Below are 72089 nucleotides of genomic sequence, written 5' to 3'. Positions count from 1 at the left end.
GTCCAAACTTAGTCCTAGAGGGGATAGACCCTTTTAGGTTCTTAAGAAGATCAATAACAATGCCTATGTTCTAGATCTCCCTTCTGAGTATGGAGTCAACCCTAATTTTAACATCTCTGATTTATCTCTTTTTATAGGGGTTGATGAACAAGAGGAGGATTTTTGGGATTTGAGGTCAAATCCTCTTCAAGAGGGAGGGGATGATGGAGGCCCATGGGCCAAAGGCCCAACTACTAGGGCCATGGCCAGGAGGATGCATGAAGAATGGGCTAATAATAAGGAAAAGCCCATAGTTCTTTTTAGTTGGGCTATTCTCTAAAGCCCAAGTAAAGTAAGGTTAGCCTAATGGGCTTGTGTATTTTTTGGGCCTTGTATTTTGGCCTAGTATATTAGGCATTTCATTTCCATGTAATTTGAATTTAGGTTTAAAGGGAGTTGCATGTGCATCTCAATTTAAATGTTATTAATATTACATTTGGAGAGCATTTCAGCCATGTGCTTGCATGCACATGGGGTGTTCCAAATTCACTCTTAAATGAATGCTAAATGACATTCAACGTAAGTAGCACATGGGGTGGGGTGACGGTTTGGCACCAAAATTTGAATTTAAACATTCAAATTTTGTCACCTAACGTTTAATTGACCATACCATGGTTTAATTAAACCTTAGGTTAACTTAGCTTCCCTAGCACACTTCCTAAAACCTATATATTCTATTGTGACCGTGTAATTTGATGCTTTTGGCATATATGAGATTCATTTTCATCAAAGTTGAATCCCTCACCGAGAGTCTCTTTCAAGGAGAACTCTCTCCTTCTCATCTCCTTGAGCCTTCCTCTTTGGAGCTTTAGGAGTTCTTTCCGGAATTTCCAGCACCATTGAATCAACCTTGATTCTTCCAAGCTAGTTCCAGCCACTACTAGAAAAAGATCCATTAACATCGCCAATTTTACATCGATTTTAATATAACTGATGTAAAAATAGAATGCAGTGACAGTTTTGTAATTACTTAAACAATTTAAAGCAGATTTACATCGGTTTATTAGGGACCGATGTAGTTCTGAAATCATGGTGGCAATCTTATAAATAAGAGAAAAAACTTAAATAAATTTACATCGGTTCACTTTACGACCGATGTAGAACCCAATAGCTTTCCCTCCATTGTGCGTGTCCCACCACCAAAGAAAGCCTCGCGCGCGGCATTGCTAAAGAACGCCTTCATCGTCTCTGAAGAAAGCCCTTTGCTTCCCATCGTTCTCCAAAGCCCTTTTGTTTTTCAGATTATGATTCTACAAGAACGTTAATCGTAAGCACCCAGAATCTTCTCAGTTCGTGAAAAGCATCATCATCGAAAACTCTAACTCCGGCAGGTATGTTCTCTTTCGCTTTCAAACTTCTGATTTTGCTTGTTTATATGTGTACAGGGTTCATTTGAACTCTGAAAAATGATTACAGAAACAGAAGACCTCAAATGATTACATCTTGAAAGAAGGCCATTAATTGTTTTTGTTTGGACTGGAGTGTGGGTTAGTTGCTTTAGGTGAATTTGATATTTTTGCGTCAGGGTTAATGCTTCTGAATGGAATATGTATTTTTTTTACACCCCGTTCTCAACGTTGAGTTTAGGATGAGGATACACACATGATACTAGTAACATTGCAGGGGATGAAAAACTTTCGGTTATCGGGACTAAACTCTTGGTACCTTTTACCTGGGCAGTTTTGTTATATATCTGTTTTATATTCTTCACTAATACATTTTAAAGTTAAAGTTTTTCAATTTAAGTGACTTATGGAGGCACTTGGAATATAGCATTGTATAAGTGGTGATAATGCTCCCCGGATTTTAAGGAATAGCAAATATTGTTTGGGTGTAGTTTCTGCTGGTGATTGGAGCATTTTCAAAAGCACTTGGTGGCCAGATGTTGATACTATTACTTGTGTATTATTGCCATATTCATTTAATTGAATCATATATGCAATAATATTTTAATTTCTTGTGTGGTTGATTTTGTTATTTTTCTTCTGGACTTGTTTAACCGTGTCAATTTTCCTGTTGTTTAGGAGCTGGAGAGTCAGGGAAGTCCACAATATTTAAGCAGGTAAGAAAATGTATTGTTGTCCATGTTCTTAGCATTGTATATACTTGATAGATTGTTTATATTTTTTTATTTGTCTATAATATGCAGATAAAACTTTTGTTTCAAACTGGCTTTGACGAGGCAGAACTAAAAAGCTAGTTACCAGTCATTCATGCTAATGTGTATCAGACAATAAAAGTACGCAATACTTGAAAGGGTTTGTTATTATTTTTTCTCTTTAAAATACAGAGTTTGCAGTGTCCACTGTTTATAGTTTGAAAAAGTTTTTTTGTGAATCGAGTTTTATTGGAGCTAGCTGAGTAAAATGTAATCCTTAATATGCACTTGATGTGTTTAAACAGTTACTGCATGATGGATCAAAGGAGTTTTCCCAGAATGATGTTGATTTCACAAAGTATGCTATATCCAATGAAAATAAGGTAGTTTACTGTTCACCATCTCTATTATTCGCTACTAATGGTATGATCAAGAATTTTAGGATGAAGTATCTTGTTAAACAATTTTTTTTATAAGGAACTATAATCAAATTATACACAGGCTTCTTATTTTTTAGTGGAATTCTGTTTCTTTGTCAAATTATCAGATTGGCTTAAGGATGGTGTATATTTCATAGTATAAAATATTAAGTTATATTAGTTTCAAGTGGATAAGATTGTTGGTTCATATTGGACCATACGGATATAGCCATATATTTGGGCCTGTTACTTACAGTTACTTATATGATATACGTTTATTACTACAGTTTAGAAAAATAAGACAGGTTATTGATTGATGATGTTTATGCATGGTATGAATATAAAACTGCATCCTTAATTAACTGTGAAATATCAATTGCTCATTATACCCTGTTACTTGCGTGAAAGTAAAATACTTCAAATTGGGGACTCTATAGAGCCTTTTTGATGAAAAAAGTTTGAATGAAAGATTTTGCGTGAATGAATTGGGTTCATGTATTTAGAAACAAATTAAATAGTGAGAATTCTTAATCTCTCTTAATATGAAAACCCATACATAATGAGCTCTAATCAAATTCTCCTCCATTATATTAATTTGTGTGAAAGATTTTCCTTTATGTATTTAGTTTAAGCTTTTGAAATAATTAGTTTATGGAGCTTTAATAATTTAGTGGTTAGGACTTTCTTTTATAGTTTTTCTTTTCCACTTTGTTTAAATAGAAGATTAGTTGCTACACAGGATTTGTATTTGTAGTTTTCTATTTAAATAGTTGGTCTATTAGTTGTGACTCACATTCACGGTTTTATAGGATTAAGTTAATTGGTCTATTAGTTGTCACTCATATTCATGGTTTTGTAGAATTAAGTTAAGTCTAAATCCATGTTCTGCTAAGAATTTAATAAATAACTCTAAAATGATTAAAGTGATATAAGTTTAATACTTCAAAAGAAACTTGCAGATATCTTTTAAAATAAATTGAAAAGTGTGGACAAGTTTATTTGAGATTAACAAACCTTCTTTTCAAACATCCCTTTTTGGGCTGTGCCGTTCCAATGGCTACAGTGAACAATTCATTTTCAGTAAATCCTAATCAATAGAGACGTTCAAAACTCACACTTAGTGTAGAAAGCAAACCAACATCACCATCCTATATATGACAGCTAGCAACTATTCTGCCCTTCAATTAGTCACATTCATACACAATGCTATTTTATTCTATTTATTTGTTAGTGTAGAAGCCATGTCACATTCATTCCATTGTTGTGTTCTGCTATGTCAGTGTTCATTGTCTTTCACTAATAAAACCAACACAGCATAATTTGGAGACAAGAAATGCAATGAGTAATTCCAACAGAGACAAACATTGAACCAACAGTGGAACAAATAAAATTGGACACACTAATGTATCTATTGTACAATTGTACATTTGTACACGAGGTAATGTAATTATGATTTCTTGTGATGCAGTGCAAGGCCATGCAATAATTGAATTGAGGTTCAACCATTCCCATTGAATATTTACCAGAGGTAAAGAATAATAAGTCCTTGCTTATATGACGGAAACAACACTGAAATTTGGGGCACGTGGTTTGTCATAGTAGATGATGTGCTTAATCTAGAAAAAAGAAAAATTAATTTTATATCTTTTTAATATAATAATGAGGTAAATTGTTAAGTTATTTTTTTCTCTTTATTCTCTTACACTTACTTGGTCCTGACATGGGTTGTTTTGGGTTTTTTCAATAGTGTAATTTATAAACTACAAACCTCTTTAATATAATGATGCTGTACTTGAAAGCGAGAATTAAAGTGTATTAAATTTATTAGTATAGAATCTATAGGTTGATTAGGCCTGTGACCAAACCTAAACCAAATTAGCTTCAATCAAAACATTGACAAAATTCGTAAAACCTTTTTAAACTTTATATTTAATTTAATTTTTATTTATTATAATTATTTATAAGTTAAATTTTAATATTCTTAAACTTGATTTTGATTTGGCAGGAAGTGTGTAGAGGGTGATACTTCTCTTCTTGATATCCATTAGTCAACAGATCTAGTTTGTCATATCTTCTTAGTAAGGTACCTTAAACAGAATTATATATATCTAATTTATTTATCTAGTTGAAGAAATGAGATGAATTATATTTATGTAGTTGATGAAATAAGATGACTTATATATCTAATTTATTTATCTAATTGAAGACATTCTTAAAATGGTTCAAAGAAAAAGTCTTTAGTGATGATAGTGTTTCTAACACATTAAAATGTCTTGCAAATGAACCTAAATATAATGTTTTTACTTATACTGGCTATGATATCAATAACTTTTCCTTTTACACAAAGTCACAAGATGACAATAGTACCATGCAGAATAGTGGGGTTACTCTTCAGGCTCAATCCATGCATTTTTGTAGTAGAAATGATAAAAATCCCGTTGTGGCATCCACAAGTTACTACGGAGTCATTGAAGACATTTGGGAGATCAGTTATGGTGCCTTTAAAGTTCCTGTTTTTAAGTGCAAATGGGTTGATATTAACAATGGTGTGCGAACCGATGAAATGGGATTTACAATGGTAGACCTTAGCAAGGTGGGTCATAAGGATGAACCTTTCATCATGGCAAACCAAGCAACACAAGTATTTTATGTCAAAGATCCTATTGATGAAAGGTGGTATGTGGTTCTACAAGGTAGAAGTGTACACAATGTTGATGATTCAACAGTTGAATTTTGGGAGAGTCTTTCTTTCTCAACACGTATGCCTACTAACAATGAAGAAATTGAGCAAAACGACATTCATGCCACTCGTAATGACCATGATGAAGGCATATGGGAAAACATTACTATTTAATTACCGCATTAAGTTATGTTTATCTTGATGTATAATTTAATATTCTTTTCATTCATTTTTTCATGTTTTTAATTCATTTTATTACTTTTCCAATTGACCTTGGTTATTTTTTTGTCAAAACAGACACATGGATACTCAACCGAGCACTGCTCCTCAAGGCTCCCCTACTTCTCAAGCCTCCCCTGCTCCTACAGTCCCTACTTCACAGGCTACATCTAAGAAAAAGAGGAAGCCGACACGAATGAAAAGTTTAGCCCGTAAGCGCATGAAAGGGTCCAAAATATCACTTGATGTGGATCCCACTACTGGGATAGTTTCAGGGCCAAACAAAGCTCAATTTTCAAGTTATTTGGGAACTCTTGCTAGAGACAACATTAGTATTTTAGTCCCTTCTTGGAAAGAAGTCCCACAAACTACTAAAAACATGATTTGGCAGGATATTTTGGTATTTCCACTATATTTACATAATTTGACAAAATGATAATCATTTTTAATGTTATTATTAACTCTTAAGTCTAAATTTGTTTTGTAGGGAGTGTATGACATCAGTGATACTAATATATTGAAGAGTAAAATGCTTTCATCTGTTGCTACAAAATTTAGGCAACATAAGTCTTATCTTATAAGGGAGTGGGTACATGGGAAATACAAGGGTAAAAGTCCTTGTGATGACTATAATATTGACCCTGAAGAATGGGAAAAATTTAAAGAAATTCGAAATGACCCTTCTTGGAAGGTAAGTAGTGTTTATTGTTTTTAAAATTTATATTATATTTTTATTTATTTTTCACTTTTACTTATGGGGTTATTAAATTATTGCAGCTTGTCAGAAAAAAAACACAAGATATCCAGAAACTTAATAATGCTCCCCACCTATTATCTCGTGGGGGTTATGAGCTACTTGTGAGAAATTTTATGAAAAGTGAAATTAAGAGACTTAAGGAGGAAGCAATACAATCCGGTGCTAGTGAGGATGTAGTGATTGATCCTCCGCCTCTTCCTCCACGCCATAGGTTGTGGAACATGGCTCGCACAAAAAGTTCGGGTGAGATGACTTCTGAGCCTGCTAACCAAGTTGCAAAAAAAATTGTAAGTATTTTTTTTATAAAAAAAACTCATTACCTATTTTAAGATTTGTTGTAGAATTTTTTTATTGTAGGATATATTATAAAAAAAGTTTATTTATTGTAGAATGAGTTGGAGGAGCAAGCATCACAAGGTTCTTTTATTCCCGAAGCTCGTCAAGATATATTGACTACTGCCCTTGGGCGACCAGAGCACCCTGGTCGTGTTCGTACAGCTGGGGCTGGTGCTACTATTAGTAATTACTTTGGACCATTGTCAAAAGACTCATCCTTATCTAAATTGAGCCCCCAGGATTTGAAGCCCTCACACAACAAATATATGTACGGGTCACACAAAGTTTAATGTCAAAGTACCCAAATATGAGTGCTCAACAGTCACAAGATGTTCCTCCAGTTGAGGTAGATCATGCTATGGTGGCTCGTGCTAGCACTAAAGGCAGTTGTCCAACTCCTTCAAGTGCTAATATTGTTGGTAATCCCTTTGGGGGTGAGCCTCATGCTGATATTTCCAATCAATGTGAGTTATGCGTTGATGAGATTCCTCCTCGTGTAGTGGCCATTGGTAGAGTTTATAAGGGGAGTTTAGTCATACACCATGTGCCTTTGACAAATGATTTTGTGAAGGTGGTTGTTGAGCAAGTTCGAGATTCTAATGCTCCAGTTCCCGTACCTACTTCAGAGGTTTAATTGATTGGACAGGCCCTACAGACTTTCATTTCATGGCCGAGACATCTTGTGAGAGATATTTCAACCACGGTATATATTTTTAACGTATGGTTTTCATTATTAATATTTTTATTTACCAATACATATTTTTGCTTATTAATATCAATATTTGATTTTTGATCATTGTATAGGGAATTGATGGAGAAAACATACGAGTACCACGTCCTGATAGGTCAAAACCTAATAGTGATCCTATTAGTGACTTGCGTGAGGCGTCAAAGTCCTTACTTTATGGCCAACCATTTCAGGTGACTTGTCTAACTAATATGAAGAGTATTTAACATATTTTTATTTTAGGTTTGTTACTTAACCAATCTAATCATTTCAGGTGATATGTCCTGCAAGTCTATTTGGTGTCAACAATCATGATTTTAAGTTGTATATTTCATTTCAAGATATATATGAATTAATACAACGTGAAATGCTCAACATCTCAATCATACAATTATGGATGTTGTAAGTACACAATTCTTAGTATCATTATCTTTTTAACTATGATGCATTCATAATTAATTCTTTCTTTTGCATATATTTCAGATATTTGAATCAAAAAATTGAGGAGCTTGGCCATGGTGACTTGTATGGATTTTTTGAGCCCCAGACAATACAAAAATCAGGGAATAAAAAAGCTAAGTCTCAAAATTATATCAATGAAAGGATAAAAACTTCACCAAAGCAAATTTACTTGGCTCCTTATGTCGATCAGTAAGTGCATGTTTGTTAATTGCATTTATTTTATGTATATGTTGTGTAACTAATTGTTGCTCAATATAGAAATCATTGGCAGCTCCTGGTTCTTTGTCCTACAAACAATGTTGCAATCTGGTTTTGTTCTTTGCATCGTAAGCCCAATGTACAATTCAAAAATTTAATAAAAAGGTAAACTTTAATTTGTAACATGTATTAACTTTATGCTCTCCATTATAAATTTTAATCATGTAACTTATTTGGATTTATTTTCTTTAGTTTTATGGTTGTGTATAATGTTATGAGTGGTAGATCTACAGCACAACCAAAGAACCTAGATTGGATTTACCCCATGGTAAGTGGTTTGTTACCTCAATATACCTAAAAATTGCTTTTTATTAGCTTAATTAAAAAATTATTTATACAACTCAAAATGATATTCATTTTAGAGTAATATGCAACAAGGAAATTATGAATGTGGATACTACGTGATGAATTGGATGTTGGACATAATTGAAGGAGAAGTAACAACTGATTGGATCGAGGTAATATAATTCTTTTATTTTTAACAATATTGATTAATTTCTTTTAATGATTATGATGTAACTAATATCATCATGTATGTTACAGCTTTTTGACGATGTTGCGCCATTGCCAGAAACAAAATTGGAAGACATTCGCAGTCAATGGGCAAAGTTCTTTTTAGAAAAATTTAGAAATAGATCATGATTTTTAACGATGTTGCATTTTGGTTTCCGGATACGTGGAGGGTTAGATCACATTTTAGTTTTTATTTCTGGTTGATTTGGTGTTGTATTGCTATACTTAGTCGTTCTTATGTTTGTATTGTATCAAATTTTAGTTTCTATTTTTGATTTGGTATTCTACTAGATGTTCAATTTTATCAAGTTGTTCTACTAACTTGGCAGATTTTCTTGGTTACAATCTACCTTTTTTTATTGGCATTCTCCTTAGCATGATTTTGCTGCAAGTTTAACTGGTTGATGTTGGATGATTGGAGAAATTGGTTACATTTAGGGCTGGAATTATTATTGCTCTTATTTTCTTTAAAATTATAGTAGTATAAAAGAATGAGGGTGATCACATAAAAGAATGACAGTGATCATATAAATTTTAGGACTAGAATTGTTAGATATATTGTTGATTTAGGTGAAGACAAATAGCTTATAATAGCTGCCTGGGAACATAAATCATGCCATAGTGGGTTGTTTCATGCTTTAATATGGTTTGTTATTGTCATTTTGGTGGACAAGTTTTATAACCTTCATTTTCAGGATTTTTCTTCATTAGTTGTAGATGAAAATTAAAATTAATTACATATGCCATATAGTGTATTTTTTGTGTAAGTCAATTTGTTCTTTTTGTCTATTTTGATTTGTCTGTGGGTTTGTTTAATCTTTTAATTTCATGTACATTTTCAAAAATCTGGCAGAGAATATGTGGTTATTACAGGTTAAATTAGAAAGAACCTAAAATCAAACAAATTTAAAAAAAAAATTAATAATCTACATTGGTTCAAATAGGAACAGGTGTAAATGAGAGTATAATTTTTCATCAGTTCTGCGTATAACCGATGTAAATTTCTGCATAATTTTACATCGTTTGTGTTTATAACCGATGTAAATGTGGGTACAAATTTACATCGGTTATAAACAGAACCGATATAAAATTATGCAGAAATTTACATCAGTTATTCACAGAACCGATGTAAAATGCTATACATGTACTACGTCTCTCCATTCTACATCGGTTTTAGAACCGATGTAGATAGCGTTAAATAACCGATGTAAAATGTGTCTTCTGTAGTAGTGGGCCTTGAAGATTCTCTTGGCTTAAGCTTGAAGAATTTCTTCCATCCGGTCAAGAAGCTTGCCATATAGGAGCTTCATCATTTTATTTGTGAACTAGTAGCAAGAACAAACTAGGAGGATCTTGCATCGGTAAATTGACGGATCCATGTAGAGGAGAATGGAGACACATACCTCCACTAGCATTTTACATATATATATATATATATATATATATATATATATATATATATATATATATATATATATATATATATATTTAAATTATCATATGAATAAAATATAAATTTAAAAGAGTTGTTCCTTTATTTGATATTTATCAAATTTTCGAAGGAGATTAGTTCTCATATGTGATAAAGAATATTCTTTAATAATAAATTATTTTTTTTTAAAGTTTAATTTTTGATCAAATAAAATTTGTAGCATATATGTTTACTTTTTGTACTTTCTATTTATATATACATTGATTAAAAAAATAAAAAATAGTAAAGATCATAAAATTGTATATATTGATTAAAAAAATCAAAATAAAGATCATAAGATTGTATACATTGATTAAAAAAAATTAAAATGGGAAAGATTGGAAGATTTATGTTCTATTTAGAATTTTTATTATAAAATATGTTTTGAAATAAATTATCATCTAAAATATATATTATATATTAAAAACATGCTTATATTATAAATAAATTAAACTTGACTTTTATACAATTTAATATATTTATTTTTATATTTTTATTAGTATTAAATTATTATAAAGTATATTTTTAGGATTGTAGTTCTAACCAAACATGTAAAAAAAATGTTTATGATAGATAAATAAGTCATATTTAGGATATCTATTTAAAAAAAGAAAAAACAAGTTAAGTCTAAATTAAATCTACTAAATTATAATATAACATAATCTGATCTAGTTTATTTTCATCTTTAATCATAATTTTAAATATAAAAACTTGTAAAAAATAATTATGATATATATTTATATCACTACGAGAATGTTTCAATTTAGAGTCGGCCAAAAGCTGACTCTAAATCATAAAAACCGTTGGCTAAGCCGTCACTAACAAATTTTTTTTTTTTTTTTTATTATCGGTTAAGCCGACACTATGTTGACACAAAATTTATTTTATTTTTTTCTTTATCTTCTTTTTTCAGCTTATCATTTATTCGTTCGTATTTTTAACATTCCTAGGACTCGATCCATGAACCTTGAGGTTTTAAGTGAACTTGATAACCAAGTGTACTAGAGCACATTATGCGTATATAACATTGAAAAAATTATCTTTATCTCTCTTAAAGCACGTATGTTGTCGGAAAAGCTGACACTATTTAAGATGTAGCGTCAGCTTTTCCGACACTAATTTAATTTAAATTTAAATTAGTATCAAAAAGCCAATGCTATATTTAAAGAATAACGTTGACTTTTTCGACGCTAAACTTAAAATAAATTTAAATTAAATATTTTAAGTTTAGCATCGAAAAAGCCGACGCTATTCTTTAAATATAGCATCAACTTTTTCGACACTATTTACGTCAGCTATTAGCCAACGCTTATTTTTTGCCGCTTATTCACCGTTTTCTTATAGTGTATTTTTAAAAGTTATATGTAAAATTTTTAATATTATAAATATATAAATAAGTATTGTTCTACTATCTAAAATTTTTGGATACAATATTGTCCCTTGGTGACATTGCGAGGCACACGATGTTGTCGAACGTTATGTAAGCATTACTCACCGGCAAAGGAAAGTCAACTCCAGTATAATGGAAGGTAATATTATGAAAATCCAAAGCGTTCAAACCCTGGTAACACAACTTGAACGGACCAAGTTCCTTATCTGGTAACCCTTAACTCTAAACCCTAAACTAAAAAAAACTCTCGTCAATGAAGTCCCATAATCAATATACATGTTTCCATTCAAAAGATCTCCGGGCGTTATCCTAATTTTGTTGACGGAAGCAGCTTCAAGGGTAGTGTAGTAAAATGGGCGAGAAGGTCTTATGATCAAAGGGATTGTGAAAACTCCTTTTCCTTTTTGTGTTGATTCGGACCCGAATATGAGTTTCCCAGAGGATTGTGACCAAAAAGGAAGTAAACAGTAGGAGAATATGCGACCAACTTAGGGGCCTACTTGTCTAGTTAGTAGTTAATGAGTAAGTTGAACTTCCGAGACCTGCTATGCCAGTGGAAGTTTTGGTTTTTCGCTTTGGGATCAAAGTATTGTTGTGTCCACATCCGAATAGGCTGGTTGGAAAGGTGTATCCTCTTTACAGGTACACTTACCAAGTTGTTCCTATCGGAACCAAAGCTAATGATATCCATACCCAATTCTCCATCAGTGAAACTCCCGTTTGCATATCCAACCTTGTACCTGGGTACAAATTAATCAATCCAAAGAACATGTAAGAAGGATTGTTGCATGGGATTGTGGAGTCATTATAAATGTACATTGTACACCATAGATGTCACAAGTGATTTGATAAAAAAAATGAAGAAAAGGGGAGAAATTTAAATAAAATGAAAAAAAGAGAAAAATTAGTATTTATGTATAATTATTATGTGATTATATTAGTAAATTATAAGATTACAAACTTATATATATATATATATATATAATTGATTTCTTTAAAGTAAGAAAATATATAAGGTCGTAAGAAAATATTTTTTATTTAATCAAAGTATTTATAAATTTATTTTATTATAAAATTATTCAATATTATAAGAGGGTTCAAATGATACCAATGTAACTTTTACTAAGTGTTATACTGCTCAATAAATTTAAATTAAATGTAAATTTTGTAAATCTAACCGTTAGATTGAAAATTTATATCATTTTATATGTGTATATCAAATTTTGTTAAAATTGAACGATAACTTGAGGGTAATCAAAGTGTTCATATTTTAGTATATTTTGAAATAAATATATCACGTCAATTTTGTTTATAAGAATGAAGTATTAAATCATCTTGGATTAATATAAAATTTTGTATAAATGATCTAAGAGTAAAGAACTTTCAATCTAACGGTTGGATTTACAAAATTCACATTTAATTTAAAGTTATTGAGCGATGTAACACTTAGTAAAAGTTATACCGGTGTCGTTTAAACACTCTTCATATATATATAATTGATTTCTTTAAAGTAAGAAAATATGTAAGGTCGTGAGAAAATATTTTTTATTTAATCAAAGTATTTATAAATTTATTTTATTATAAAATTATTCAATATTATATTAACATGTTTCATAAATTATTTTTTGGTAAAGTACCGACAAAAAGAAAAACAAAACAAAATTACAATCTAACAAACGGACCTCCAGCTATGTCCGCTAACACCTGAGACTCCACCTCAGGTGGAGGGGAAACAATTTCCTCCACCTCTAGACCTCGCATTTGTCCCCGTCTAGCCAATAGATCAACACACTTGTTCCCTTCTCGGAATGAATGTTCAAACTGAATCGTCCAAGGCTTATGCACCAGATCCTTAATTGAGTAAAGGATAGCTACCAATCTGTGAGTACTTTGGATATCATGCGTAACAAGCTCAACCGCTACAGCTGAGTCCGAAACGCATAACACAGACTGGCAAGTAATTCCACTTGAAGGGCATCGACAGCCTCAACTGCCCCAAAGAACCCCCACAGCCATCTACCATTGGAGTCTCTTGCAAGACCACCAACGCCTGCTTGACCTGATGCTGTATTGAAGCTGGCGTCAACATGTAGACTAGTTTGTAGCCCCTCAGCAAAGATACAAGAGACCCACGTAAGCCCCGCATCATGTGATGTGTGATCATCAGCTACCGCAAAAGCACGTACCATGGTAGTATGCAAAGCATGGACCCGACGTAAGGCCTCCCACACAGAAGAGTCACCCCCATTAAAAACCCGTTCATTACGCATCTTCCAGAGAACCCAACAAGCAATGAGTGGAAGGATATGGCACCTCTGAAAGCACAACTGAAGCCACTTTGGCCAAGATCCCGACCACCAACAAATCGCCTCCTCCAAATGTAATAAACGCCACAATCTGACCGCCTGTTCACAGCGAAACAACACATGGGCAATACTTTCCACCTCGTTTCTACACCTCAAACAAAGCCCATCAGGAGTTACATGTCGTTGCACCAACAAGGCACCAGTGGGAAGAGCATCATGGCAAACCTGCCATAAGAAAAATCGAATCGATTCCGACAATGGAAGTCTCCAAATCCATTGCCACCCACTGGAAAGGACCACATCCCTATCACACAACCACCGATACCCTGTCCGAGCTAGGTATTCACTGTTTGTAGAGGCCTCCCAAACAAAGCCATTCGACGCGGAGGGATGCAGCCAAATTTGCATGCTAAAGATTCTTGCCTGGAGTTCTGTTGACAGCCAAGAGTGGAGTTGTTCTAAATGCCACCTCCCATCCTGCCACACATCCCGCACACGTAAAGTTAAATCATGTAAATGAACAAAAGGTACCTCGTTGGCAAGTGGCCCTTCATGAGCCCAATTCTCAAACCAGAAGCTGGCCTCACCATCACCCAACTGGAATCGAAACCCCGGGCGTAGCTCCTCAAAAGCTCTCCGCAAGGAAGTTAGAACATAAGAACCTGGCCTTTGCAATAAACTAGCAACATTTCTGTCTCTATATTTTGCCATGACCACTCTTACCCATAATTTGTCCGTATGATGAACCAAATCCCAAATCAACTTACCCAACAACGAAATATTTTTATTTCGCGCTATACACACACCCAAACCTCCTTCCTTCCTTGGTCGAGTCAGGGTCTCCCACTTCACTAGATGAAGTTTTCGTGCACCTTCCCCACTCCAAATAAACCTCCGGCTGAGTGCATCCAACTGGTCACACGTCCCAGAAGGTAGCCATTGTGTCTGCATAGTGTATGCCGGGATAGCACTCAACACAGAATTGACCAAAGCAACCCGACCTACACGAGACAAAAGGCGCCCCTTCCAAGCAGCCAAGCGCCCTTGCACCTTAGTCATAACCTCACCAAAATGTCGAGTTGTAACCCTACCATGCATCATTTGAAAACCCAAATACTTGCCCAAATCATTTGTGAAAGTGATATTTGTAATTTGTGTTAAAGAGTTTTTCCTGCTTCGGGGAACTCCTTTAGAAGCCATCATCCGAGACTTGGTTAGATTCACCTTCAGTCCAGATGCATTACAGAACCTCTGTAGACTCTCAGTCACCATTCTAATGTGCGATGGTGTTGCTTTTGAAAACAACAGAACATCATCTGCAAAAAACAAGTGGGATAAAGGGGGGCCATCTGACCCCAGTTTAAGAGGAGCCCAAACCCCAGCAGAAACTTTCTCTTGAATTATATGGCCCAATCTCTCCATACATAAGACAAATAAATAAGGTGATAAGGGATCACCTTGGCGAAGCCCTCGCTTAGGACTAAAACTCTCTAAACATTCACCATTCCATAACAAAGACAACTTGGCTGACGTAACTCCTGAAAGTATCAAATTAACCAGCCTATTAGGCAGCCCAAAGTCTGTTAATACCTCCTGAAGGAAACGCCAATCCACTCTATCATAGGCCTTCTCGAGATCTAGTTTGAAAATGACATCACCCGTCTTCTTCTTAGATTTGGACAAAGTGTGGATGATTTCTTGAAGAATGATCGCATTATCCATAGTGCCCCTTCCAGGAATAAAGCTACTCTGAAAAGGACTGACTATCCTCATAAGAAATGGTCGTAACCGATTAACTAACACCTTAGAGACTAACTTGTATACCACGTTGCACAAGCTAATGGGCCGAAAATCTTTGAAAGTACGAGGATGATCCCCTTTAGGAATAAGAACCAATAGAGTTTCAGTAGCATGAGCATCAATTCTCCCATTCTCAAAGGCTGAAGCCACAAATCGCCACACATCATCCCCTATCATGTGCCAGTACTGTTTATAGAAAATTGGTTGGAATCCATCAGGTCCTGGGGCCTTAAAGGATTTCATACCTCGTAGGGCATCAAACACCTCCGCCTTAGAGACCGGAGCCTCCAAACTAGCCTGTTCCTCCATTGATAAAGATATAGGGCAAGGTGGTAGCACCTGAGGCATAGCCTCCGAAGCACCTAGTAAACTCTTGAAATACGCCAATGCTTCCTGCTTCAACAGATTCCCATCCGTACACCAAGCTCCTGATGGCAAGTGCAATCCTAGTATTCTATTACGCTTTCGTCTCACAACTGTTTGAGTGTGGAAGAATGCAGTATTTTTATTGCCCAATTTTATCCACTTTTCCCTTGACTTCTGATACCAAAGGGTTTCTTCCTGTTGAAGAACCAACTCATACTGCTGAAATAATTCTTGGTATAGTAAAGCATGACGGCGTGAATCAACCTTGTCTAGGTACCTTTCAAGCCCTCCCGATCAGGCTCCCAAAATTTTCTTACGGAGACCAATGTTCCCAAACACTTCCTTATTAAAGATTAGTGAGGCTTCTTGTACGCACTTCAGAGATTCCAAAATATTCCCTGAAGACTGTTGCCAAGCATTCCAGACCATAGCTTCATATCCTTGATGCGAACACCAAGCTGCCTCAAACCGAAAGGGTCTTTTATGCGCGACCATATACCCCCCACTGCTACGAAGAATAAGGGGATGATGATCTGAGTGAGCTCGGGGAAGAACTTCCACCACGGCTTCTAGGAAGGCTCTTGTCCAATGCACGTCGCTAAGGGCTCTATCTAGTTGTTTATGTAATGAGGCGAATCCTTGATGCATCATATGCCAAGTGTACTTCCTTCCCAACAAAGGTATATTCATAAGCCCACAATTATCCATGTGCTGGGCAAACACAGATGCACGCGCGACCGAGAAGGAACCCCCTCTCTGCTCGGACGGTGCCAAGATGTCATTGAAGTCACCTAACAATAACCAAGGTACTGAAATATTGTTCCGTAATGCCTGTAAGTGCACCCAGAGATTTTCACGCACCCTCGGAACAGGGTGGCCATACACCCCCGTGCAACACCATGTCAACCCATTTGACGACAATTGGATGGTGATAGCCTGCGGATGTGATTCTACCACACGCCCATGAATATCTGAATTATTCTTCCCTAGAGCCCAAATACCTCCAGAATGGCCACGGGCTTCTTGAATCGAAAGAGGAGAGTAGCCCATCCTCTTCCAGAATATTTCCACCTTTTCGAAAAGTACATGAACTTCAAATAGGAACACCATATCAGGTTTATATTGACGAATAGTGTGACTAATGTGCAGTTTATTCATCCTACCCGCAGCCCCTCGCACATTCCAAGCTAAAATAGAACAGTGGTTTGTATTCATTGGACACCCAAATCTGCATAGGTCAATCACCCCAATACTACTTCTGAGGGTGAGGCGCAACATCTTCTCCAACGTCCATATCTTCCTCCAAAGCAACTCCGTCAGAATTGTGATCCACTCCATCACCTACTGTAACCCCATCAGCTGGCAAAGCGTCATCAGGGGGTCTCGGTGCATGTTGCGGAATAATATGAGGTTGCGGTGGATCTCCAAAACTTTGTACATACGAGCTGTATGGTGGTTGCATGTGTGTATGTAGTGGTTTCATACCAGTTTTTACGTGTGCATGAGCACTAGTCAAGGGAATAGACACCGTTTGATTCTTCAAACAGTTCACAGTTTTCTTCATAGCCATTGTTTGCGACGACGACCCCTCCTCCGTTGACTCCGCTGGCTCATGTCTCGAACGTTTACCCTTACTCTTTGTCCACACTTTCGAGGTATGATCCACAAAGTGCCGCTCAGGAGTGGATCCCTGATTCTCGGTACCTGAAAATATTGTTGTATTCAAATAATCAGCATTCATTGGCCCCTGATTCGTATCCTTTTCTCTCCGTAATACTTGGAACGGATTATTTTTAAACTTAAATTGAGAATCCCCTCCTTTATATCCCCATTTATTCTCGCCACCTGTAACGCCTTTAGATTTGTCTCCCCGTTTGAATTTCGTAACCACCATCCAATCCCCGTGGACCCCATCAGCATCGAAATCCACTGTTTGAGTATGTGAATGTACGTCAGTTGCCGGCGGAGCCTCCCGAGGAACCTCTCCCTCTGTCTCTACACCATCCAAACCTTGAACAACACATTGGCGAGCCACATGCCCGTAACGACCACACTTCGCACACAGTAGATGGAGACCCTCATACTCAATTTTGAACCAGACATTTCTAAACCAAACCTTCCCCACCACTGGCTCATTTAAATCAATCTCCACGCAGACCCTCGCGAACTTGCCCCGTGTCGCATTCATAGTCATGAAATTAACCTTCACTGGCCTTCCAACAGCAGTCGCCAACGCAAGCAAGACACTCTCGTCATAGTATTCCATGCCCAGACTAGGGAACCGAATCCATACCAGCGCCTTATCAATACGCACTTCAGCTGCTACGAAATCTGGAACCCATTCCCGAACTGCTAGATAATGATCAAACATCATCCATGGCCCTCCGGTAATGACTTTATCTCTATCCTCCTGCATATCAAATTTGACCAAGAAGAAGCCATGGCCAATATCCAATACATCGTAGCCTCCAGCCAATTTCCAAATGCCACGTAGTTTCTCCTTCATAGTAAAGAAACCGACTGACTTCCCCAACAATTTTATGACCACCGCCTCCTACCAAGGTTCCCTGAGGGGTTGCAATACCTCATCACTGATAAAACACTTCGGCTTTAACCGATTTCCATCCTCAAATTCGATTCGGAACAGATTGTGCTGTATAAGATCGACTGCTAGAGGTCGAGGAGCTGCCTCTTTATTTCCAATAAGCTTATCCCTAAAGGAAACACTCGAATGTCGATGCACATCTGGCGGCTCAGGAGGGCGGGGCGCAGGGCTCTCACGAAGACTTTCTGTAACCCCCTTTCCAGATTACATATGTTAATCATAACTAATTATTTATGGTTAATAATATTTATATTATTAGTATAATTTTGTAGAAAAGATGCTTAAACAAATGAAGAAATTTATATTGAAAAGAAATTTATTAAATACAAGTTACTAGATATTACAAACCATTTTATAACAACTTAGTAAAATAAAACCCCTCATCCTATGCTCTGGATTTTTGCATCTGACCTTCTAACTGCACATCCAATTTTTCTTCATTATGAGATCTCCAATATCTGGGTTTAAAAATATTTATGGGGTTAGACATTTAATTTCATTCACATCTCACACAAACAAATCATACAAGTGCCTAATAAGTTCATACAATTATCAATAACATAACAAATTGATAATAGTCCAAATAATGCAATATGGTTATGAGAATGAGATGCAGATTTTGACCGAAAATATACTTTTAGAAATCGTTTTGACTCATTACTCCATGGAGATTTTCCCTTTTGAGTGTTTAGTGAAGCTAGAGCTTAACATCACTCTGTCCAGTGATTCGGCAATGCCCCACTAAACGCGAACAAGTAGACAGTAGTCAGAGTGTTAGTGCACCCGGCAGGCTACCACGACACAGAATCAATAAAGACTGGCCATCTATGGGATTGCCCATGCCCAAACACTCCCTAGACCAAAGGTCTATCCCCCAGACCAGAGGTCCCGTCTTACCCATTCTACTCAAACCCCGTTTACTATCTTCTGACATTGGTAGCATAAAACAAATACCTCAGTCATACTTTCACAACCATATCAAACTCTCTCTCACTTTATCCTTTTCTTTATCCATCTCGTACTGCCAACTGTCCTTGACAGTACCCACTATCACAATTCTCAATCAATCTCTTGCCACCAATGTTTCGGATAGTAAACATAAAGAAAAGAATTCACATAAAAAGTATCATTTCAAAATTACAAAACTCGTTCTTTTTCTATCAAATATCCTTAGTACAAAATCCATTTCTCAAATATTTATTTTTGGAAATTCTTTTCTTTTCCCCCCCAAAAATCTTTTGACTAAAAAATGACATTATGCAATATGCAATATGCATTACTATTAATCTATCACTTCAAAAACTATTCTCAATCAAACTCTTCAAATACAATTCAAACAACTTCAATAGAAACATTCAATCATAAACAATCAACCATTTCAAGATTCAACTTTAAAACATCAAATTTATCAAAAAGTACAATCAAAAACCATATCAAATAACCTAAGGTTCCATGCATCAAAACTTATAAGTAAAGATCAATATTTATTCTACCATTATATAGACATGAATAAAATTAAACATCTAACCCATACCTATTTCTCCAAGCTTGCTAGCTTTTTCCTAATTTCCTTGATTTCTTCTTCTCCTACTTCTTTCTCTTCCTCTTATCTTCTTCCTTTCTTCCCCTTTTCTTGAAATTTTAGTTGTTTACTCCTTGTTTTACTCCTTGGTTGTGGAAAAGATGGAGTATTTTTGGGTGTTTCTTGGAATTGGTTTAGGTCTAGTTGTTAAGGGTTGTTGGTGAGCTTTTTGGTGTGTGGCTTCCTCTATTTATACTAGTCTCCACCTCCATTCTCCAACCTTCTAGATGTGTAGATATTTCTTGATATTTCCTAAGATATTTTAATAAGATAGTGATTAGGTGTCCATTTTGTAGATATTTATAGGACTTTCTAGAATTTTCTTGAATTATTTAAGTATCTTAATGATTAAGTTTCCAATTTATTTAATAGTTTGGTGATGAGATGTCCACTTTCTAGAATTTTGTAGAGTTATTTAGTTATCTTAATGATTAAGTTTTCAATTCATTTTAAGCACATGTGTCCTTTTTCTTTTGTAGAATTTTATAGAACATCCTAGAATTTTGTAGAATTATTTAAATATCTTAATGGTTAAGTATCTAATCAATTCTAAATTTCTATTATGTAGAATTTTATAGAACTTTCTTGAATTATTTGAATATCTTAATAGTTAAGCTTCCAACACATTTAATTATTTGGTAATTAAATATCTAGTTTGGAGAGTTTTGTAGAACTTTCTAGAATATTGTAGAATTATTAAAATATCTTACAAATTACTTAAAATTTTGAGGTACTAATATTATTATTAGAATCTTGACCACTAAAAATACAAACTTTTGTCTCTTGATCATCTCTTAATTATGTTAATTAATATTAAATAAATATCAATTTGCTTATGTGTCAAAATTTGATTGGTTGAGACTTGTATTTTAATTTCTCCTAACTATACATTTTTATTAATTATTCCAAGCATACTATATTGATGATAACATTTTTATATCCTTTTGAACATTTTTCCATAATTTTCTAGCTTAAGGTTTTAGCAGAATAACTTTTTCTTGTTAAATCCTTAGAAAATTTCTATAAATTTTAATTTAGAGATTTTCTCTCTTAACTGTATTTATTCTTAATCTACACTCAATAGATTATTGTTTAAGTTATAGATTACTTAAATTTTCTTAAATTGAGTTTCTCATATTTTACAGCGTGCTCCCAACGCTGTCCGAGAAACAGTCAATTTAGATAATAAAATAATGTTAGTGAATTTAGAAAATCTGGTTAAATAATGCTACATAAATTTCATTCACATTAACTTACATAGTATTTAATATATATAATAATTTGTAGAAACACATAGATAAATAGTTATAAAATTTAGGATGTTACACTTTCTCCATCCATTACAAAATATTAACTTACTTTTAGTTCCACGAAGAGCCCTCCAAAATTTATTTTGCATGTTTCATAAATTATTAAATATTAAATAATTTAAACCTTATACATTATATAATTTAAAATTCCATATTAAATAATTTAATTGATCAAAAAATAATTAATTAATTTCACATTAAATATTTATGTAACCCAGATTAGATGGTGAGTTAATAGCAATACTAAAACTGTCCTTTCAAACGCATAGTTTCATAAAACAAAATTAAGCAATTAAAATTATGGAAAAAAAAAAACTCATTCATGCATGACAAAATTTTTAAAAAGAAAATTGATAAATGGGCTACGACCTATGTCCTATGCTAGCTTGCCACTTTGCCTCTATCATACGTTCCTCTGCAGTCGATTTTCCTCAACTATAATTAATTTCTTTTTAATTTCAATTCAAAAATATTTAAGTCAAGAAAAAATTATCAACCTTTTAATTTAAAAAAAAAAAAAAGAAAGAAAAGCTACTCGTAGGTAAATGCATGGCCTTATGCTTGGGCAGGTCTTGGTGTAAATGTTATGATTTAATAAGAAGGATATATATGCTACAAAAGAACTTCCAAACTCAAAACACGTACCAATTCCCCTGATTCTCTTGCACAGTAAGCGTTGTACATTACTCGACAAGGATGAGAGCCACAAGTTAATCTGTTGTAAGTTGAGGATTTCATTAGATCACAAACGGTGTGTAATATGGGATATGTTATACGGGTTATGCTTTCATGCACAATTCTTAGAATTATTTCATCAATTGGAATAATTAATTTGGCGTACATTTTGTCCATTTTAATTCTCTTTCATCGGAGAATAATGTCAAATCATATCAAGGATATGAAGGAGACAATTTAGCCTATAATTTAATATTTGTTACTGTCATATACTTGTATATAATTACCTATTGATCAATAGACTCAGACACACAATTCTTTTTCCATAACTTTATTAGTGTAGCTTGTTGGAAACAATATAATTGTAACAAGGTTGGCATTGTATCCAAATAACAGCACTGCCTATGTCTACAGAAACAAGTGACTTCACTGGTGGGGTACCTATGAACATTCTCATGGGTAGTCTCCACTATTCGGAGTTATATCAGTTTCAATGTTGTCGAGGTTGTCGGACCGAGAAATTGAATGCATGGCGGAACTTAAATCTATCTCAGTGTGGTTCAGTGAAGGGTCGTGGAAGGGTGACAAAGGTGAGTCACGATGGAAAACATCAATGCTAAAACCATTTGATGGTTTAGCTTTAGAGGTAGATGCGGTTGACAATAGTGTAAGAAGTACAATGAGTAAGAGTACCAACTCCATGTTGCAAAAATGTCAAAGATATAATATGGATGTGTTGAAGGGGATGCATATGTTGTAGTACTTATTGAAAGATTTAAGGCATTCACATGAATTAATTTTCAATGCCCTTTATTAATGATATAATAAGTGGATATCAATATCTAAAATTAATATATATGGTATTAGTACTTGAACCAGAATAATGTACGAGAAAAATTATTTTTTAGGAATAATTAGAAGAAAAAAAAAGATTTTACATGTTGATTTCTAAAGATACATTTCTCAAAAAACTAAATTAAGATACAAATAGAGTATATATTAATGCATAATATTATTGTAAATGAGAAAAAAATTCCTCTAATGTTTGATATGTATTATTACGTTTATTATAAAAATAATTGTCTTAGTTGGATCCTATATTTGCTACAATTTGAAGCATATTTGAATGGACAAGGATAAATAATTTATAACATCATCAATTACGAGTGAATATCGAACTTTAAAATTTAATATTTCTTATTGCTCGCATATGATATGATATATATTGAAATCAAATCATAATGTAATATTTATATAATTAATATTAGAAAAATGTCATTTTTCTACGAATTTTTCTAAAAAAAATATTTGCAGAATTTTTTTTGCGAGTTTTCTTGCAATAATAATTTGACAAAAAAAATTTATAAATGTATTTGCGAAAAATAATTTAGAGATATTTCTTATAAATTTTTTTATGAAAAATAATTTACAAGAAATTATTTTTGCAAGTTTTGCTACAATTTTAATGATCATAGAAATTTTTTTTCCATGATAAAAATTTGTAGAAAATGTTGCAAGAATTTTATTTTGTTTCTTGTATATTTTCTTGTAAATATAAATTCGCAAGTAATGTTTACTAAATGGTAGAAAAATTTCGCAGGTAACTTTTCCTGCAGATTTTGCTGCCAATTTTAATCTGTAGGAAAAATAAAAAAATGTTTAAATTTATAAGTTTAAATTAATTTTAGTTTAAAATATTAATAAATTAAATATTTTTTTTATTAAATATATAAATTAATGATGATGAGTTTTAATTTAATGATAGTTTTTAAAATAAAATTATTTAATAAAAAAACCAATTTTTTAGAATATTAAATATTTTAAGAGTTAAAATAATTTATAATAATATAATTTTGGTATTCAATATAATGAATTAATCTTATTTCTAAAGACATGATCTAATTAATATTTTAAAAAAATTTCAAGTTCCACATCGATTAGAAATAAAACAATTAAAGAGTTTATAAGTTAGGACAACACTTACCTTACAAGTTGATTTTTATGGTTGAGTGTTGAAGCTATAATCTACAATCTATAAATTTAAAAGGTTATGTATCACATGTTGGAGACGTCAAATAAAATTTCTTAATTTTTCAGATGAATTCATTGTGAGCATTTGAAATTCGCAAACTTTTTGTAAGAAATTTTCTTGCAGAATTTCTTGCCAAAAAAAATTTGCAGGAAACTTGCGAAAAAATTTGCAGGAAACTATATGCGAATTTTAAAATTTGCAAAAAATATATTATCTTCATCTTGTTGTATGTTTAAGAAAAAACAATATTTAAAAAACCAAAAAAAATATTGTTTAAAAATGGAAAATAAAAATATTATAAAAATAAACGTGTATTTAATTGTCATACATAGAAATTATTACATAACCATTATATATAATTAATTAGATAGACTTATAATTAGTTAATATGTGTGATTTCAATCAACCATTAAATATAATTATTTTTTCAATGAATAATATTATATAATATTTTTTAAACCTTATTTTCAGTCAATATAAATTGTAAGATCCCAAAATTTTTCGGAATGAAATAAAGTTCATAAATGAATGAATGCTTAATTTATTTATTTAATTGAGCTTTTAATATAAATAATTTTTTTTTTGATAAATAAAATAAAATATAGTTTAAGAGGTGGGTTAGAAAAGAGTCTTTCAGTTTAGACTTTTAAGTCCAACCTAGAGTATTATAAAAATAAGTAAAAGAAAGGTTAGGTCAGATAATGTGTTAATTTTTTGAAATTCTAAAAGTACTTATAAAGAACACACCATAAGAGAGAAAATAGTACAAATGATACATGACAGTTCAATGGATTTGAGTAACTCACTAGACGATAGGTCATAGAGAAACCAGAGAGGAGAACTTCAAGGAACGCGTGGAGTAGTCTTTGACTACAAAGAATGTACTTGTTGACTTGGAGATCGTCATCAGATGTAAGGGGGAGCGAGAATGTTTCATTCATGGACACGTATGATGGGTATCTGTAGTAGGGTAACCCTCTTAATTTTAATTGAATTATTATGGATGTGTTTAAAACAAAGAAAGAATCAAACGCACCAATGCACAAAGAAGGTTTCCTTGTTGAAGAGGGAAGCTAGTTTCCCTAAGCAATTTGGCTCCGAATTTGAGATAGAAATCTAAATGAATATCTCATATATAATCCAAAATGAAGAATTTACACACAAAGGAGGCCTTACAATATAGTTAGCTGGTGTCTTGAAGAAGCTAGGTTAAGCCTAGGATCAAGTTAAACATGGTATGGTTTACTTGACTCTTAGGCGCGTCAAATTTGAATTTGAATGCAAATTCACCTCAAAACCTTCCGCCATGTGCTCTTGTATCTAGGAAATGAGGCTAATGCATTTAGGTGTCATTTAGATGGCATTTGGAGATGCATTTGAAACATGCCATGTACATGTGCACCACCCTTGGCTAGTCACATGGAATCCAAATGTATTTCAAATGGCTCCTAAATGAAATTAAAATGTATAACCTCCTCCTAGGTAGACATATATCATATCTAATGGCCCAAAAGAAAATCCTAACTAAGCTAGCCTAAAATACAAGGCCTAAGGAAAATACAAAACACTATTAAGAGTCATGTAATAGCCTAACTGAAAATTAATATGGGCCTACCTTCCTCTAATCTAGCCTAACCCTCTTAGGCTCTCATTGGCATAGCTCTTGTAGTAGGTCCCTTGGCTCATGCTTTTCCATCAAGAAGACTGTACACATGAATTTTATACTAGTTAATCTCAAACCAAGGCTACATCCAGTCCTTATCCAAACTGATGAGATTACCATTAACAATACTAGCTCTCAACTGGATTTTCTTACCAACCAATTTGGAGTTCAACAACTCCCTAACCACAACAACCTCTTAGTCTTGGCTTGGAGCACTCACTCAAGCCATGGAAGAGACAATCACTTGGCCATGGAAGAGACAATCTATTCTTTGCCTCTATAGACAACACGAGTATTCTCACCTCTATAAGCATCACGAGTATTCCACCTCTCTAGGCATCACAAGTATTCTCCACCTCTCTAGGTATCATGAGTATTCTCCATCTCTCTAGATATCAAGAGTATCCTTAACCTCTCAAGGCATCCACTCAATCATGAAATCCTCCTGGCCATGGGAGAAATAAAATACAAATATTCTTTAACATCTTCAGGTTGCCTAAGTATTATTTTATTATATTCTCTCCAGGCTATCATCTTAAAGACACTCTCTAAGTTGTCCACATTCCATGCATTCTTCCTATCACTCTTCTCACAACCAAACTCCTATCCATTTGGGTGATTAAGGATAAAAATATATTACATACACTATAAGAAAAATTGCTATTATCTACAAATTATTACCTACGAAATTTTTTCTATTGGTAATGTTAAGTTATTTACGGAATATTACCTATGGAAATTTTTTCGTAAGTAATATTGAGTTATCTACGAAATATTACTTACGGAATTTTTTATATAAGTAATTTTTAGTTATCTACGAAATATTACTTATAGAATTTTTTCCGTAAGTAATATTGAGTTATTTACGGAATATTACCTACGAAATTTTTTCCATAAATAATATTTAAGATTTTATTTTTCTCATTTTTTATTATATATTTTTTTCTTTCTTTTCACTTTCGGGTTCATAAACCCATTATGAGAAAGCAACCCTGCTAGCTTGAGCTAAGTTAAAACAACACAGCTCCAAGAAAATGAAACAATCCAGAAACACTCCCTCCGGCTCTTGCCCTAGCAAACCAGAAACACTCCCTCGCCGGCCACTCTACAGTCGCACCGCACCACTCCGGCCTCCAAGTGACCAAGGTTGTAGCTTCCGTGCCAGTCTAGAGCCACACCGTTACCCGTTGTGTTTTCTCCCTCCGAGCGGCTCCGTCACCACAACTGGTACGTCTCTCTCTCTCTCTCAGTCTCTCTAGGGTCTCCATTTTGGTTGATTCTATTTTGGTCTCCATTTTTTTCATTGTGCTTGAGTTTGCGTTTTTCGGATAGCCCCTGGAAGCCCCTGCGACCGCACAAGATTTGAGAGCGTTAGTTGAGTGCTCCTTGCTCAACAGTATCCGATAATATCGAATTTCATTCAAATTATTTTGATTGGATTTGCTAACGAACTGAGTTTCAGCATTGGTTTTCTGTTTTCAGTTTTCTTGTTTACCTTACATATGTAACTTTGTGAATCTAACCGCAGACTGTGTTCTTTGTACTGATTAAAATGGAAACTATTTTGCTGCCAGTTTGAAAACTAAAATGCTGTGCTCATCCACCGAGTCAGATCATGCAATTTTCTTTTGGTTGATGCCTCATAAAGTTGCGGTATGGATATATTGGCATGTAAGCTCTGTTTTGCTATACTTTCCACTTACTGTGTTTTTATATGATAAATTAATATTTAGAGCGAATGCTGTCAGACTAATATAAGTTTTCTTTGGCAAGCAATTTAAGGCGCTTGAACTTGTAATGATTGAAATTTGAAGTGTGATTGGAACTGAAATGTACTAATTAAAGAGACCAACTATTGGGTTAATAAGTAATGTATATTTATGTTTTGGATATATTAAATAAAAAATATATCCAGTGGCCCAATGGAGTTGTATGATCCAGAACAATAAACACGATCGAATATTTATGCTTAACACTTGGGTTGTTGAATTAAAAATATCTTGGTAGTGTATATAGATGGTGTGTGTAGCAGAAAAGGCCCTTTAATTGGTTGGCTTCACGAGATGAAAAGATTAAAGTGTTGGAGAGACAATATTATACGCAGTCTAAGAAAAAAAAGAATTTATGTAAGGAATGATAAGATGAAAAAGAAAGAAAAATTAGAGAAAATTATTGTATGAAATGAGCCTTCGTAGTGGAATTAGCTTTTAGGATATTTTTAGTATGGGTAGTAAAATAGATTCCCATTAAAGTTGGTTAAGCATATTGTTGGAAAGCTAAGCATGGGAGGAGAATAATGTTGGTTCCCTGGATACCATGGTGGCCCAAGCCTGTTCCACATTGTCACTATAGTGTAGTATTGACTACTACTTTGCTATGAGGTCAAGAAAGATTAACAGTTAATTTCACTATTTTGCATGCGGTTTCTTGGTTTGTCCCTACCATATGCTTTGGAAACAATTCAAACCTGTCTTGAATGAGAAAAGTAGGTACCTTTAGTACTTGGTTAAAACATTTGGTTAGAGTCTTTCTAAGTTTAATATTTTTGAAACTTAGAAAAGGCATAAAGAGATGAAATATTATTTGTTATTCTGATTGTCTGGCACATGATGTCAAGATAAAAAATAAACACGCAATGAAACTGTGAAAGAGTTCACGAGCATCCTTATACAATTGCTCCTCTTCAAAAATAAATATAAGTGTTATGACAGCAGAGTTGATTGCATTAGTGGCTATTGGCTAGGATTTGAGCAGTCTTCCATTATTTCCCTTGTTCTAATGAAAACCTCTTTCACATTCTATATTATAAAATTATCAGTTTTCCATACTTCAAGCTTAATATGGGTGCATGGGTCTATCCATTAAATCTAGTTGGGATTGGTTGGCTGCTTTAGCAGGTTTAAGATCTAAACCAAACAGGGCATTGAATTGGGTGATGCGTTAACTGACTAGTCCAATCTGGTTTTCGCTATCTGGATTTTCCCAAAAGAACAGATTCCTTTCCCTGCATAGCAAAATAGTAATGAAGACAAAAGCCACTAGAGTCCTAAGGTCCCTAGTTCAAAAGTAATGTGATGGTGAAAATCCGCATATAAAAAATAAATAGAAACAATTGCTAGTACAAACACATATAAAATTAACTTAAATAAGATATTTCATCATCCAATTCTGTCATTTTTGTAGATTTTATCCTAAACCACTAGGCCATTCTTTTTCCTATTCTATTGGATAAAAAGGAATTTCATTATAACTATAAATGTATGAAATTAGCGGATCAAACTGAGAAGCAATAGCCTTCAAGTTTCATTAATGTCAAAATTAAGCTTGAAACTACCTGAACTCAGCGAGAAAGAAGACTGACAGAAATTCAGCTCATGATTATTCCTTTTTTCTTTCTTTCTATAATTCTTGTGTTTAATATATTCAGTTTAGCATGTCAGTGATTCTAACTGGAGCTTTTCTTATATCTCATTTTTGCATAACACTAGAAGTTTGGAAGGTTTGTAAATAAGCATTTTTTTTTTTGCACATTTTAAAGTTTTATGTATTTTATGGGATTAGGAGATTAGGTAGTTGAGCTGCATCCTTACATAGAAAAATAGTAGTCACTATATATAGTGCATTCTTTCAATAATGTTACGATAATTAAATTAATTTATACTTATAAGATAATTTTAACTTTTTAAATAAAAATAAAAAACTGTTAAATAAATATTATAAAAGATTATAAAAGTTTTGTAGTTTATAATAATTGCACATTATTTATTAACAAGAGTAATTAAATGAAGATAAAAAATATTTTTTCTCTTGTTAGTTGATAATAATATTTATGATGATTTGAAATATGTTATAGTGGTTTTAATTCTTTCTTTCTGATAATTTGATATATTCGTAGATAAGTTACCTATGGAAATTTCCATAGGTAAGTTATCTACGGAAATTTTCATACGTAAGTTACTTACGGAAATTTTTGTAGGTAACTTATCTACGGATGTAATTTACCTACGGAAATTTCCATAGATAACTTACCTACGAAAATTTTCGTAAGTAAATTTCGTAGGTAAGTCATCCGTAGATAAAATTTTTCGTAGGTAACGTTATCTACGACCTTATTACCTACGAATTTTTTTTTTTGTAGATAATCCGTAGGTAATTATCACTTACCTATAAATTTTCATGCTTATCTACGGATTTCTTCCGTAGATAATACTGATTTTTCTTGTAGTGATACAGAGAAAAAGTGTTTGGGGGTAATATATAACTAATCCACACTCATGGGTTGAACTTTTCATGATAGCTCTGTTGTACTTCACTCCATTTTCTACATTTTCAATTTTAGAGAAGTGCTGGAGTGGAGAGGAGTTGATTAATGACTTGGAATGATGTAGGCGTTCTCCTTTGTGTTTATTGTAATTGTATTTGGTCAATATATACAGGCCACGTGGGATGAACTAGCCATTGGAGCATGTCTTGTTCCTCAATATGTGTTGACATCACTTATTTTTCTTACATCAACAAAACTTTTCAAACAAGGTGTCTTCTGTGAATGTTTTGAGTTCCATTTTGTTTGTAAGATAAATAAATTTTGATACTTGATATAAATTTGGTGGTAACTAACTAAGAATGTCTTTAACCTTAAAAACTTGTACGGGGCTAGGAGTTGTAAAGTATAAGTGATATCAACATCTATATTAAAACTAATTATTATATAAAATCAACTAAAATTTAGCAATAACATTAAAATGTTAAAAAAAATATCACTTTGATAATATTTAAAAGAATATATTGTCTAATTATGTAATAATGTTATTAAATTTTTTTAACAATATAGACTATATATAATATTTAATAATATATTATAAAAGTAAATTAACAATATTTATACATAATTAGGTAAATATTCTCAAAATTCTTTTTGTTTTTGTTGTAATGTGTAAACAAATTACTAACAGTGATTATTGACATGTATACCCAGTTATGATACCCTCCTTATTACTATCAAAAATTAATGTGTTGAGCGTTGATCTTATAATAATAGACGGATTCATTCATCTATCATAACATTCCAATCACACCTTTATATCGCACAAAGTTAGACTTGGAAATACAAATAGCCAAAACTTATGATAAAAGGTGCCAATATTTAGAAGCAATAAGCCAATGTAGTTTTATCATTGAAATAATATCTTAAATGAGCTATAATTAATGTATAAGTGAAACTTGAAACAAATAAATATTATTATGCCTTTTCTAAATCTTCTTTTGACATTCCAAGTTCCAACCCTTCTTAAATTCTCATACACTCGATAGTGTATATACTCCTGCAAATTAAGTGACATTTATAAGCTTTAATCATGAACACTAAATTACACAAACTAGAGCATTAGACATTTCCCAAAACTACAATTCCCCATAAACTTCAATTCATTGTCATGAAGTAGCTTCAAGAAATTTGGAGTAACAAAAAATAATTAAAACTTAGGAACCTCTCAAACATTAACTTTGTGCTGTTATATAAATATAAATAAAACTAAAATCAAACTTTACAATATCTAAATAATAACATTGATATTAAGAGAAAAAAGGAAGTAGAAGGAAAAAGAAGCCATGCATCTCTCAAATATGGAAGTGGTCATAACCCTTCTTACAAAACAACAGACCCCAATCCAATTTGTTGCACATGGATAACCTTTATTCCATTTCCTAATATTCTTATCAAAAAAATTGAGAATAGAGGATATTGCAATTTATTTGACGCAACTGCCTACATATAAGTGGATTAGAATTAAAACCCTAAAATTAGGAACAAATGAGGAAGAAGAGAAACATTGACAAGGGAATACCGATGATGACAACATTGGATTCTAAATAGGAAAAATCAAGAAAGGTAGCGAATAAGCGAAGCAATGCCGTGTGAATTGCAACCGAAACCCATAAGAGTCAAAGATTCTATAATAATTTATATAATAGAACTTATGCATATCTTAAAACAATACCTAGAATCTCACCGGAGACTGGCCGTCACAGTTTGAGGAGTGCAAGAGTTGAAACAAGAGCAATTGGGTTCAAGGGAGAGTGATTAGATTTAAAAGACTAAGGCGCAAATGCGTTTGAGATTGCGATTGGATTCCAAGGAGGGAGATAGGGCTTGAGAGGGAGGACAAATGGATTCGAGAGATAAAGGTTGCGAAAGGGTTTCAAGAAGATACATAAGATTCGAGAGAGATAGAATTGTTCGTGGTAATGGTATGGTGAAAGTAAGGATGTGTGGATTTGATTAGCAAGCCTATAATTTTTTGGAGAGAGCAGAGAGTGAATTTTGGGGACAAAAAGAAAAGTAAATCTAGGTAAGAGGACAACAAGGTATACACTAAAATTTGAGTCGACTTGGCCAACATCACCCACATCAACTTAAATTAAACTTAGCATTGACCAAACTCATATTAATTACATTTAACTTAAAACTAAAAATAGTTAAATTAAATAAAATAGTGTTGGAAAAATACATAAGGTTTGATAACTTTACTAACAACTACACCAACACAAAGCTAACTATAAATAGTGTCACCCAAGCTGATGTGAGGAAAAAAAATACAAATTAAATTAAATTATGTTTATTTCGTCAACTTAGTCGACATAAAGTAAAAAAATTAAAATAAAATAAATAAGCAACCAATTGTGTTAGTTTAAAGTTGGATTTTTGTGTGGGCTTGGCTGAGTAAAAAGATAAATTAAAACGAAATAAATAAAAGATCAATAACGTTACCTTAGAGTTGGCTAAGCCAATAATAGTTGTGTAAGTCTCATGGCAAACTCTAACTTCCCGCAACTACTCACACGTTTTCTTGCAGTGGTTATATAACCATTCTCCTAGTTTGGCGATGATGTTGGGACATATTTTTATACATTTTTTATGTATCCTATTTTTTTTACTAATTTATGAATTTTTTTATCGATCTATTATTGGTTTTTAATTAGTTATCTAGGTTTTTGCTAGTGTGTTATTCGGTTATTCATCAATTCACAAAACTCCTAAACAAACTATAATTTTCTCATTGTTTAATGGAATGTCTTTTATTAAAAAAATAATAAGATGGTACCATAGTTTATTTTAATTATTATTGTGTATATCAAGTTACTTGTTATCAAGTTATTATCGGATCAAGATACAAATAATAAGTCCTACAAAATTTATTTCAAAATATTCAATCATTGGTGTGAGAATTATGTTAAATATTTCACATCAACTAGTGATATGATCAAATTTTAAATATTTAAATTGAAGAATAATTGATAAAAAAGGAAAAAAGTTAAAAAATAATTATCATCTTATAAATTGATTTTGTGATATTTAGTTAACTCATAGTTCATTCTTGATCAAGACTTTAAGGTAGAGTATAACCTTGAATGATAAATAATGATATGTTTGTTTAAACTTATTTCTTTTAAAAAAAATTTTGTTTAATAAAATAAGTAAGTTTATACTTTTTTAATGAGTTTATCTATTTTTTTAAAATAAGCAGTTTTATTCATTTTTTTTTTACTTTCTTTCAGGTAGCAATCCTTATCTGCCTTTTAAAGAAAAGCTAAAAAGCAATTCTTCAAAAACACATTTTTATAAGATTAAATAAACGGACCCAATTTCTTTTCACCCTACGGATTGTTCGAAAGAGTAGAAATTAAAACTCTACTTTCGTTAATTATTGGCATGTTCAAGTTATGGATATATAAGTTTTTCTCATAGTTCGTACTATATATGATGATAGATGCATGTGATCAAGTTTAAGATTTCAATATTATTTTAAAAGATAGAAGTCATTTATTCTTAAGACACCACAATATATTTAAGCAAATTTAATCCTAGTGGCGGACCTTCACTATGACAGGGGAGCCACAGCTCTCCCAAACTTTTCCAAATTTTCATATATATATATATATATATATATAAGGGAATGCTAATATATTCTTACTTATTTTTTAGTTGAAGTATGTTAGTAATCTACATTAAAATTTTAGGACAAAAAAATCACTCATTTATTTTAATTTGGTTAATTTGTACAAAGGATATTATAGTAATTTAATTTAATGTTAAATGAAAATAAAATATTTTCTCTCTCTTATTAACTTTATTCTCTAAGTCGTTTATATTTTTTTATTTGTTCAGAGAGGGGAGACATCATGAAAGATGAGAGAGAAATGAGTTAAAGAAGGAATTTAATAGGAGAAAGATAAATATGTTAGAAAAAAAATTTAATAAGAAAGAGAAGTGGGTAATTAATTTTTTATTTGTTCAGAGAGGGGAGATATCATGAGAGATGAGATGAGAGAGAAATGAGTTAAAGAAAGAATTTAATAGGAGAGAAATAAATAAGTTAGAGAAAAATTTAATAAGAAAGAGAAGTGAGTTGGAAAAGAAATTTAATAAAAAAATAGAAACGACTTAGAGAATGAAGTTAATAAGAGAGAGAAAATATTTTATTTTTATTCAAAAATTAAATTAAATTACTATAATATCCTTTATATAAATTAGCCAAATCAAAATAAATGAGTGGTTTTTTTGTCTTAAAATTTTGGTGTAAGTTGCTAACATACTTCAACTAAAAAATAAGTGGGAGTATATTAACATTCCTCACACACACACACAATATATATGTATATATATATATATATTAATATTATATTTATATATTGTTATATTATTAATTATAATAAAATTAAAAAAAATTGAGTAAAAAAAGAAAAATTCTATTTTTTTATTTAATAAAAAAATTAATTTATAATTTTATATATAAATAATTTGACACCTCCAAACTTTTAATCCAAGTTCCGCCACTGTAATCCTAACCACAAGTGAACATGCATCTGCACTGATATTGGACAGAATGACATACCAATTATGACGTACTAAGCACAAAATAATTTTGTATCAAATAATTAAGAAGTCATTTTTTTTAAAGAATACAAGGAATATTTTAACACTGGTACCACTACTAGATTTTAATCCAGCGACGTCTCAGAGGGGTACAATTACAGCTCGAGATAGGGGAATTAGAAAGCCTGTCGAGGTTAGAGAAGACAATACAAGCGGAGCTGGATGAAACTTGTCTTCAGGAGGAGTATCAATGGTTTCAGAAGTCTAGGGAAAAGTGGGTAAGGTTTGGGGACCGGAATACGTCTTTCTTCCATGCTCAAACACTCGCGCGAAGACGGCGAAATAAAATTCAGGGGTTGTTTCTACCTGATGGGTCTTGGCATACGGATCCTGGGGTGCTGAAAACTGAGGCAGTCAGGTTCTATAAGGAGCTTTTTTCGAGTAATAACGAACTTAGGCCTTTGTACATGCATGCTGGGGTGTCTCCTGGCCTGGGAGTTGCGGCCCAGTCTGCCTTAACGGCACCAGTCATGAGGGAGGAGGTTCGTCGGGAATTGATGAGTATGAAGTCGTTCAAGGCACCAGGGCCGGATGGGTTTCAACCGTTCTTCTTCAAACAGTATTGGCCTATTGTAGGGGAGGAGTTATGGCGTACGGTGAAGGATGCCTTTCGGTTGGGGTTCTCGGATGTATCCCTCTTGGAGACACAAGTGGTGTTAATTCCAAAGGTGGACCACCCGGTTAGCCTTAAAGAATTTCGTCCTATAAGCTTGTGTAATGTTGCCTGGAAGGTTATCTCTAAAGTGATTGTGGCTCGAATCAGGCCCTTCCTGCAGGACGTCATCGGTCCATTCCAGGGCAGTTTTATCCCTGGGCGAGGTACTCGCGATCATAGTATTATTGCTCAAGAAGCTGTCCATTTTGTACGAAGGGACGGTTCAGGTGTGGGTTCCTTGACTTTAAAGATTGACCTGGAAAAGGCATACGACAGGGTCGAGTGGGATTTCTTGGAGTCTACGCTGGTGCAGTTTGGGTTCCCAACTGTTACTACTAAGCTCATCATGTGGGGGTTGAAGAATTCGTCAGTTTCACTCCTTTGGAATGGAAGCACATTACCGTCCTTTGTTCCGTCTCGTGGCCTTCGCCAGGGGGACCCGTTATCTCCGTATCTGTTTGTTTTCTGCATGGAGCGCCTAGCTGTAAGAATCGCTGATTTACTCCAGAGGGGTCACTGGAAACCGATTCAGTTATCACCTGGGGGGCTTCCGCTTTCACATCTTCTCTTTGCTGACGACATTTTACTGTTTGGTCAAGCTACAGAGGACCAGGCCCGGTTGGTGGCGTCGACATTGGAGGAATTCTCGCAGTCTTCAGGATTGAGAGTTAATTTGACCAAGTCTAAGTTTGTGAGCTCCAGAAGGGTGTCACAGCGGAGGATAGATGCTTTGGTGGGATTGCTCGGGATTGGTCACACGGCTAAGATCGGAAAGTATTTGGGGGTTCCTATGACTCAGGGACAGCCAAGGTGCGCTGATTTTCATGATGTGATGGATAAGATCCAGGGGAGACTTGCAGCTTGGAAGTCCAGGCTCCTTAATAAGGCAGGTAGGCTGTGCCTGGTGAAGTCTACCATCTCCTCTATTCCAGTATATAGCATGCAAACTTTGTGGCTTCCTCAGGCAGTGTGCAATAAAATTGATCAGGCTTGTCGACGTATGCTTTGGGCAAAATCTGACAATACACGGTTTTGGTCCCCAGTGAGTTGGGCCGTTGTTACTCAACCTAAGGAGCTTGGTGGGCTTGGGGTTAGGGAGGCGCGAAGAGTTAATGTCTCTCTCCTTGGCAAGTTAGTATGGGATCTGCTGACGGCTCCACAGAGGCCTTGGGTTCAAATCCTCAAGAGTTTATATCTACATGGGAACTCTGTTTTATGTGCTCAAAACAGGCGAGGTGCTTCTCCAATATGGTCAAGTCTAGTTAAGGCTCTTCCTTCTCTTCGGGAAGGTTTCGAGCCTCAGCTAGGGTCGGGTGCCTCCTCCCTTTGGTACACGGATTGGTCAGGTACTGGGCTTTGGTGCGGGAGAGTCCCGTACGTTCATGTTGCGGACATCAACAAAACGGTCGCTGACTGCTGGGTTAGTGGAGTTTGGAATTTTGATAATTTGTATACTGCTCTTCCGGCAGAGCTGACTAGTTCAGTCCAACGGTTGCGGGTCGTCAATTCCTCTTTGGGAGTGGACCACTTTGGTTGGAGGGGTGATAACTCGGGTTGTTACACAGCGGCCTCTGGATATCGTTTTCTGACCCCGGGTTTGTCAACAGAGGGGGATATAGTTTGGAAGAGGGTCTGGAAGCTAATGATTCCAGAGAAGGTTAAGTTCTTCCTGTGGCAGTGTCTGCATTCAGCCCTTCCAACGAACCAGGTACGGGCTGACAGGAGGCTCTCTGAGTCCGGCGCCTGTTCGCGATGTTCTTGCCCCCATGAAACCATTTTGCATGCTCTGCGGGATTGTCCGTACTCGCGAGAGGTGCTGATGGCTGGCGGGGTCAGTACGGGGTGGTCCTTCTTGGAAAGGGATTGTTTTCAGTGGCTGAAGGGGATCATTTTGCACAAGGAGGCTATTACCCTATCCTTCACCTTGTGGTGGATCTGGCGGTTTAGGAATCACATGTTGTTCAACGGTGAGCTTTGGACGATCTCGGCGGTCCGGCGGAAGGTGACACTGTCTACGGTGGAGAACGAGGTGTTTAATGCTAAACGAGGTTTGTGGCTGGAGCAACCCCTATGGAGTCCTCCGGAGCATCCGTGGGCCAAACTTAACACGGACGGGAGTTGCTTGAGTGACATCTCTGCTATGGGGATGGGTGGAGTTATACGCGATTGGACAGGCAGGTGGCGAGGTGGTTTCTCGCGTGGAGCGTCGACTGGGGATGCGCTACGTGCTGAGCTGTTGGCTTTGGAGGATGGCTTATCACTTTGCTGGGCAAGTGGGTTTCAGAAGGTGAGTTGTGAATGTGATTGTCTGGAAGCTGTTTCGCTGTTTCAAGCTAGGTCAACGGAAAGGGACCACTTGCACAATCATTATGATGTTATTCGCCGGATTCAGTGCATGCTAGCCTGGGACTGGGTAGTTTACATTAGCCATATCCCTCGTGACATAAATTCAGTAGCCCATACGCTTGCCAATTGGGGGGTGCGGAACACGAGTTCCATTGTATTCTGGAGGAGTCCTCCTGATTTCATCTTGTTACAGTTAGGAAGAGACTCGGTGTCTTGAGCTTTCTTGTGTTTTATGTTTCATTCTTTACCAAAAAAAAAGATTTTAATCCTTTAGTAACATTTTCTTGTTTGCATTTATTAAAATGTTACTATATATTAAATAAATATGTTATTTTGTAACACTTTTTTGAAAAATCTCATTATAAATAGAGTAACATTTTTTATTTCAATATTATTCTTTCTAATTGTTTTCAAAATCAAAGTCCCATATCGAGTAAAAAAAATTTACATAAGTTATTTTGCAACATTTTTTTGAAAAATGTTACTATAATTGCTTCTAAAGTCAAAGTCTCACATCGAGTAAAAAAAAGTATATTTCTCTTATATCTAATTGTAACTCATAATTAAAGTCCCACATCGAATAGATTAATGACTCATAAAGAGTATATATACTCATATAGTTATACTTAAGATAAATGAAATTTGATATTCTATATATAATTAGTGGTGACTAACTAAAAATGTCTTTTCCTAAAAACTTAAGGAAGGCTAGAAGTTTAGGAGACATAAAAATATAATAATTGGTAGTAATATTTAAATTAAAATTAATTATTATTTTATAAGATTATCAAAATCTTGACAACATCATTAAAATGTTACAAAAAATTATCAAAATTTACAAGAATACTACTTTGATAACATTTAAAAAATGTTACCTATTTATGCAAAAATGTTATTAAAAGTCTTTAGCAACATAGACTATATACAACATTTGATAATATGTTGCTAAAACAAATTAGTAACATTTATACATAATTAAGTAACATTTTTCAAATGTTACTAAATACCATTTGTGTTGTAGTATACACACATAAATGAAGTCCTGGTTAACAAAGTATTTGGTACAACATTGTTTTAAGCATTATAAAGGACAAACATACCAATCTTCGAAAATAAAATATTCCCTTTCAAACATACCAACATTGTTCTTCTTATTGAAAAGAAACCACACGTATAATACTTAATTTCTTTTCAAAACATCACATTAAATTTTGGTACAATCGGTTGGAGCAAAAGAAACCTTCTTCCCTTGGAGATCATACTCCACTTGAAAATCAATCTGTGCAATATTTCCAAAGATGGAAATTCCAGTACTCAAAGCTCTGGGTACTACCGCCAAGCACAGTATGTCCCTATCTTCAACCCAAAGAAAAAGGTTTTTAGGGTTCAAGGAAACCCTAGCTCCCGTAAATTGAAACGCAATATCAGGGAAAGCCATATTTTCACGATATGGAAAACAAAAGTTAAATGGGAATGGAAGATCCTGCGTTGCCTCAACAGTTAGGGCTTCTTGCAACGAGGCTACAAAATTGGAGTAAAAGGTTTGATCAATATACGTCAACACGGTCCCAGAATCAATGATTATGTTGCCATCAGTTTGACCCGTTTGCACCACCTTTTGTCCAATAGTTACCGATTCAAGATTGAGAAAGTAAAAGGTGGGCAAATTGGGTTTGATTATGAGTGGAGTGGACACAACCCCATTTCCAGTTATTGCTGCTTCAGTCCCAAATCTCAATTTGCTTGTGGAGTTTGAACTAAAAGGAAGCAAACAATACGAGAATTTGTAACCAATTTGATCACCTATTTGTGAAACTAGTGACAATGGTCCCGGTCCAAGACCCACTAGTCCCGTGACTTTGTCGCTAGTAGGAAACGTGAAATTGTTGTAGAGTCCACATCCGAAAACAGAATTAGGAAAATTAACAGTTTGATTCTCAACCTTGGAACCCAAATTAATGGTTTCAGTGCCCAATAGTCCCGCGGTGAATGATTGCTCAACATATTGGTACACGTATATGCACTCACCTGAATTTCCACAACGACGTAGACGAGGTGGAAAATATAAGCAAGGTTGTGAGCCACATGACAAAGGGTTGAACGTGGAAGATTTAAGTGGTTCATACAATGGTGTGTCTTGTGGGAAACAATTCGCACAAGGGGAACATTGCACCCAAATAAGATCACTCCCCGTGTCTACAATAGCGAGTCTTTCCACTGGCGGGTAACCGATGTGAAATCTCATTAGGTATTCACCATTTTCTGGGATCAAAATAGTTTCGGGTGATTTGTTCTCATCTAGAGTGTGTGCAACTCTGTTGATCCGTGAAATGGAGCGCAATGCAGAGTTTTTTATGCGCTCTGATGGGGTGAGTGAAGGGTTGTAAAAGGGTGACAATGGTGAATCACGATGAATAAGGTCGACGCTGAAGCCCCTTAGAGTTTTCGAGGCTTCAGCGAAGGATGCAATGGAGAGTGAGCATAAGGCTAAAGAAAAGAACACGAAAGGATGCATGTTGAGGGGATTAAACTGAGATTTGAAGAAGTGGTTATGGGGAGCATGTTGAGGTGCCACTATTTAATGAGTTTTGAGTTTGCATGAGTTATTTCTCCATGTTGGGTTGGGGCCAATTCAACTTGTGGGAGAAATGGTTTTCTATCTCAACAAAGGCCAAATGTGAAATTGTTTAATAATTTTGAGAAATGGTTTTCGGTCTCAGCTTGGGAACGTTGAAGAAATAGTTAAATAACAATGAGAGATGGTTTACAGTCTCGAAAGATTATTTAGTTTTGTCTGCAATGAAGAGTGAGGTTAATTATATGTTTATACTATTCTTACGATTTTTATACCTTGTTAATTACGATGATCATTAGTTGACATGTGATGGAGATTCCTCAAATATTTGCACATTATTCCTTCCAACATATTATTTGTATCGGTTAAAATCACTAACTGTACCTATCGCTTAGCCATCTAGAGAGAAAGTAATACTTTTAGAGATAAAATTTCTCCTTAATTAAAAATCACAAATATCAAACCATTTGTTAATAATTCTTTTTATATATAAATACCTCAATATATATTAAATACTTGTAGTTTTTATGATAAAAAATATTCAAACAAGAAATCACGAGGAATGATTCAAATTCAATACCAAAAGTCATCTAATATAGGTTTTCATGTAAACGATAAATATTTAACATCAAAATACTATATATAAAAAGTTAACTATTCCAATATAAGGGAAGGGGAATAAAAGGTTGGAGAGAATCTAACCCATAATAAAATAAATATTAAATAGATTGAAACTTATAATAAATGTTACATATAGATATAAAAAAAATTTCATTGTAAATATAATATATGTAAATACAAATCTATTTGACGTATAATCAGTGACGGATCCAGAAATTTTAGATAGTGAGGGCAATAATTATTTATATATTTATATTGATAAAAATTTTACATATAAATTTTAAAAATATAAATATCTATCATAATTATTTTTTACAAACTTTTATAATTATGCTTACGATTAAAGATAAAAATAAGTTAAGTCAAACTATGTTATATTATAATTTAATAGGTTTGAACCTAAATTTTTTTCAAATACATGTCCTAAATATACTTATTTATCTATCATAAACATTTTTTTAAATATTTTGTTAGAACTACAATTCTAAAAAGGTTAGGAGATGCAAAGTTAAAAATAGATGTGAACAAAATGAATATATTTGAAGCTTTCCACCCTTTCTTGGGGGGATTTTCCACAAGGCACTCACAAAGGAGCTTAGTCATTTATATCCAAATTTTAGAAGAGCGATTATATTTTATTTTTCATCTGTAAAATGCTAACAGCTTTTAGTGTTTTTAGGAGGAGGGGCGACTGCTTTTATTTTGATATACCTAGGTCTGTTTCTGATTTGAAAAATTAATTAAATTTCTAAGATATTAACATATATGTAAATTAAATTGTTAAAATTTAACTTTCAACACTTGAAAAATGTCATTAAGAAACTTGTTTAAATTACTCATTTTCACACATATTCACATCGGCACTTAATTCGATAATTAGTAAATTATTTTATTTTAATTCATTTTATTTAAATCAATTTTATTATTTAATTAGAAATAGTATTAATCTGTTACGTTTCTATTAAATAAAACTTGAGAATTATAACATTTGAAACCTGGTGGATTTATAAAAATATTATTTAAAAGGTTAATATTTATGTAATGTCATAAAAATAATTACACGAACAAAAAGATAAATGACAAACTTTTAAAATTCAAAAAAGGATTCAAGTCAGAGCACTGACTATATACGTTCTCATCATTTTCCTAGAACAAAATATGAAACATATACAACTACAAAAACATTCTATGTAACATCACCTTGATGTTGCCTTCTTTTCTTGAAGAACGTTGTCATCATAATATCTATCTTTAATAGAATTGTCACTCATCTAGCATCATCCACATGTCCCTAAGTTAGTTGGTCACCTTAATTTCAAAGATTATCCTACCATGCATACTAGAGATGAATTCCTCTCGTAATAAAAATTAATGTCTTTGAAAAAATGCCATGGACATATACAAGGAAAAGAAATAAAAGAGAGTCATGTGGTGTGGTTTCTATATCATTTGCCACAAATGACGTAGGATTTCCTACATTATCATTTACATATATAAAAATCTTAACACACAAAAATAGAGCGGTACGTAATCATAGGGTTTGAGCCAAGTTCTCATATTATTAATGTTGATGGGAAAGTTTAACCTAATAACAGTTTAATAAAAGAATAATAACTTAAATACATAAGAGGCACAAATATCTTTAATGTGAAAAACTCCTTAATATAATGGTAAAATTCATGAATAATTCAGACAAAATAAAACTCTATAATTACTTACAAATGAAAAATAAGATAAATAAAAAAATAGAATTATTCTTGTGAAATACATTTCTCCCACTCCAGACCCCCTTTTAACAATTTAACCATTAAAAATGAATAACCATGTTCTATGAATCTACTTTCCAAAAATCAGCTTCATCCAACAATAAATGAATATCTAGATACAAATAGAAATCTGTTTGCAAAATAGATATGTAAATTCAATAACAACTTTCTCTTTTTTTTTTTCCTATATTTTATTATTATATATTTTTCTCTCAAAAATGAATTACTCTTTCTATTCTTACGTACACTACAACAAAATTTGTTATTAACGATAATTATTTAATGACAATAATTTAATTATTGCCATATATAAAAATATTATTGACTAATATATAATAGCCACTAAAATGTATTTATATTACACTAAAGTTTACTATTAGCGACAATTAGAAAAAACTTAAGTCTCACATCGATTAGAGATAAGATAATTACATAGTATATAAGTGAGTAATAACTATCACCTTATTGGTTCATTTTATAGGGTTGATTCCTAATTCACTATTCTAAATTGGTATCAAATCACCCATTTTACCAAATTCAATAGTGTTATAAAATAATTAGAGAACAACTTTCATCTTATAAATCTCACATTTCTTAAGAGACAAGACAATTAAAAAATATATAAATAAAAGACAACCCTCGTCTTACAAATCCCACATCGAGTAGAGATAAAAAAAAGTATATAAGTTATGAATTTAGAAAAGAAAATTATAGGAATAAATTATTTAAAGTAAAGGAGACAATTGAAAAAAATAACTTTTAATAGCTTTTAAAATGGCTACTAGAACTGCCACTAAAAAAATAAGTTTTTTCGACAATTTAGTAGATCTTTACCAGCATTTTATATAAATGCCAATAATAGTATTAGCAACACTAGATATACCAGCCTTTATTTAAATGCTAGTAAAAAAAATAATGATCATTTATATGGCCGCTAAATAATAAATTAATTGCCACAAAAAATTAATTTTGGTGTAGTGATAACTCCTCCTCACTTGAATAAGTAAAATATAATGAATTTAAACATTTAAATTTGTTCTCCACAAGGGAGCCCAAAACCCAACGAATGCATGACCATGAATACATTCCTCGATATTATCTTAAAAACATAATGTCAGGAGAGTGATTAGGAGTATATCTCCCGAAAACGGCACCTCAACAAAGGTAGGTGGCGGAGGTATCAAGTGGATTACGTGATCATCTCTATCTTCAAGCTATAGCCTAACCATTGAGATTATGGAAAATCGATTCTTCAACCATTTAGAGACTATACATTTGTCCTATTCTTTTATTACGTAGCATACCTACTATAACTTTCCAAGTACATCCATAACACATATCTTAACTCATATGTGTGGCTTAACTTGGTATCACATGCTTACAATAGTACATAATTAATTAAATTATTATTATGATTATTTCTCAAAAGTAATAATTATAATAATAAAAGAATATGTTAAGCAACTTTTTTTTACGAGTAAGAAAAATTATAACGTTTGGTTGTGAAAAATATTACAAGTATGACAACGAAAATCAAATTTACGTCTTCTTAGGATTGACAACAATAATTAATTAGTTTAAGGGTCAATTAACTAATTAATTATAATTTAATTAATTAATTGACAACAAATTTAATTAAATATTGTTGGATAAAAGATTATGATAGATTATGATATCTTATCATATTTTTCTTGTTGTAACAAACTTTATATGTTAGTTTCTATATTATAGGTTAAATTTGAATTTTGTAGATAACTCTTAATACTAAAAGGTAATTATCTTTTTGATATACTTGTAATTTGTTATCATGATGTTGCATAATTAAATGCACATTGATTAATGAGAAATGTTCTCGCCTCAATTCGTTATTTGAAGGCATTTTGCTCGATCTAATAAACCGTGGATTTTGCTATCAATTAACACCCAAAAAAATATTCTCACCTCAACAAACATGATGGTTATATTTTTGGAACAAAGAAGTGTCCTATGAAATTCATCATAGAAGGATCAACACAGAAAAACAATCTTGCTCATGAGGATTAATGGTTAGCCACTAACTTGTTGAGATTAGGGGAGCCTGAACTTGATGAGATCACCTCTGAGGCTTGAAGAGTTTTGATGATAACAAATGTGTGCCAAGGATAACAACAACTTAAAAGGCAAAAACAAAGTCAAAGAAAGTGCTATGTAATAGGAATTAGTGTATAAATTGTTTTGATTGAGTTTATTTGTTGTGTGTGCTGTGTGCATAAGCTAAATCTATATCTAAACTGATTAGGGAGTGTATGATAATGAGTTAAAAGGATTAAGAAGTTATTTTGAGACTTAAAACAAAGTTTTGAAAACTAACTCAAAATAATCGATTATCATTAAATATAATTGATTATTCCAGCAACATGCAAAATGGGATGCCTTGCTACAATAATCGATTATTTTTGAAATAATCGATTATCCCAGAAATGACTCTCTGGAATAATCGATTATCCAGCAAAATAATCGATTATATTGTTCTTGGTTGGTTTCCAGAAAACCTGAAGAACAAAATAATCGATTATTCTTTAAAATAATCGATTATCTGGTTCTGAAACTTTTATAAATAGTTTGAACTTTTAGAAACTTCAGAACAGAGTTAGAATTGAGAATCAAATTTAGAAAAGCGTTTTTTGTGAAGTCTTTGTGACAATCTTGAAGAGTTTTCTTTGTGAATCGAAGAAGAAAAACGTTTGTGAAAAACTTTGAAAGGATCATCATCATCACATTCTTGAAAGGGAAGAGATTAAGATTTGCTTCTGAATTCCAGGTGAATTCGTTCCTTAATTCTTTGTGAATACTTGTAAAATCTTGAGAGGTTTCTCAAGTGGTAAGGAATTCTTGTAGTGGGTTTCTACAAGGGGTGCTTTCTTGGGGTCAAGAAAGTGGTTATCTTGAATGTAGGAGTGTATGTGTGTGGTATGCTTGTAAACCTTCTTCATTAAGATAGTGGAACAAATCTTGATCAGGTTCTGATTGAGGACTGGATGTAGGTCACATGTAGAGTGGCTGAACCAGGATAAAAGACTTGTGCAATCTTCTCTTACTCTTATCTTTATCTTGTGTAATATCTTGATTGTACATTAAAGAAGATGATTCTTGATTAACATGTGTGCATGAATAATGTTGGTTTAGACTGCATTAAAGCATTACATATTGGTGTTAACTTTGAACCTCATTGTTTTGTAATCAAGAAAGCATATAGAATTCATTCTTCTATAACAAGTCTTTAGGAATCTTCATTGAAAATTCATTTTTATAAAAGTTTAATTGAAATAAAGATCCTAAATACTCTGAAATTTTTAAAGTGTCATAGAATCCAATTCACCCCCCTCTTGGATTGTGTCATTCTTTTCTAACAATTGGTATCAGAGCAAGGTTCTTGAGAGTTATTCAAGATTTCAAAAATGGCCAATAGCAACCTACCCTATGGTGAGGGTGTGTCTATACATAGACCTCCTGTTTTCAATGGTGAAAACTATGTCTACTGGAAAATTAGGATGAGAATTTTCATTTAAGCTATTGATATTGCTGTATGGGATGCAATAGAAAATGGACCCTATATCCCTATGACAAAAGATGATGAGAAGAAAGAAAAACATTGGAGTGAGTGGAGTGATGATGAAAAGAAAAGAGCCCAATATGACTATAGAGCCAAAAACATTATTACATCTGCATTGTCTATTGATGAATTTTTTAGAATATCACAATGCAAATCTGCTAAAGAAATGTGGTATACTTTGCAAGTCACTCATGAAGGAACAAGTGATGTAAAGAGATCTAGAAAGCATACTCTCATAAAAGAATATGATTTGTTTAGAATGAATAATGGTGAATCTATTTCTGACTTTCAAAAGAGATTTACACACTTGATAAATCACCTTGTTGACCTTGGCAGGAAATTTGAAAAGGAAGAGCTGAATTTGAAAGTGCTGCAATGCTTGGACCGATCATGGCAAGCAAAGGTGACAACCATAGAAGAATCAAAGGATTTGACCTCCTTGACACTTGCTACTCTCTTTGGGAAGCTAAGAGAGCATGAGCAAAAGCTGCACATATTTGAAGAAAATGAACAGCAGGATAAGAAGGGCAAAGAAGTATCATTGAAGGCCTTAAAATCTGCCAAAGGCAAAGAGGTGTGTGAAGAATCAAGCTCCGATGATTTCGAAACTGAGAACTTCAACTTGCTGGTGAAGAAGTTCAGAAAAATCCTAAGGAGAAAAAGGAATTCCCCCTACAAATTCAATAAAAAGACAAACAAGAAAGAGGAAGCAAGCACATCCTCCTTCAATTGCTTTGAGTGTGGAAAACCAGGACATATGAAAGCTGAGTGTCCAAACCTCTTGAAGAAGCAACAAGAGGAGAAGAAACTGAAGAAAAATGGAAAAGGGAAGAGAGCCTACATTGCTTGGGAAGATAATGACTCAAGCACAACAAGTGATGAATCTGAAGTTGAATAGAACAACTTGTGTTTGATGGCTGGAGCTGACCAAGACACAATTGTTAGTGATTCTGACCTTGAATCTAATCCGGACTATGATCAACTCCAAGAAGCCTTTATACAAATTCATAAAGAGGCTGTGAAATTAGATGCCTTGAATTCAAAGCTGAAAAACAAGTTGAAATGGTATGAAAATGCTTTAATTAAAGCTGAACAAGAACTTGAGGATTTGAAACATGAGCATGAAAATCTTCAAACTATTTTCAACTTTAGTGAAGCTCACTGTGAAACCTCCTCCTCCTCAAAAGAAGTTTGTGAAAGTTGCAAGACTTTTGAAAAAGAAAATGCTGATTTAAAATCCACTCTTGCAAAGTTCACAAATGGAAATGCAAATTTAAATATTCTTTTGGGAAAACAAAGAAACACTTTTGATAGGAGTGGACTTGGTTTTAATCAAAGCATGAACATGCCATTCAAGTCAAAGGAAGGAGCTTTTAGGAAAAACCAAGATTTTAGAAAATTTAAAAGCAATTTCTCTAGACAAACAACTTGTTACTATTGTTGTAAAAGAGGTCACACAATAAGGAACTGCTACTCTAAGAAATATAGAGTTCCAAATGGAGAAATGGTTTGGATTAAAAAGAGCCAAAAGCTAAGAACTAACCTACAAGGACCCTTCACATGGGTACCTAAATTTTTTCTCTGAATCGTTGTTGTAGGAATGCTTGAGGGCCAAAAACTTACTGTGGTATCTTGATAGTGGCTGCTCAAGGCATATGACTAGAGATCCTTCAAAATTCTCAAGTCTGAAATTGAAAAATGAAGGGTATGTTACCTATGGTGACAACAACAAAGGGAGAATACTTGGTCATGGCAATGTTGGTAACTCCTCCACTCAAACATTGATTGAGAATGTATTGCTTGTTGATGGATTGAAACATAATTTGTTGAGTATAAGTCAACTAAGTGACAAAGGTTTTAAAATTGAATTTGATAATACATGTTGCTTGATATGTGATAAAAAGACAAAAGAAATCAGATTTATTGGAAAAAGAATTGACAATATATACATGCTTGACTTAGAACATTCAATAGCAATTTCCAACACTAAGTGCTTAATAACTCAAGAAGAAAATATTTGGCTTTGGCATAGGAGAGCTGCACATATTCATATGGATCATTTGAATAAACTGAGTAGGAAGGAATTAGTGGTAGGATTACCTAAACTCAAGTTTAGTAAGGACAAACTATGTGATGCTTATCAAAAGGGCAAACAAGTGAAGGCTAGCTTTAAAAGTAAAAATCAGATTTCCACATCTAGACCTTTACAATTAATTCACATGGATTTGTTTGGTCCTTCAAGAACCATGAGTCTAGGTGGAAACTACTATGGTTTGGTGATTGTTGATGACTACTCAAGATACACATGGGTTATGTTTCTTGCAAATAAAAATGATACTTTTAATGCCTTTAGAAAATTTGCCAAGCTTGTTCAAAATGAAAAGTGTTCAAACATTATCTCTATAAGAAGTGACCATGGAGGTGAATTTCAAAACATAATGTTTCAAAAATTCTGTGAGGAACATGGTATAAACCATAATTTCTCAACACCTAGGACACCTCAACAAAATGGGGTTGTTGAGAGGAAAAATAGGTCTTTAGAAGAACTAGCTAGGACAATGTTGAATGAGACAAAATTGCCAAAATATTTTTGGCTGATGCTATTAACACAGCTTGTCATGTGTTAAACAAAGTTCTAATCTGGCCTATATTAAAGAAAACACCCTATGAAATTTACAGTGGAAGGAAGCCTAACATTTCATATTTTAGAGTGTTTGGGTGTAAGTGCTTTGTGCTGAACAATGGGAAAGAGCAACTTGGAAAATTTGATGCAAAGGCTGATGAAGCAATCTTTTTAGGATACTCAACAAATAGCAAAGCCTATAGAATCTATAATAAAAGAACTCTAGTTGTTGAAGAATCTGTCCATGTTGTATTTGATGAATCTAACAAACAAGAGACAAGGCAAACTAAAATTGATGACATGACTGATTTGCTTGATCAACCTCTATTGGAAAGTGAAACTAATAATAAGCCTAAAGAGAGTGAATCACATGAAAACACAAAGGAAACAAGTGAGAAATTGCCTAAGGAATGGAAAACTTCTAGGGACTTATCAATGGATAACATAATTGGAAATATTGGTAAGGGAGTCTCAACTAGGAGTGCCATCAAGAATATTTGCAATACTATGGCTTTTGTGTCACAAGTGGAACCTAAGAGCATTGATGAAGCACTAAAAGATGAACATTGGTTAATGGCCATGCAAGAGGAACTAAATCAGTTTGAAAGAAATGAAGTATGGGATTTAGTGCCATTACCAACTGATTATCCAATTATAGAAACCAAGTGGGTTTTTAGAAATAAGCGTGATGAATCTGGGATAATTATAAGAAATAAGGCAAGACTAGTGGCTAAGGGGTATAATCAAGAAGAGGGAATTGACTATGATGAGACCTTTTCCCCTATAGCAAGGATAGAAGCCATTAGACTACTTCTTGCTTATTCCTCTATAATGAATTTCAAGCTTTATCAAATAGATGTGAAAAGTGCTTTCCTCAATGGGTTGATACAAGAGGAAGTGTATGTGGAGCAACCACCAGGCTTTGTGGATTTTAAAAATCTTAATCATGTGTACAAGCTAAAAAAGGCACTCTATGGCTTGAAGCAAGCTCCAAGATCATGGTATGACAGGTTGAGCAAATTTTTAATTGAGAATGACTATGTGAGAGGGAAAATGGACAATACATTGTTTGTTAAAAAGTTTAAAAATGATACAATGTATGTTCAAATCTATGTGGATGATATTGTATTTGGATCTACCAATACCTCTCTATGTAAAGAATTTGCTAAAACCATGCAAGGAGAATTTGAAATGTCAATGATGGGGGAGCTTACATTCTTTCTGGGGTTGCAAATCAAACAAATGAATGATGGAATTTTCATAAGTCAAAGAAAGTATTGCAATGAACTTCTGAAAAAGTTTGGTATGGAAGGGTGTAAGGAGGCTGCCACACCAATATCAAACAATTGCAATCTTGACTTAGATGAGAAAGGAATAGCTGTTGATAACTCAAAGTATAGAGGCATCATTGGATCACTCTTATACTTGACAGCTAGTAGGCCTGGTATAATGTTTGCTGTGTGCCTATGTGCAAGATTTCAGGCTAATCCAAACGAATCTCACATGAAGAGTGTAAAGAGAATTCTTAAATATTTGAAAGGTACAACCAATGTAGATTTGTGGTATCCAAAGGGAGTCTCACTAAGTCTGATAGGCTAAGATTCAGACTATGCTGGGTGTAGACTAGATAGAAAAAGCACAAGTGGTACTTGTCACCTACTAGGTAGTGCACTTGTCTCATGGCATAGCAAAAAGCAAGCTTGTGTTGCACTAAGTACAACTGAGGCTGAGTATATAAGAGTTGTTGTGCTCAAATTCTTTGGATGAAGCAACAATTAAGAGATTATGGAACTGAGTTAACTAAAATACCTCTAAGATGTGACAATATAAGTGCAATAAATTTGACCAAAAACCCAATTTTGCACTCTAGGACAAAACATATAGAGATAAGACACCACTTTTTGAGAGATCATTGTCGCCACCGGCCCGAAACGGGCTTTCGGCATTCGCGAAGGATGGTTGGACTCTTTTATTTGTTTAAAAATATGGATTGCTAGAATGACTTATTCTCAAACTGAGACCTTGTCAAACGAGCAAATTTATTAAAAGGCTCACCAATCCATGTTAATCCCAAGCGGGACCCTCCATGGATTAGCGGTTTTCATAAAAAGGAAGGGTTCATGGAGTCGCCACCAATGTTTTACTCAAAACATTGGAAAAAGAAGTTTAAGGCAATCGATTCAAAAATCGACTTCGGCCATGACAACCAGAGTCGGGTAAGGGAGTCGGTTACGCGTGGGGAAGGTGTTAGCACCCCACAGCGCCCCTTTCGGGTTCCCTATGACAGATTATTTCTAAAAATAATAGTGCGAAATTACTAAATTACCCCTATTTATTCTAAACAATTATAACTTAACTATCTACATGATGACAGTTAAATATACACACAGAAAGCAGTAAAAGGAAGGTCTTAAGAAGAAACCTTTGAAGCGTGCTTTTATATTCAAGTAAAACTGGGAAGCTTTTTGGCGTTCCCTCGCTCTACAAGCCCGCTCGCTCCCTCCTAGAAAATTTTAACTATGGAAATCCGGAGGATTTCCCTTCGACTCAATTCGAGACTCAAGCAAAAAGCTCAGAACTCGAGAACTTTGTCGGATCAACTCTCCGAGTGATTTCTAGGCAGAGCACTGCTCAAAAAAACCCAGAATACTCAAGAAGAGGGTTAAAACTCAGTGTAAAAGTGTCAAATGACGTCCAATTGACGTCATATTTATAGGGATGAGGCGCAATACGGCCTCTGGGGGTCAATACGGCCCGTATTGAGTTTTTGAACTACAATACGGCCGTATTGAATTCAGTACGGCCGTATTGAAGTTCAAGAAACCTCAATACAGCCTATTGAGTTCAGTGCGGCCGTATTGAAGTTCAAGAAACCTCAATACAGCCGTATTGAGTTCAGTGCGGCCGTATTGAAGTTCAAGAAACCTCAATACGGCCGTATTGAGTTCAGTGCGGCCGTATTGTAGTTCAAAATGTTCAGTACGGCCGTACTGAACTTTTGGGAGGCCGTATTGGGCTTCATTCCCTCCACTTCCTTATTTTAAGCTATTACAAGACCTCTAGACCTACAGAGAATCCTCCTAGGGCCTTCCATGAGTCCTTCTGGCTGACTTTCCTTCAGTCCTCAAGAGTCTTCAAGCTTTATTTCCGACCCGGACAATTTTAGGGGTCTACAGCTGCCCCCCCTTTACTTAGTCAAACGGCCTTTTGGTGTACCGTTTGATAAGTAAAGGAGTTGACCCAATTGTCCGGGGAATGTGCCATCCTTCTGACTTGTAGTGTCTTCAGGTGGGAAAATTGTTGAGTAGCCTCTCCAGGTTGGTGCATACCTCCGCGCTTCTAGTCACTTTGGTAGCATGAGTCTTGCCCTCTCCAGGGTGAGTTTGCCCTCTCCAGGGTGGCTGAGTTTGCCCTCTCCAGGGTGAGTTTGCCCTCTCCAGGGTGGCTGAGTTCGCCCTCTCCAGGGTGAGTTTGCCCTCTCCAGGGTGGCTGAGTTTGCCCTCTCCAGGGTGAGTTTGCCCTCTCCAGGGTGAGTTTGCCCTCTCCAGGGTGAGTATTAGTCGTCGCCTCTCCAGGCTCATTGCATACCTCGGTGCTCTGGACATCTGGGTAGCTGAGTAACGCCTCTCCAGGCTTGTGCATACCTCGGTGCTCTGGACATCTGGGTAGCTAAGTATCGCCTCTTGTGCATACCTCGGTGCTCTAGACATCTGGGTAGCTGAGTATTGCCTCTCCAGGCTTGTGCATACCTCGGTGCTCTGGACATCTGGGTAGCTGAGTATTGCCTCTCCAGGCTTGTGCATACCTCGGTGCTCTGGACATCTGGGTAGCGTGAGTTTGCCCTCTCCAGGGATTTGTGATAGTTTTGTCTCCACAGTCCACGATGCTGCTTCGACGATTGTTTTTGATTTTTGTGCCACTGAGGGCTGGATAACGCAGGGATCCGTCTAGGGGATGTGCAGTTACTCATAGGTTCTTGTGTCCCAACTTTCCATTGCGTAGTTGGTGCCCATTGAGGAATTTCTGTTTCCCTGGGGTGTAGACACAAAGATGCTCTTTCTGATGTGAGCGGTGCCTTATGATTGGCTGTCGTCCTTTCGACGTTGTGGAGTATCCCGGTTATCCTTATTCGGGTGACTCTTTTTTGATTTTTTTGATTTTTGTTGCCTCTGTGTAGGCTGTTATCCGCTGGGGGATTTTGTCGTTGATTTTGATTAGCCTCTTCTGTTAGGCATATCATCTTGATGTTCAATGATTGGCTGAAAAGCCAAATTCCGCTTGGGGAATTGTTATTGATCTTTTGGATTTTTTTCTTTTTTGAAAGAGTGCCTCTGAGTAGGCGAATTATCTTGATGTTTGGTGTTCGGCTGAGTGCCGGACTCCGCTTGGGGAATGATTATTTGTCTTTTGTGATTTTTCTTGAGGGGGTGCCTCTGAGTAGGCGAGTGGGGATTTAAAGTTTATTTATCCCAGAGTATTATTTAGAAAGCCTCTTCAGGCTTAGCTTCACTCATCGCTTGAGTTGGAAAGCTACCTTCCACTGAGGAAGTTTAAGTCCTTTCGACATGGATATTCTGTTTAGATGATCAAGCCTCCCTTGGGGAATTTTGCTGATCTTGGTTTGATAGCTTTCACTGGGGAATTTGGCCCGTGAGTGGAAGCTGAGATATCTCTGGGGAGTATTATTTCGGCAAGCCTCTCCAGGCTCAATTATTTTGAGAGAGTATTATTTCAGCAAGCCTCTCCAGGCTTAGTTATTCTGTATGAGTATTGTTTCGGCAAGCCTCTCCAGGCTCAGTTATTCTGTATGAGTATTGTTTCGGCAAGCCTCTCCAGGCTCAGTTATTCTGTACGATGCGGTTGATTTTCTAAATCTTTTGCCTTTTTTCGTTGATTTCGGCTTTTCTGTATTTTTGCCTTTTTTTGTTGATTTTTGGCTTTTTCTGTAGACCGTTGCCATACACAAGCAATTTTTCCTATTTTTCTATTTTATGTAATTGCCTCATGAAGAGGTCTTTGAAAATTTCTTTGTGGCCAATACGGCCATATCCATTTCAGTACGCCCGTATTGAGTTGAAAATTTGTTCATAACCCTATTTTTAGTACGGGTGTACTGAACATGGTACGGGCGCATTGTTTTTTCTGAAGTTTGATTTTTTTTTATTTTTTTATTATTATTATTTTTTTATTATTTTTTTTTATTTTTTATTTTTTATTTATTTTTTTTTTATTTTTGGTTTTTTCAATAAACAGAGAATAAGTGATCTTCCAGTACACCTATCATCTGTATGCATGTATGCGGTATGATGCACCTAATTCTATTTGATTCATTTTTCAAAAGAATTAACCGATGCGTTTCTCTGTTTGAATTTTGCCATTCCTCCAGACGGGCTGTGCACTGCCGATTTCTGTAACCGAGGAATGATGCGTGTTATGGGCGTCATCAACCAAGTGATTCTTCCCTTCCTTTAGAAGACATGTCAACCCTCCTATTGACCACTATATCTCCATGTTTCCACTAGATTATTCCAAAATCGTTTGGGACAAGAGAGAAAAGAAAGGAAAGATATTTTTTGTAAGTTTGTGTTTTAGAGGGGTTTTATTTTTATTTTGAAAAATGGTTTTTGTAAGAATGGCTGGCCAAGGTAGGCTTATGGTGTTTAGGCTTGTTTGATTAAACACTTATGAAGTTAATAAAATCTTGTTTATTGACGTTGTGATTTTGACAACTTGGATAGCTTCTCTTGAACCTTTCTTTTTGAATTCGGTTCATGGTACCATCATGGATTTCTTTTCGCTTTTTGATTGTCCTTATTTTTGCCTAAAACACCCTTTTGTGGCGTTTTAGCAGACTTTTGTTTTTGTTCATTTTTGCAACCCTAACTTTTGCCTAGGTCACCCTTTCGTGGGATTCCTAGCGGGTCTTTTGCTCTTATTTTTGCGCAGCCCCCTTTTTGGGTTTCCTGCCGAGCTTCTTTTTTTTTAAAAGATTTCTTTTTACCCATGATGGCACTTGTCAAGGCCAAGGGAAGGTGCTCTAAGTTGTCACGCACACTTCCACATAAAAATGATGCGGGTTTATTGTTATTAAGACAATCTTAACCTCATTCATGCTTATTCAAACAGGGTTGAAAATAATGTGGTTTAGAAATTTATTGTAAGCAAGAAGAGAAGCAGCAAGAAATAATAAAGAATGATTTTATTATAATCATAATGGAAACATGTGCCCTATCGAGGCTCGGGGGTCGGGCTGTCCCCGAGGAGTGATCTCTAACAGTCATCAGGTCTATACATCCCTATCGGAAGGAGAAAAACACTTGACGACGACGACAGGCCTTAACGCTTGTGAACCGGCCTTCCTAAAGATCTGGCTTAAAGAACGTTGAGAAGGATCTTGGTTCCTCTTCGTCCTTTGATCTTTATTAGGGTTGTATCCTAACCCTTGTTTCCCCGGATTATCCTTGATGATGGGTAGCTCGGGAATTCCTTGGGAGTCCTTGCCAAGTCCTTGTCCAGGCAAGTATCCGTTCTTGGTGAGCATATGGGCTACCTTCTTTATTTCTCGGGGAAACGTTTCAACATTGGAAATTTCCAATGCTTGGAAGGCGGTTTCTAAAGCTTCCTCCGCTGCATCCACATAAGGTATGGCGGATGGCTTGCTGATGAGTATGTCATCTTCAGCTTGTACGGTCACCAGTTTGTCACCCACTATGAATTTGACTTTCTGGTGGAGCGTAGAAGGAACAGCTTTTGCATCATGAATCCAAGGTCGGCCGAGGAGACAGCTGTATGCGGGAGTAATGTCCATCACTTGAAATTCGACGTTGAAGATGGTGGGTCCAATTTGGATTGGAAGATTGACTTCTCCCACCACTTCTCTTTTAGAACCGTCGAAAGCTCGGACGATCATGTTGCTCGGGCGCATTTGGACTCCCTTGATTGCCATTTGATCGAACATTCTTTTTGGCATCACGTTCAAGGAAGATCCATTATCTACCAAGACTTTAGCGATGTGATACTCCTTGCACTTTACAGAGATGTGCAAGGGCTTGTTGTGATTTGGTTCCCCAGCGGGGATTTCCTCATCGGTGAAAGTGAGGTGATCATTAGCCGTGATGTGACTAACAATCCCCTCAAACTTGTCTTGGGAGATAGTGTGCGACACATATGCCTCGTTCAAGACTTTCAACAGAGCTTGCCGATGCGGTTCGGAGCATAGGATCAACGACAACAGAGTAATCTTTGCTGGCGTCTTATGAAGTTGATCCATGATGGAGTACTCGCTCTGTCGGATATATTTTAATAGCTCATCAGTCTCCTCCTCGGATTCTTTATTTTCCTCGATTTTTTCTTTTTCTTTTTCTTTTCCTTTATTCTTGGGAGCTTTATCATGAAGATCTTCGGGAGTGTAGATCCTGCCACTCCTAGTCATGCCCCCAAGTCCAGCGATGTTGGAGATATCGCTGTCGGCAGAAGAATGGATGTCGTATATCCATGGCACAGCCTTATTTGATTCGTAGGGAAAAGGCCTTGGAGTAGTGATCCTTAACGGTGTTGGACCTTCCCCTTTGTTCGTCTTGATTACCAACAACGGAGTTGACGTGTGTTCGCTTGGCGCGGTTGTTGGCTTACACTTGATAACGAACGGCGTGCGATCCATTCTTTGAACATACGCATCGATTAATTCTTTCTTTTTATTAATGTTTATTAATGGATTACTAGGAGAGATGTATGAAATGAATGACTCCTAGATCCCTCCATGATCTATATGCATGATATGAGATGATGATGTTGAATATGCATGCATTGTGTTTATTGAACTAAGCATTATCATGTTTTCGGGATGTCCCTAAGATGATGCATGATATTGCTTGGTTTTGGGTAAATATCATTTTTCTTTGTTTTTTGAATATATATATTTTTTTGTATTTTTAGGGTGAAAAAGGAAACTACCTATATGAATGTGATGAAGGTAGATGTTAACACCATGCAATGGAAGATTCTTATTCCTATTTATTCTTATTTTAAAAAGGAATGTTGTATGTTTAAAGAAATGCAATGTATGCTCAAACAATTTCACATAATCAATGCACAAACAATTCACTCATCCACGAACAGTCACGAGCGAATCACGAGGTAGGGGTATCCTGCAGAAAAGTGCATATTCAAGGTGGTTCTAACTGTTCTCACCGGTCTGAGGCCCCCAAGGTGCCCCCATTATAAGGACCCAATTCCTCTCGTCGTAAGTCGATGGAAAGTTCCAACGCACTGTCGGACTTAAGTTCATGGTTATCACCTTGAGTGATGTTTTCCGACAACGGTCTGCGGGCACCTATAGACCCATTCGACAACCGGCCGTACTAACATCCACTCCCTATGGCTTACCACTCATGCCCCCGGGTATAGAGGGAACTGTTGTGTGCAAAGGTTTGTGTGCAGTTTTTATTTCAAACAATTGCGGAAATTTAAACATACAACAGTTATTAAAGCCAAATAGATAAACATGTTATCATACAAGTGAGGGGTAATAAAGTAATTTTAAACTATTATTTTAAAAAGAATCCATCACTAAATGGGATTGACTCTCGAGGCTTCCCCAGCAGAGTCGCCATCTGTCGCCACCGGCCCGAAACGGGCTTTCGGCATTCGCGAAGGATGGTTGGACTCTTTTATTTGTTTAAAAATATGGATTGCTAGAATGACTTATTCTCAAACTGAGACCTTGTCAAACGAGCAAATTTATTAAAAGGCTCACCAATCCATGTTAATCCCAAGCGGGACCCTCCATGGATTAGCGGTTTTCATAAAAAGGAAGGGTTCATGGAGTCGCCACCAATGTTTTACTCAAAACATTGGAAAAAGAAGTTTAAGGCAATCGATTCAAAAATCGACTTCGGCCATGACAACCAGAGTCGGGTAAGGGAGTCGGTTACGCGTGGGGAAGGTGTTAGCGCCCCACAGCGCCCCTTTCGGGTTCCCTATGACAGATTATTTCTAAAAATAATAGTGCGAAATTACTAAATTACCCCTATTTATTCTAAACAATTATAACTTAACTATCTACATGATGACAGTTAAATATACACACAGAAAGCAGTAAAAGGAAGGTCTTAAGAAGAAACCTTTGAAGCGTGCTTTTATATTCAAGTAAAACTGGGAAGCTTTTTGGCGTTCCCTCGCTCTACAAGCCCGCTCGCTCCCTCCTAGAAAATTTTAACTATGGAAATTCGGAGGATTTCCCTTCGACTCAGTTCGAGACTCAAGCAAAAAGCTCAGAACTCGAGAACTTTGTCGGATCAACTCTCCGAGTGATTTCTAGGCAGAGCACTGCTCAAAAAAACCCAGAATACTCAAGAAGAGGGTTAAAACTCAGTGTAAAAGTGTCAAATGACGTCCAATTGACGTCATATTTATAGGGATGAGGCGCAATACGGCCTCTGGGGGTCAATACGGCCCGTATTGAGTTTTTGAACTACAATACGGCCGTATTGAATTCAGTACGGCCGTATTGAAGTTCAAGAAACCTCAATACAGCCGTATTGAGTTCAGTGCGGCCGTATTGAAGTTCAAGAAACCTCAATACAGCCGTATTGAGTTCAGTGCGGCCGTATTGAAGTTCAAGAAACCTCAATACGGCCGTATTGAGTTCAGTGCGGCCGTATTGTAGTTCAAAATGTTCAATACGGCCGTACTGAACTTTTGGGAGGCCGTATTGGGCTTCATTCCCTCCACTTCCTTATTTTAAGCTATTACAAGACCTCTAGACCTACAGAGAATCCTCCTAGGGCCTTCCATGAGTCCTTCTGGCTGACTTTCCTTCAGTCCTCAAGAGTCTTCAAGCTTTATTTCCGACCCGGACAATTTTAGGGGTCTACAATCATATTTAAAGGAATGACTATGTTGTGGAGTTTGTAGAGACAAGCAAGCAATTAGCTGGCATATTTACAAAACCTCTACCAAGGGAAAGATTTAACCAATTTAGAATTAAACTAGGGATAATCAATGAATCATGTTTGAATTGATTATGATTTGAGAGTGATTATTGGAAATGAGTGTGAAACATTGGTGCATAAAAGAGTGTGTTCAAGAAGCAAGTAAGACTTGGTGTAATTTGAAAGGTTAAACTTCTGAGAAGCAAAACTTCTCTGGAATAATCGATTATCTTAAAATATAATCGATTATTTCAAGTGAACCCATAATAATAATCGATTATTTGGGTAATAATCGATTATCTGGGAGATGAAGAATTCCAAGAGCCTCTGTAATAATCGATTATTTGGGCAATAATCGATTATTTGGCATGAAGAATCTCAAGAGTCTCTGAAATAATCGATTATCTGGGGCAATAATCGATTATCTGGGAAGAGGAATTTGAAAGGCCTTTGTAATAATCGATTATCTTGAAAATAATCGATTTTCTAGGCAAAGTTAGGAAAAACTACTCTCTGGAATAATCGATTGTTCCAAAAATAATCGATTATTCATAGCAGATAGCGTTTTTAAGGGGTTTTACTGATACAAGTAATCGATTATTTGTATAAATAATCGATTATCTGGGCGACTTTAGACATTCTTGAAGCATTTGAACGGTTATATGCGCGCCAAACCCTTAAAACCACCCATAACTCTTCAAATAGAAAACCTCTCCCACTCAGAATGTGCTAGGGCATAAGAACCCCCAAAACCTCTCTTTTCTCCACATTCTCACATTCTTTGAAACCCTCAACCCCTAAACTCCTCATCTATCTCATTCTCTTCTCCACCAAGACCCATTCATGGCTTCTTCTTCCAAGAGACCCAAGAAGCTTGAAGTGAGGGGGAGCAAGCGCCCTCTGCCCTCAGGGCAACTGATTTCTAAGTGGTTTGCAGATGAGAAGACCCAAGAGTATTATTTCGAGTGGTATGCGGGGGGAGAATCATTCCTCCCAAGACTCTTAAGTTAGAGTGGTTTAAGAATGAAGGGTTTAGTTTTCCAACCCTGCTGGAGCACCAAGAACTGGGGAAGTTTTTGGAAATGGAGGGACCCTATTACCCTGAGCTGATCAGGCTATTTCTTTGCTTTGCAACAAGCAATGAAGGTATTATGCAATTAGCGGTGAAGGGGAAGCTGATTAAACTTGATGGGCCAACATTGAAGGCGGCTGCCGGGCTGAGCGGCACGGGACATGAAAAACCCCAACCCTTCAACTTTGGTGATTTTGAGGAGTTGACGACATTCAGGGATTGTCAGAGGAATCCTGAGACCACCAACTACAACAAGTTTCTGGCAAGAGGTATGAAGAAAAATTCCCATTTGATTTCCTTTATTATTGCTTGGATGTTAAAACCTCGTTTGCACAATCATGCCCAAATGTCAAGGGATGACATTTTATTGATGCACGTGATTAAGAAGAAAATTAAGATCGATTGGGTATCGGTTGTTAATGATTGTATGTGGAAGGCAAGACGGAAAGAGGATGGACCAATTTCGTATGCTCTGTTGCTGTTTAAGATTTTTGAGAATGCAGGGGTAGACTTGACAGGGGAGAAGAAAATAATTCTCCATGCCTCTAACAAAATTGAGAAATCTTCCTTGCATCACATGGGGATGCTCACACAGGAAGACAAGTGGGTATTCAAGGGAGATGTACCTCCAACCCCTGAACTGGCGACAGATGAAGATGACGTTCCATCACATGATGAAGATCAGCCACCACAGGTTGAAGCTGAACCTGACCAGTGTCGCCACCGGCCCGAAACGGGCTTTCGGCACTCGCGAAGGATGGTTGGACTCTTTTATTTGTTTAAAAATATGGATTGCTAGAATGACTTATTCTCAAACTGAGACCTCGTCAAACGAGCAATTTTATTAAAAGGCTCACCAATCCATGTTAATCCCAAGCGGGACCCTCCATGGATTAGTGGTTTTCATAAAAAGGAAGGGTTCATGGAGTCGCCACCAATGTTTTACTCAAAACATTGGAAAAAGAGATTTAAGGCAATCGATTCAAAAATCGACTTCGGCCATTACAACCAGAGTCGGGTAAGGGAGTCGGTTACGCGTGGGGAAGGTGTTAGCACCCCACAGCGCCCCTTTCGGGTTCCCTATGACAGATTATTTAACAATTATAGTGCGAAATTACTAAATTACCCCTATTTATTCTAAGCAATTATAAATTAACTATCTACATGATGACAGTTTAAATATGTACAATCAGAAAGCAGTAAAAGAAGGGATTTTTAGAAAAGACCTCTTGAAGCGTGCTTTTTATATATCAAGTAAAACTGGGAAGCTTTTTGGCGTTCCCTCGCTCTACAAGCCCGCTCACTCCTTCCTAAAAATTTTAACTATGGAAATCCGGAGGATTTCCCTTCGACTAGGTTCGAATCTCCCAGCTAAATGCTCGGAATTCCAGAACTTCGTCGGATCGACTCCCAGAGAGATTTCTAGGGCAGAACACTGCTCAAAAACCCCAGAATACTCAAGGAGGGAGTCAAAACTGTGTGTAAAAGTGTGAAATGACGTCCCATTGACGTCATATTTATAGGGAAGAGGCTCAATACGGTTTATGAGGGTCAATACGGTCAACATTGAAATTTTGAACTACAATACGGCCGTATTGAATTCAATACGGCCGTATTGAAGTTCAAAAAACCTCAATACGGCCGTATTGAAGTTCAGTGCAGCCATATTGAAGTTCAGTGCAGCCGTATTGAACTCAATGCAGCCGTATTGAAGTTCAGTACAGCCGTATTGACTTTAATGCAGCCGTATTGAAGTTCAGAAACTTCAATACGGCCGTATTGAGTTCAGTGCGGCCGTATTGTAGTTCAAAATGTGCAGTACGGCCGTACTGAACTCCAAGGAGACCGTATTGAGCTCCAAACCTCCCACTTTCTTATTTTTGGCTACTCTAAGACCTCTAAACCTAAAGATAGTCATCCTATGGTCTTCTGGGAGTCCTTCTGGCTGACTTTCCTTCGATCTTTGAGGGTCTTCGAGTATTATTTTCGACCCGGACAATTTTAGGGGTCTACAGCTACCCCCCCTTTACTTAGTCGGACGGCCTTTTGGTGTACCGGCTGACAAGTAAAGGAGTTGACCCAATTGTCCGGGTGATGTGCCAACCTTCTGACTTGTAGCGTCTTCCGGTGGAAAATTGTTGAGTAACCTCTCCAGGTTGTTGCATACCTCGGCGCTTCTGACAACCTCGGTAGCTAAGTTTACCCTCTCCAGGGTCAACTTCACTCGACGCCCGAGCCGGAAGTTGAACACCAACGTGCCTCTGACGACGCTGATGGTTGAGTACCGCCTCTCCAGGCCTAGCCTCACTCGACGCCCGAGCCAGAAGCTAGACACCAGTGTTAACATCACCGATGATTGAGTACTGCCTCTCCAGGCTTTGCTTCGGTTGTTTCTGACGACTTAGGCAGCTAAGTTTACCCTCTCCAGGGTCAACTTCACTCGACGCCCGAGCTGGAAGTTGAACACCAACGTGCCTCTGACGACGCTGATGGTTGAGTACCGCCTCTCCAGGCCTAGCCTCACTCGACGCCCGAGCCGGAAGCTAGACACCAGTGTTAACATCACTGATGATTGAGTACCGCCTCTCCAGGCTCTGCTTCGGTTGTTTCTGACGACTTAGGCAGCTAAGTTTACCCTCTCCAGGGTCAACTTCACTCGACGCCCGAGCCGGAAGTTGAACACCAACGTGCCTTTGACGACGCTGATGGTTGAGTACCGCCTCTCCAGGCCTAGCCTCACTCGACGCCCGAGCCGGAAGCTAGACACTAGTGTTAACATCACTGATGATTGAGTACCGCCTCTCCAGGCTCTGCTTCGGTTGTTTCTGACGACCTAGGCAGCTAAGTTTACCCTCTCCAGGGTCAACTTCACTCGACGCCCGAGCTGGAAGTTGAACACCAACGTGCCTTTGACGACGCTGATGGTTGAGTACCGCCTCTCCAGGCCCTGCCTCTTAACATGAGGTAGTTGAGTATCGCCTCTCCAGGCCCTGCCTCTTAACATTCAGCAGTTGAGTATTGCCTCTCCAGGCCCTGCCTCTTAACATTCAGCAGTTGAGTACCGCCTCTCCAGGCCATGCCTCTTAACATTCGGCAGTTGAGTATCGCCTCTCCAGGCCCTACCTCTTAACATTCGGCAGTGTGAGTTTACCCTCTCCAGGGTTTTGAGATGATTTTTGTCTCCACAGTCCACGATGCTGCTTCGACGGTTTTTCTGATTTTGTGCCGCTGAGGGCTGGATAACGCAGGGATCCGTCTAGGGGATGTGCAGTCATTCATAGGTTCCTGTGCCCCAACTTGCATTGCATTGTTGGTACCCATGGGGAATTTCTGACTCCTTGGGGTGTAGACACAGATGCTCTCTCTCTCTGAGTTGAGCGATGCCTTATGTTTAGCTGACGTCCTTTGACGTTGTGGAGTATCCCGGTTATCTTTATTCGGGTGACTCTTTTGGATTTTTCTGATTTTTGCTGCCTCTGTGTAGGCTGTTATCCGCTGGGGATTCTGGATGTTGATTTTGATTAGCCTCTTCTGTTAGGCATATCATCTTGATGTTCAATGTTTGGCTGAAAAGCCAGATTCCGCTTGGGGAATTGTTATTGATCTTTTTGATTTTTTTCTTTTTGTAGGAATGCCTCTTGAGTAGGCGACTGGGGATTTGGGGATCTTATGTATCCCAGAGTATTATTTAGGAAGCCTCTACAGGCTTAGACTCACTCAACGCCTGAGTTGGAGAGCTATCTTCCACTGAGGAAGTTTTAAGTCCTTTGACTAGATATACTGCTTGGGCGATCGTGCTTCCATTGGGAATTTTGTCGATCTTGCTTTGATAGCTCTCGCTGGGGATTTGTTCCGTGAGCTTGAGTTGGGGTTTTTCTGGGGAGTATTATTTCTGCGAGCCTCTCCAGGCTCAATTATTCTGTACAGTTGGGGAGTATTATTTCAGCAAGCCTCTCCAGGCTCAGTTATTCTGTGAGAGTATTGTTTCGGCGAGCCTCTCCAGGCTCAATTATTCTGTGGGAGTATTATTTCGGCAAGCCTCTCCAGGCTCAATTATTCTGTGGGAGTATTATTTTGGCAAGCCTCTCCAGGCTCAATTATTCTGAGAGTATTATTTCGGCGAGCCTCTCCAGGCTCAATTATTCTGAGAGTATTATTTTGGCAAGCCTCTCAAGGCTTAGTTATTCTGTACGATGAGTTGCTTTTCTTGTTCAGCCTAAGAATGCAAGCTGAGATGACTTTTGGAGAGTATTATTTTGGCAAGCCTCTCCAGGCTCAGTTATTCTGTATAATTTGTTGGATTTTCTGTATTTTTCCTTTTTGTTGATTTTGGCTTTTTCTGTGTTTTTGCCTTTTGATTTTGGCTTTTTCTGTGTTTTTGCCTTTTTTGTTGATTTCGGCTTTTTCTGTATTTTTTGTTGATTTTGGCTTTTTCTGTATTTTTGCCTTTTTTGTTGGTTTTGGCTTTTTCTATACAGAAATGTCTCTGAGGAGTATTATTTTGGCAAGCCTCTTCAGGCTCAGTTATTCTGAGAGAGTATTATTTCGGCGAGCCTCTCCAGGCTCAATTATTCTGTGAGAGTATTATTTCGGCGAGCCTCTCCAGGCTCAATTATTCTGAGGGAGTATTATTTCGGCGAGCCTCTCCAGGCTCAGTTATTCTGAGAGAGTATTATTTCGGCGAGCCTCTCCAGGCTCAGTTATTCTGAAGGAGTATTATTTCGGCAAGCCTCTCCAGGCTCGGTTATTCTGTATGGTGAGAGAGTATTGTTTCTGCAAGCCTCTCCAGGCTTAATTATTCTGAGGAAGTATTTTTTCAGCAAGCCTCTCCAGGCTCAATTATTCTGTACAAACTGAGGAGTATTGTTTGTATTCTTGCCTTTTTTCGTTTTCGGCTTTTGTTGACTGCTGTCATACACAAGCAATTTTCCTATTTTTCTATTTTATGCAATTGCCTCATGAAGAGGTCTTTGAAAATTTCTTTATGGCCAATACGGCCGTATCCCTTTCAGTATGCCCGTATTGAATTGAAAATTTGTTCATAACCCTAATTTTGGTACGGGCGTACTGAACATGATACGGGCGTATTGTTTTTCTGAAGTTTATATTTTTTGTTTTTTTCAATAAACAGAGAATAAGTGATCTTCCAGTACACCTATCATCTGTATGCATGTATGCAGTATGATGCACCTAATTCTATTTGATTCATTTTTCAAAAGAATTAACCGATGCATTTTTTGCTTGGATTTTGCCATTCCTCCAGACGGACTGTGCGCTGCCGACTTTCTGTAACCGAGGAATGATGCATGTTATATTGAGATTTTGGTGTCATCAACCAAATGATTTTCCTTTCCTTTAGAAGATGTGTCAACCCTCCTATTGACTACTATATCTCCATGTTTCCACTAGATTATTCAAAAATCGTTTGGGACAAGAGAGAAAAGAAGGAAAGGATATATTTTTTTCAAAAGTTTGTGTTTTAGAGGGGATTATTTATTTTTTGAAAAATGGATTTTGTAAGAATGGCTTGGCCAATGGTAGGCTTAAGTGTTTAGGCTTGTTTGATTAAACACTTATGAAGTTAAGCACGTCTTGGTTATTAACATTTGTGATTTGACAACTTGGATAGCTTTTCTTGAGCCCCTTTGTTGAATTCAGTTGGTGGTACCATCATGGATTTATTCTGTTTTTTGATTGCCCTAACTTTTGCCTAAAACACCCATTTGTGGAGTTTTAGCGGGCTTTTGTTTTTGTTCACTATTTTGTAACCCTAATTTTTGCCTAGGTCACCCTCTTGTGGGATTCCTAGCGGGTCTTTTGCTCTTATTTTTGCGCAGCCCCCTTTTTGGGTTTCCTGCCGAGCTTCTTTTATTTTAAAGGATTTATTTTTATCCATGATGGCACTTGTCGAGGCCAAGGAAAGGTGCTCCAAGTTGTCGTGCACACTTCCACACAAAATGATGTGGGTTTATTGATTATTAAGACGATTTTAACCTCACTTATGTTCATTCAAACAGGGTTAAATAATGTGGTTTAGAATTTTATTGCAAGCAAGAAAAGAAGCAATAAGAAATAATGATGAATGATTTTATTATAATCATAGTGGAAAACATGTGCCCTATCGAGGCTCGGGGGTCGGGCTGTCCCCGAGGAGTAATCTCTAATAGTCATCAGGCCTATACATCTCTATCGGAAGGAGAAGAGCACTTGATGACGACGACCGGCCTTGACGCTTGTGAACCGGCCTTCCTGAAGATCTGGCTTAAAGAACGTCGAGAAGGATCTTGATTCCTCTTCGTTCTTTGATCTTTGTTAGGGTTGTATCCTAACCCTTGTTTCCCCGGATTATCCTTGATAATGGGTAGCTCCGGGATTCCTTGGGAGTCCTTGCCTAATCCTTGTCCTGGCAAGTATCCGTTCTTGGTGAGCATGGAGGCTACCTTCTTCATTTCTCGGGGAAACGTTTCGACATTGGCGATTTCCGATGCTTGGAAGGCGGTTTCTAAAGCTTCCTCCGCTGCATCCACGTAAGGTATGGTGGATGGTTTGCTGATGAGTATGTCATCTTCAGCTTGTACAGTCACCAGTTTGTCACCCACTATGAACTTGACTTTCTGGTGGAGCGTAGAGGGTACAGCTTTCGCATCATGAATCCAAGGTCGGCCGAGGAGACAGCTGTATGCGGGAGTAATGTCCATCACTTGGAATTCGACATTAAAGATAGTGGGTCCAATTTGGATTGGAAGATTGATCTCTCCCACCACTTCTCTTTTAGAACCATCGAAGGCTCGAACGATCATGTTGCTCGGGCGCATTTGGACTCCCTTGATTGCCAATTGCTTGAGCGTTCTTTTTGGCATCACATTCAAGGAAGATCCATTATCTACCAAGACTTTAGCGATGTGATACTCCTTGCATTTTACAGAGATGTGCAAGGGCTTGTTATGATTCGGTCCCCCAGCGGGGATTTCTTCATCGGTGAAGGTGAGGTGATCACTAGCCGTGATGTGACTAACAATCCCCTCAAACTTGTCTTGGGAGATAGTGTGCGACACATATGCCTCGTTCAAGACTTTCGACAGAGCTTGCCGATGCGGTTCGGAACTTAGGATCAACGACAACAGCGTAATCTTTGCTGGCGTCCTATGAAGTTGATCCACGATGGAGTACTCGCTCTGTCGGATAAACTTTAACAGCTCGTCTGTCTCCTCCTCGGATTCTTTTTCCTCGGTTTTCTTTTTTTTTTTTTTTTTTTTTTTTTTAATTCTTGGGGGCTTTATCATGAAGATCTTCGGGAGTGTAGATCCTCCCACTCCTAGTCATGCCCCCAAGTCCAGCGATGTTAGAGATATCGCTGTCGGCAGAAGAGTGGATGTCGTATATCCACGGCACAGCCTTATTTGATTCGTAGGGGAAAGGTCTTGGAGCAGTGATCCTTAATGGTGTTGGACCTTCCCCTTTATTCGTCTTGATTACCAACAACGGAGTTGATGTGCGCTCGCTTGGCGCGGTTGTTGGCTTACACTTAATAACAAATGGCGTGCGATCCATCTTGAACATACGCATCGATTATTTCTTTCTTTTTATTAATGTTTATTAATGATTTATTGGGAGGGATGTATGAAATGCAAACCTAGATCCCTCCATGATCTTTGATAAGAATGCATGATATGAGATGATGACGATGAATATGAATGCATTGTGTTTATTCAACTTAAGCATTATCATGTTTTTAGGATGTCCCTAAGATGATGCATGATATTGCTTGGTTTGGATAAATAACCCTTTTTTCCTTTTTTTTGGGTATTTTGTTTTTTTGTATTTTTTTGGGTGAAAAGGGAAACTACCTACATGAATGTGATGAAGGTAGATGTTAACACCATGCAATGGAAGATTCTTATTCCTATTTATTTTTATTTTAAAAGAATAGGAATGTTGTATGTTTAAAGAAATGCAATGTATGCTCAAACAATTTCACATAAACAATGCACAAACAATTCACTCATCCACGAACAGTCACGAGCGAATCACGAGGTAGGGGTATCCTGCAGAAAAGTGCATATTCAAGGTGGTTCTAACTGTTCTCACCGGTCTGAGGCCCCCAAGGTGCCCCCATTATAGGGACCCAATTCCTCTCGTCGTAAGCCGATGGAAAGCTCCACCGCACTGTCGGACTCGAGTTCATGGTTATCACCTTGAGTGATGCTTTCCGACAACGGTCTACGGGCACCTATAGACCCATTCGACAACCAGCCGTACTAACATCCACTCCCTATGGCTTACCACTCATGCCCCCGGGTATAGAGGGAACTGTTATGTGCAAAGGTTTGTGTGCAGTTTTTATTTCAAACAATTGCGTAAAATTAAACATACAACAGTTATTAAAGCCATATAAATAAAGCATGTTATCATACAAACAAGGGGTAATAAAGTAATTTTAACTATTATTTGTTAAAAATAATCTGTCACTAAATGGGACTGACTCTCGAAGCTTCCCCAGTGAAGTCGCCATCTGTCGCCACCGGCCCGAAACGGGCTTTCGGCACTCGCGAAGGATGGTTGGACTCTTTTATTTGTTTAAAAATATGGATTGCTAGAATGACTTATTCTCAAACTGAGACCTCGTCAAACGAGCAATTTTATTAAAAGGCTCACCAATCCATGTTAATCCCAAGCGGGACCCTCCATGGATTAGTGGTTTTCATAAAAAGGAAGGGTTCATGGAGTCGCCACCAATGTTTTACTCAAAACATTGGAAAAAGAGATTTAAGGCAATCGATTCAAAAATCGACTTCGGCCATTACAACCAGAGTCGGGTAAGGGAGTCGGTTACGCGTGGGGAAGGTGTTAGCACCCCACAGCGCCCCTTTCGGGTTCCCTATGACAGATTATTTAACAATTATAGTGCGAAATTACTAAATTACCCCTATTTATTCTAAGCAATTATAAATTAACTATCTACATGATGACAGTTTAAATATGTACAATCAGAAAGCAGTAAAAGAAGGGATTTTTAGAAAAGACCTCTTGAAGCGTGCTTTTTATATATCAAGTAAAACTGGGAAGCTTTTTGGCGTTCCCTCGCTCTACAAGCCCGCTCACTCCTTCCTAAAAATTTTAACTATGGAAATCCGGAGGATTTCCCTTCGACTAGGTTCGAATCTCCCAGCTAAATGCTCGGAATTCCAGAACTTCGTCGGATCGACTCCCAGAGAGATTTCTAGGGCAGAACACTGCTCGAAAACCCCAGAATACTCAAGGAGGGAGTCAAAACTGTGTGTAAAAGTGTGAAATGACGTCCCATTGACGTCATATTTATAGGGAAGAGGCTCAATACGGTTTATGAGGGTCAATACGGTCAACATTGAAATTTTGAACTACAATACGGCCGTATTGAATTCAATACGGCCGTATTGAAGTTCAAAAAACCTCAATACGGCCGTATTGAAGTTCAGTGCAGCCGTATTGAAGTTCAGTGCAGCCGTATTGAACTCAATGCAGCCGTATTGAAGTTCAGTGCAGCCGTATTGACTTTAATGCAGCCGTATTGAAGTTCAGAAACTTCAATACGGCCGTATTGAGTTCAGTGCGGCCGTATTGTAGTTCAAAATGTGCAGTACGGCCGTACTGAACTCCAAGGAGACCGTATTGAGCTCCAAACCTCCCACTTTCTTATTTTTGGCTACTCTAAGACCTCTAAACCTAAAGATAGTCATCCTATGGTCTTCTGGGAGTCCTTCTGGCTGACTTTCCTTCGATCTTTGAGGGTCTTCAAGTCTTATTTCCGACCCGGACAATTTTAGGGGTCTACAACCAGGAGCAAGAAGCGGAGCCTAAGCCGTTCTCTCCATTTGAGCAAATCATGATAAATAAGTTTGATGCTATGATGGAAATGTCTAGAAGGCATGAGTCAATGTACTCGGGTATTCTTGATCGTTTTGATACTCTTGATCATGAGATAGACAAAATCAAGGCTCAGTTGGGGATGCCTGAGGACTCTGATTGATCAGTGCTCTGTTTTGCTGATTAGTTTTAATTAGGATTTTTAAATTCTATTTTAAACTTTTATTTCGATTTGGTTGTAATGTTTTAATTCTGGGACAATTTATTTGCCTTAATCTGTTGAACAATTTAAATTCTGATGGTATTTGAAGTTTAATTTATGATATTGTGATTGAATGATTTTGATTTGGTTGATTGATGTTATAATGCTCTGTTTTTGAGCATGTTGATTGATGTTCTGTTTTTGGACATTGATATGTGGTTTTTGATATTTGATTGGCATAATTGATAATGATTGTGGACTTTGAATTGTAATAATGTACTTCACATTGTGTTTTTTGGTTGACAAATGAATGTTTTTGTTGTTGATCATATGATTTTTATGGTAATGAATTAGATATTGTGATTGAAAATAACTTGATAAATGTGAAAATTTTCTGTTCACAAAGTTTAGATGTTGATCAATACCTATGATGTGTTATTTGGTTTGGTATTTTTCTGATCACATAAAGAGTATGCATATGGCTTATATTGTATGAACAAACATAGCTTAATTTTTTTTTGATAATGCCAAAGGGGGAGAAAGGTTTTTGTGTGTATGGTTTTGCAGGTTGTGTGCTTTGCAGGTTTTGTGTTGTTGAAAGTGAAAGAAAAAGCACAATGGTTAAAGCCTAGCTTGGTTTGTGTCATGGTTTGTCATCATCAAAAAGGGGGAGATTGTTGAGACTAGGGGAGCCTGAACTTGATGAGATCACCTCTGAGACTTGAAGAGTTTTGATGATAACAAATGTGTGCCAAGGACAACAACAACTTAGAAGGCAAAAACAAAGTCAAAGAAAGTGCTATGTAATAGGAATTAGTGTATAAATTGTTTTGATTGAGTTTATTTGTTGTGTGTGCTGTGTGCATAAGCTAAATCTATATCTAAACTGATTAGGGAGTGTATGATGATGAGTTAAAAGGATTAAGAAGTTATTTTGAGACTTAAAAAACAAAGTTTTGAAAACTAACTCAAAATAATCGATTATCATTAAATATAATTGATTATTCCAGCAACAGGAAAAATGGGATGCCTTGCTACAATAATCGATTATTTGTGAAATAATCGATTATCCCAGAAATGACTCTCTAGAATAACCGATTATCCAGCAAAATAATCGATTATATTGTTCTTGGTTGGTTTCCAGAAAACCTGAAGAACAAAATAATCGATTATTCTTTAAAATAATTGATTATCTGGTTCTGAAACTTTTATAAATAGTTTGAACTTTTAGAAACTTCAGAACAGAGTTAGAATTGAGAATCAAATTTAGAAAAGCATTTTTTGTGAAGTCTTTGTGACAATCTTGGAGAGTTTTCTTTGTGAATCCAAGAAGAAAAACGTTTGTGAAAAACTTTGAAAGGATCATCATCATCACATTCTTGAAAGGGAAGAGATTAAGATTTGCTTTTGAATTCCAGGTGAATTCGTTCCTTAATTCTTTGTGAATACTTTTAAAATCTTGAGAGGGTTTCTCAGGTGGTAAGGAATTCTTGTAGTGGGTTGCTACAACGGGTGCTTTCTTGGGGTCAAGAAAGTGGTTATCTTGAATGTAGAAGTGTATGCATGTGTGGTATGCTTGTAAACCTTCTTCATTAAGATAGTGGAACAAATCTTGATCAGGTTCTGATTGAGGACTGGATGTAGGTCACATGTGGAGTGGCTGAACCAGGATAAAAGACTTGTGCAATCTTATCTTACTCTTATCTTTATCTTGTGTAATATCTTGATTGTACAATAAAGAAGATGATTCTTGATTAACATGTGTGCATGAATAATGTTGGTTTAAACTGAATTAAAGCATTACATATTGGTGTTAACTTTGAACCTCATTGTTTTGTAATCAAGAAAGCATATAGAATTCATTCTTATATAACAAGTCTTTAGGAAACTTCATTGAAAATTCATTTTTAGAAAAGTTTAATTGAAATAAAGATCCTAAATACTCTGAAATTTTTAAAGTGTCATAGAATCCAATTCACTCCCCTCTTGGATTGTGCCATTCTTTTCTAACATAACTAACAAATATTATGATGACTATTTAACTCAATGACAGAAGATATTGTTACCCAACTTCTGCACTATATGAAACATTTAAATAGCTTTGGGAAGATGCTCAATGCTTAGCAAGAGCACATAAAGATTCTCGTATCACACTACTAATGATCGAATTTCGTAGCTCTCGTAAGGTTCCAATGAAGATGGAGGAGTATCTCATAAAGATA

At 35.8% G+C, this 72089-nt stretch overlaps 3 protein-coding genes and 1 long non-coding RNA gene across 5 annotated transcripts; 2 read left to right on the top strand and 2 right to left on the bottom strand.

The window, feature by feature from the left end:
- Positions 1–672: 672 nt before the first annotated feature.
- Positions 673–8838, top strand: LOC109792679 (uncharacterized). 2 transcript variants are annotated; one of them, XM_083065886.1, is made up of 12 exons: positions 673–1370; positions 2064–2101; positions 2189–2278; positions 2443–2520; positions 4025–4084; positions 4562–4639; positions 5534–5855; positions 5943–6146; positions 6233–6499; positions 6602–7251; positions 7353–7469; positions 7550–7582. In XM_083065886.1, exons 7-10 carry the CDS (start codon positions 5538–5540, stop codon positions 6836–6838), a joined length of 1026 nt encoding a protein of 341 aa, XP_082922012.1. In that variant the 5' UTR covers positions 673–1370; positions 2064–2101; positions 2189–2278; positions 2443–2520; positions 4025–4084; positions 4562–4639; positions 5534–5537; the 3' UTR covers positions 6839–7251; positions 7353–7469; positions 7550–7582. The 2 variants fall into 2 exon arrangements, with proteins under 2 accessions (XP_082922012.1, XP_082922013.1); XM_083065887.1 differs by lacking the exons at positions 673–1370; positions 2064–2101; positions 2189–2278; ... (4 more) ...; positions 5943–6146; positions 6233–6499 and adding exons at positions 7759–7926; positions 7996–8100; positions 8188–8263; positions 8358–8453; positions 8539–8838 and having other exon boundaries at positions 6839–7251; positions 7550–7677.
- Positions 8839–16135: 7297 nt separating this feature from the next.
- LOC145952414 (uncharacterized) lies at positions 16136–17056 on the bottom strand. Its single transcript, XM_083064777.1, has one exon. It carries the CDS (start codon positions 17054–17056, stop codon positions 16136–16138), a length of 921 nt encoding a protein of 306 aa, XP_082920903.1.
- Positions 17057–26263: 9207 nt separating this feature from the next.
- LOC114915431 (uncharacterized) lies at positions 26264–30240 on the top strand. The gene is made up of 2 exons (XR_003803431.2): positions 26264–26935; positions 27283–30240. It is a non-coding gene; the product is annotated as an uncharacterized LOC114915431 (long non-coding RNA).
- An 8436-nt stretch (positions 30241–38676) lies between these two features.
- On the bottom strand, positions 38677–40284 carry LOC109792676 (aspartic proteinase CDR1). Its single transcript, XM_020352106.3, has one exon. It carries the CDS (start codon positions 40154–40156, stop codon positions 38846–38848), a length of 1311 nt encoding a protein of 436 aa, XP_020207695.2. The 5' UTR covers positions 40157–40284; the 3' UTR covers positions 38677–38845.
- Between the last annotated feature and the right edge of the window lie 31805 nt (positions 40285–72089).

This window comes from Cajanus cajan, chromosome 10, assembly GCF_000230855.2.
Source record: "Cajanus cajan strain Asha chromosome 10, NIPB_CcT2T_4, whole genome shotgun sequence".
In the NCBI taxonomy this organism is placed as follows: Eukaryota; Viridiplantae; Streptophyta; class Magnoliopsida; order Fabales; family Fabaceae; genus Cajanus; species Cajanus cajan.
Note: the sequence above shows the minus strand (reverse complement) of the source record. Positions and strands in the feature narration are given on the sequence as shown.

What these genes read in the sequence shown, in the direction of transcription:
- LOC109792679 (XM_083065886.1), top strand. Translation starts at nt 5,538, where the DNA reads ATGGATACTCAACCGAGCACTGCTCCTCAAGGCTCCCCTACTTCTCAA. An exon ending in GAAATGACCCTTCTTGGAAG is followed by an intron (nt 6,147 to 6,232) that starts GTAAGTAGTGTT and finishes AAATTATTGCAG; the next exon opens with CTTGTCAGAAAAAAAACACA. An exon ending in ACCAAGTTGCAAAAAAAATT is followed by an intron (nt 6,500 to 6,601) that starts GTAAGTATTTTT and finishes TATTTATTGTAG; the next exon opens with AATGAGTTGGAGGAGCAAGC.
- LOC145952414 (XM_083064777.1), bottom strand. Translation starts at nt 17,056, where the DNA reads ATGAATACAAACCACTGTTCTATTTTAGCTTGGAATGTGCGAGGGGCT.
- LOC109792676 (XM_020352106.3), bottom strand. Translation starts at nt 40,156, where the DNA reads ATGCATCCTTTCGTGTTCTTTTCTTTAGCCTTATGCTCACTCTCCATT.